Below are 60,948 nucleotides of genomic sequence, written 5' to 3' on the forward strand. Positions count from 1 at the left end.
TTATGAATAGTTATTAGAATTTTCTCCTACAAATATTAAAAATGTGATTTTTCAATTTCATGTTGTACTTCTTTCTTTCTTAGCTATGTTGAACCCGAGAACAAGAAATTGTCATCAATGTTGCAACTTGTTTTGTATTTACATTTTTTTAATGAAATTTACCTACAAAAGTGTTCCGTCCGGTTGACCGGGGCGACCTCAACCGTCAGCTAAGGACTCCTTCCCACGGGTTACCTGTGGATTCCTGCAAAAAGAGGACAAAGGGGCGCCCTAGCGGCCGTTTGCACTCCGACGTTCAAGTCAGCCAGCAAGAAACACCAAAACTGGGCACCTCCGTATCTGAGCACCGCGTATGGCACTCTGAAGGTGATAAAAGAACTGTGTGTTGTGTGTATGTTTTCTCCCTCAGGCAAAAATCTTTTCCCAGTCCCTTGTGCGTAACCTAAAGGCACGAGCAAGCAACTAGAGAGTTCTCGTAAATTTGCCAAAAGTTCGAACCCCGTTCCCAACATTCTCTGCGCTATTTAAACTACCCAAGCATTTAAAGTGCTTTTAATCACAAACGTAACGCACTCATTAAAGCGTTTAATTAGAAAACGTAGCGCATTTAAGACGTTGAAACGCTTGGGAGCCATCATAGTACTTGAACGCTCGAAACGGAAACTGTATTGAATGACTTGATTACATGGCACCTGACTAAAGGGTGTTTCTATTATGACCTGGCTGTCGAACACGTGGAGGACCTCACGACACCTTGACCCCATCTGGGGGCGTTTCTGCCCAGCTGGGGACGTTTCTACGTGTGGGTCCTCCTGCCTGGGAGTGCTACTGCGCAAGGGGTGACTTCTTGGGTGCCAACTCATGCCCCCAATTATCTAGTCACTTACTTTGAGAGCGTATCTGCCTTCCTCTCGTACCCTGCACCCGGCTACCCTGGGCGTGACCTTCCTCTTGAGTCGTATCTGTCCCAAAGGCGTCTCTGGGGCGGCAGGGGTACTTCTCGAGTCAGGCTGCCCTACACTGGTGTTGTTGCTATGGCCTTGAAGCCACCTTTCTCTCCTCTTTATTACTGTTCCCTGGTTATCCAGGGTTTGGGGCCTCCCCGCGGCGTCGCCCCCTCCATGGTCTTTCCTACCCATGGGTATCGGGGAGCAGTGCCGTGGTCACCTTGCCCTTGTGCCATTCCATCTTGGCGACACCCAGTTGGGCGACGCCCTATCTCGGCGATGCCCTACTAGGCGACGCCTTACCTGGGCGACGCCTTACCCTGGCGACGCTTTACGTTGACTTTGACCTTGACTTTGTCAACGCCCGGATACGGGGCGGTACAAAAAGTATTTGAATTTACTTCTTATTTTTAAACTTAACAATTGCATTTCATAGTATCAGTTTTAACTATAATTTGGGTTTTCTTTTCTTTTATAAAAACTGAAAAAATAAATATACAAACAAGTCGTCTTTGTGAGAAAATAAAACAAATAAGACGTTCCATTATAGAGTAATAAGAAAAACCAAATCTAAATGGTCATTTGAGTATACATACATCGACGTTGCTTAACGAATTTTATTTTATTTTATAAAGAACTAATAATCACAAATATCGTGATAATATTTGTAGTCACTATATATTAATTGTTAAAGAAAGTTTGATGTTTTTAAAACAACTTTTTTGGTTTCATGGTGTGAAATTATTTTATAGGTATTATTATATTTATTTAATTTTCTTACTCTAAGATATCAAAAAATCATTTATTAAGATTAATGAAAGTAATTAATTTGGCTTTTTTTACTGATAAATGTTAGTTGTTAACATATTAGTTTCTTTTGTTATGGTTAAGATTGATTAGAGATGGAAGTCCTTTCTACCAACTAAGTTTGTCCATACATAAATGCTTGAATATACCTTCAAGCTTGAGTCCCCCTATATTTATATGAGAATGGAAATTGGGTAGAGGGTTTTTCATAAAGGTTTGGAGAGGTTATTTGTTACTAGAAAACACTTAACCGCAAATCTGAAAATGAAAGATGAAAGGTTGTTCATCTTATTATGGTAACAAATTTTTTTTTATCAGCAAAAAAATGAATGAATAAATATGAGGTATTTCAGGGATACCTCAACCCGTATACATAAGACCTACCTTCCACTCAAAGTACAAACGTCTACTCTAAAGAATAAGAGTACCTAGGAAAATTAACAATCCGCATACAAACCATTGGCTCAAGACAGTAATTAGAGAAAGAAAAGCAAACGTCTCGCGCTTGGGACATTACCCATGATCACACCTTCAACTGTGACATAGCAAAAATTTTGATGGGATCAATCCTGCAACTTCTGAAAACCTTCATGTTCTTGTCTTTCCACAATTCCCCCTACCACTGCTATCCTCACACCCCCTCTCCCATACCTTATTTACACTTTTTGTGACCCTACTCATCCTAAAGCTTAAGAAATGACTTTTTGGCTCCCTATGACCCATTGAAACCAGATTTGCTTTAGATGCTACTTTGTCTTCTAGAATCCTCCAAGCCGTGAGATGAGTGGATGGTTGCGCCTTTAACCTGTAGAACCCCACATTATTTTTCTTCAAGAGAATGCGTGTGCGGATAAGTTGGCTAATTTTAGATTTATTCATAGAGAATCATTTCATCGGTATAATAGACTTCCATCTAGTATGTTCTTAGAATTATTTATGAATAGGTATAATCTACCTATGTATCTGTTTTGTTAACATATGGGTTTTGGTCTAGTCCCTCCATATACTTTTTTTGTATGTTCTTTCTTTATTTTTATTTTTTTAATAATACTTTTTTCATGTGATGGCATATGATTTTTGTTACTTGAGGTGTCTATCGAGTCGAGATGTCAAGTTGCATAGTGATGTCTAACATAAAAGATTTTATAAAAAAAAGAAAAAGAAAATTGCAACAAAAGAAAACAGAAAAGAAATAAGGTCGTTTTATATTTATAAAAGGTTTGGAAGGAATAACTTGGGCCTTTTGCAAAAATATGTTTGTTCACTTTGTGTTGTTTATTGCCTAAGTTAGGAAACAACATTATAAAGTGTTGTTTATGAGATTTTTGTGAAGAAGAATTAACATTATATAATTTAAAAAGAAGAGTTCAAAGTATTGCAATCCCCCTTGAAGAATTCTTTTTCAACTCTACTTGCAGGTGATGCCATATGAGACTCTTACTTTTTTCTAGTTTCCTCTTCTTCTTTTTTTTTAATCTAATCTTCATTTGTCTTCTCTGTGGAGGAACAACTTATATCTATATCTAGTTCAGCTTCAACCACAATTTTTTGTTCAAACACTTTCTCACAAAGTTTGTTTATAGAAGGTAAAATGTTAACAATATCAAAGCTCTATCATCCCAACCGAAGCTCGTATTTGGTATTAGGTTTCATTTTTCTTGATTTGGTTTCTCAAAATTGCTTTTCATTTACCATTTACCATTTACCATAAGAGAAAAAAAAAACAAATTTCCATACATGGGCAAAACCTAAAAAAAATATGATATAACTAGCAAACATTGTACTCATCCCTCCAAAATGTTTAATCACCATTAGTATAATAACTTGGCCAAACTTGTGGAAGATGAGCATCTAAGCCTGTTGTTATCTAATAAAATAAACAAAAAATATCACAATGAATAATGAAACTCAATGATCTCATTAATTTATAACCTATGGTTTTTTTGAAAAAGCTAAGGGTTCTTTTAATGTAAAGTGTGTTACTAAATTTTATACTTAATGTGTTGAAATAATTTTATCAATATATCTAAACATGTTATGATGTGTGTGACAATCCTATATCTATTTTCAGCTTATACCTATATACATATAAATAAACAAAATTATGGATCAAGTTTAATTCGTTAAACATTATATAATTTTTTTAAATACTATATTCCATGATTTTTTTCAAGTTCTTAGTAATATATCATCTCAAAATAACAACACTGTTTTTTTTTTTTGCCAGATTTTATTAATATCATTCTTATAAGACCTTCTTTGTTTTAAAATTTGATAAAAAAAAGTTATATATTATTACTTTTATATTAAGATATAAATAATTTTCATTTACAATTTTTTAAATTCCCTATATTCATATCAAAATAACTTAGACATAGCATGAATGACAACAAAGATAATAATTATACTTTAGACATAGCACATACATGCAAAGGAATAAGATACACATGGCTTGTTCTTTGTCAACAAAATATACAGAGGGAAACAATCCTTACGAAAACTTATGATTAATTTGTTGAAGATGGTTGCTGCCCCTTCAAGACATGTGTTTGATGAAGACATTTGTGTACATTTAATGTATATTTACATTTTCTTTAAGAATGTCTTAGGTAGAGTTTAGAGGTTGTTTAAGAGTAGGTTTTTTGCTGAGTAACTCACCTCTTAACCCCTGACCATGTGATAAGAGCAAGCACAAATTTCTCAAACTTTTTTTCACATGTTTTGCAAAAAACACCTTTACTGCATAAAAATAAATTTGTTCTTTTCTAAATAAACAGATTCTTTTTTAAACTGATGCTTTGGCTAAGTCTTGTGAAAATCAGATTTTGTGCATCAAGTATTTTGACTAAGTCTTCACTCTTTCAAAACGACTATGTTTCAATAGTTAAGTCTTTTCTGTTATCGTTTTGAAAAATAAATCTTTTCATCTGTAAATGAATAGATTCCTTTTAGTCTGGTGCCATGTTTATCTTAAACGGTTTTTTCGTTTTGTTTCTGCACCAGAATGGTTGACTGAGTCTCCTTCACATAACAAATTCTCTAACTGCTTTTGAAAATAAATTTGTTCATTTTATTTTCAATTTGTTCTTTTTATAACAGTTTTAACTGTTTTTTGAAAATCTGTTATAAGTTGTTTTTCTATAAAAAGAAAACTTGTTCCGGAGTTTAAATAGAGATCATACATTTGAGAAAACAAGTTTTACATCAGAGAATTAAGGATTTACAGAGAATTAACATGTGTTCTTTAAAGATTTCAAAAATCAAAGACGTGCTTGTTCTTGTTTGGTTCCAAAGCTTGGTGAGAGGTGTTGCTACTGTTTAAGCAATAGGTTCTTGTTTTCGTTTCACATTTCATTTCTTGTAAAAGTGTGGTTGTAAACTCTTCTTGATAGGATTTCTTGAAGAGTGTGTGTGCTGAAATAGTGTTTTTCAGCAAGTGTACCAAAGTTCTTGTAGGGTTCAAAAACAGTGGTGTTTGTGGTTGTTTGAATTGTGATTTAGTGAATTTCACCTTAGATTAGGTGAAGACTGGATGTAGCTCATTGGAGTGAACCAGTATAATTGCTTTGTGTTCATTCTCCCTTAATCTCTGCACTCTAATTCTCGCTTATCTGTTAATCTGTCAGAAATTGAATCTGTTCAATTAAAAATAAATTTGTTCTTCCTGGGCTTGTTCATACAGTTCTTATTTTCTGGAAAAACAGTTTGATTCTGAAAATAAGATATATGATCTGTTAAATACCAATGGAACAGGTTGATTGTGATAGGTTACCCAATTAATTGTCAAGCTAATAATTGAACCATAATCACTTGCTTAAAATTGAAGATTACTGTTTTTGTTGTTCACTGTTTTCTCTGTAATATCAGTGTGTGTGGCTTGCAAATTAATCTGCATAATCTCAAGAATAACTTGGCTAATATAAACGTTTTTCAAACATAAACAGTGTCAAAATAAATCTGTTCATTTCCAAATAAATCGATTTATTTTCTGTGTACTGTGATAAATACTGATTCTGCGAGAAACTTTTTAAAGGTCAATTCACCCCCCCCCCCCTCCCCCCTCTTGAACTTTGACACTATTGAACCCAACAATTGGTATCAAGAGCTAGAACTTGTATTTTAATCAAGTTTGTTTTCAATAATGTCTGAGTTTAAAGTGCTTTTTGCTGAGGGATCTGCTGTTAATAGACCACCTATGTTTAATGGAATGAATTATGCGTTTTGGAAAATTAGAATGCGAATTTTCATGGAATCTATTGATGCATTAATTTGGGAAGTTGTGGTCCATGGACCCTTGCAGGTGGTCAAGGATGAAGAAGTGGTAAAGCCAAGATCTGAATGGAATGAGACCGAAAGGAGGAAGGCTCAATATGATCTTGTGGCCAAGTACATCATAACCTCCGCATTAACAATGGATGAGTTCTTCAGGATATCCCAATGTAATTCAGCTAAGGAGATGTGGGAAGTCTTAGAAGTCACTCATGAGGGTACTGAAGATGTGAAGAGGTCAAGAAAACATTCTCTCATCCAAGAATATGAATTGTTTAGAATGCAACCCGAGGAGAGCATTGCTGATGTGCAGAAAAGGTTCACTCACATTGTGAATCACCTTACTGGTTTGGGAAAGGAATTTGACAGAGAGGAACTCAACATAAAAGTGCTGAAGTGCCTCGACAGAAGTTGGCAACCCAAGGTGACTGCCATATCAGAAAGTCGCGATCTGTCAAATCTGGGAACTGTTGCACTCTTTGGAAAATTAATGGAGCATGAGATGGAGCTCAAGAGACTCAAAGAGTAGGAAACAGTGGAAAGAAAACCCAAAGGACTTGCACTGAAAGCAAGCAAACTAATGAGATCAAGGAAGAAAAAGAAGATGCTGAAAATGATGATACAATCAGTCTTCTTACAAAAAGATTCAGCAAATTCTTGAAGAAGAAAAGCAGAGATAGGAACCAGCAGAAAATAAGGTATCCTAAACCTAATGACTCAAATTCCTCTAACTATACTTGCTTTGGATGTGGCAAAACAGGGCAATCAAAATGGACTGTCCAAACAATCAATCAAAGGACAAATATGCTAGCAAGAAGGTTGAAAGGAGCAAGGGAAGAAGAGCTTACATCTCATGGGAAGAAAATGAAGTACCTTCAACCAGCAGCTCTTCAATTGAGAGTGAGGAAAACAATCTGTGCTTCATGGTGAAGGATGAAGAGTTAATCTCTGATTCAGTAAGTGAATTCTCTATGGATTCTGATAACTATGATCAATTGCTTGCTGCTTTCAAGGAAACACATGATGAAGCAAATAGGCTAGCTGTAATATGCAGTAAGTTGCAAAAGGTAAATAATGTGTTTGCACCTAAAGTAAAAACACTTGAGGAAGAACTGCATAAGGCCAAAAACAGATTTGGTAAGCCTTGAACTAACATGCTTGCATGCCTCTATTAAAACCTGTGAAAACTGCAAAAAATTGGAAAAACAAGTAGAGTATTTGCTAAAAACCCTTTCCAATTTCACCAAGGAAAGAGAAAACCTTGAGTCTTTCCTTGGCTCACAAAATGCTGTTTTCAATAAAAATGGTCTTGGTTATACCCCTGGAAATGTAACCAATGTCAAAAAGCTTTCAAGTTTTTTTGTTCCAGCAAAATCAGGTTTTTAAGCTTTTAACAGTGGCAAAAAGGCATCTCATGTAACCTGTTTTTACTGCATGAAATCTGGTCATACCTCTAGGTCATGCATTGCTAGAAAGCATCTTGTTCCTAAGAATTTAGCAAAATGGCTACCAAAGGGAAGGTTTTAATCTGTGCTGGACCCTATATTGAAAAGGGTACCATTTGTATCATCTTTGTTCTGTTTTGCAGATAGGCAGCAAGAAAAATCAATGGTACTTGGACAGTGGTTGTTCCAAACATATGACCGGAGATCTTACAAAATTCACTAGCTTGAAGCTCAAAGCAGAGGGATATGTAACCTATGGTGATAATAACCGAGGAAGGATTTTGGGCATAGGCACTGTTGGAACAGGGAATTCGACCACTATTGAGAATGTGCTTTATGTAGAAGGACTCAAACATAGTCTTCTCAGTATCAGTCAACTGTGTGACAAAGGATACAAGGTGAACTTTGAGTCAAAGGGCTGCACAATCTCAAGTGATTCATCTGGTACGGTACTGTTTACTGGTAAGAGAGTGAATAACATATATCTTTTGAATATCATGGAAACTAACTCTTCAAATGAGTGTTTGCTATCTAGAAGTGATGAGTCTTGGCTGTGGCATATGAGGTTAGCTCACATACACACTAATCACTTAAATAAACTGAAATCTAAAGATCTAGTTTCTGGTTTACCTAACATTAAATTTCAGGATAACAGGCTTTGTGATGCTTGTGTGAAAGGTAAACAAATCAGATCCTCTTTCAATTTAAAAGATATTGTCTCTACAAAAAATCCATTGGATGTATTACATATGGACTTATTTGGACCATCTAGAGTTGCTAGCTTGGCTGGAAATTTGTATGCTTTAGTTGTTGTGAATGACTACTCTAGATTCACATGGACTCTGTTTCTTGCATATAAAAATGATGCTTACATTGCCTTCAAAAAATTAGCAAAGGTTTTACAGAATGAAAATGGTTGCTACATAAAATCAATTCGAAGTGATCATGGGGAAGAGTTTCAGAATGCTAGATTTGAGAGGTTCTGTGAGAAGCATGGGATATCACATACCTTTTCAGCCCCTAAGACTCCCCAACAAAACGGTGTAGTTGAAAGGAAAAACAGATCATTAGAAGAACTAGCTAGAACCATGTTAAATGAATATAAGCTTCCTAAGTATTTTTGGGCTGATGCAGTCTATACTGCAGCTTATGTGTTAAACAGAACCTTAATTAGACCCATTCTTAAGAAAACTCCATATGAATTGTATAAGGGCAGAAAACCTAGTGTGAGCCACCTTAGGGTATTTGGGTGTAAATGCTTTATATTGAATAATGGCAAAGAAAATCTAGGTAAGTTTGATGCTAAATCTGATGAAGGTGTGCACATTGGTTATGCTTTGAATGGTCATGCATATAGATTCTTCAATAAAAGGTTGCTCATAGTAGAAGAATCAATGCATGTTGTATTTGATGAAATTGATCATAGCATATCTAAAACTACTGCTGATGACCTTGACAATAATGAATTTAAATCTGTTTTAAATCAAAATGAATCGGTTCATATTGATATTGTTGATGCACATGCTATGCAAGAACCTACTGTGTCTGCAGGTTTGCCAAAAGAGTGGAAAACCCCGAGAGACCTAACCCTTGACAATGTCATTGGGAACATTGAGAAAGGAGTGTCAACTAGAAAGTCCTTGAATAACTTCTGTGAATTTAAATTTCAATTAACAAATATAAAGTCATTAAATCTCAAAATTTGCACAAAACCATCAAGTGTCTATCAACATTCATCATTCATATTACTTATGTTATATTTCTACTAACCCACATACTTATACACTTGACTCTACTTCTAGAAGACTCGTGTATTGAGATTAGCATCCAGAGATCTGCACCTGCCATACTATTCACTATGAATTCACACAACCATATGCATAATCATCTCAATAGCTATTCATTTCATCATCTCATATGATTGGGTAAATCCATATGATATGCTTTAATAAGTTCTTTCAAACCACAAACTCAATGAAATGAACCTCCTTCGATTCTCACCAATTCAATCACATCACATTTGAACTTTCTAAAACAATTCAAATATATCGCAAAATTCACTTAAACGCATAACTAATTACTTTTAATCATATTTTTAAATAGAATTTAAAATTTCCACTTAAAAACAATTAAAAATAATAAACTACGCTCTCAAAAGCAAAAAAAATAATAATATTTTGTTTTGTTTACTCTGACTTGAGCAAAAATTATCTCGCTTGAGTGAGAATGAGTCTCGTCCAAGCGAAAATCCTCTCGCTTGAGCGAGATTCCTTTTTGCTTGAGCAGAAATGGACTAAAGAATTATCTCACCTGAGCAAGATATGCATAAAAATCTGCATAAAACCCGGTTTAAACGTGTTCTCACAACAATTTTTACATTTCAAATGCACTAAAATACACCTCAATTTATTCATACAACCATACTAACATTTTAATCTCATCCTAAACATATTCAATCACTCATTCACAACAAAATCAACCTATATAATACCAAATACACAAAATCAACCAATTCAAATTTTAATTTCAATCAAAATACTACTTTACTCAAAATCAAACATCCCCACAACCATATTCTATAACCGAGGGTTCTATTGAAAATAAAACTAGCTCCCCTTACCTGAGTTTGAGTAGGTGCTCAATAAGAGTTCCAAGTCCTACAAGGCCCAAGGAAAACTTAACCTGCACCACAGACTCCTAATAAAAAATCTAACTATATCACTAGGACTCTGAGCTAACAGGGATTAACCCTAAAACTAAAAGTGTCACAAGCAAAGACCTATACTAAAGGTAAACCTAACCAGAAAAAAGAGCCAAAATGAACTTAATCTATCTTAGATTTGGAATCGTTGTCAGGAGTCCAATGGCAAACTCTGATTGTCAATCTAATGAGCGAGGAGGTTAGAAATCTTGAGAGAAGGCAAAGCAAGGAAAATGAAACTTTTAGAGAAATAATGGTTCTTTTATGAATCCTGAATAACTGAATTTTCTATTTATATACTTTTTTCAATTTAATAATAAAATATTCAAGTGTCACTTAAAATGTACCACATATACTCCAAAGTTATTTTCTAGATCCTTACACATTTCATTTCATCCAAGTCTAAGATGTTCACAAATTCGTGCCTCTTGGATGTCTTCACCTTAGTTAAGTTAAACTTAATTATATGGTGAAGTTTAAAGCAAGCCATGATCGCACAAGCTCCATTAGGTGCTCTAGAACGTTTGCTTAAATATTAAGTGAAGGTTTCTAGAGTGCCTTTGAGTTATTTTAAAATGGCTTAGAAATGCAAAGCTAAAAAAAAGAGTATTCTATTATTTAACAATTTATACAAGCTAAGGCAAATATTTCTTTTGTAAACTTTTGAGTCTGGTCTTCTACTCTTAGTTAAGTGTATTGTGGCCAGGAAGTGAAGATGGTCCTCCATTAGGGTCCCTCCCTTCAAAAGAATTTGTCCTTAGATCTCCTTCGGGTAGCCACCTTATTGAAGAAAAACTTTATTTGACTCCACTAGGTTCATAAATCCACCTGGAAAAAATAGCAAACACTAAGAGAATGCAAAAGAAAACAAATGGTATAAAACCATGGTGAAAATCAAAGTTTTTTGTAATTTTTGTTTTTTATTTTGAGAAATTTTGCAAAAGTAGAAGAAGAAATATAAATGGAAGAAGAAGTACCTCTCTCCAAGGATGGTGATGTGAGTATGCAAAGAGGCTCTGAAGATATGGAAACAATTTCTTTAATTTTTTCAAATTTTTGTTTTTCTTTTTCACTATCTAATTTTGTTTTTAGTTTTATTTTATCCTCTCTCACCTGTTGAGGTGTAAGAGGATACAAAACAAATTTATGACCTTGAAAAGAGAAAGTGATTTTATTAGTATGTCCTTCATGAAAAGTATTATGATCAAATTGTTAGGGTCTCCTAAGAATGATGTGACCTATTTTCATTGAAACTATATCACACACAAAAAAATTATTTATATTTTCCTATGGATATAGGTACACTCACTTGGTTCCAGCTACCACACCACCCTCTTAACTAATCCAATATAGTTTATAGGGATGGGGATGTGGGATAACTTGCAAGGCCAATTTATTTCCTAACTTGTAGCTATATTAGTTACATCAAAAGTCACTATCAGTATTACAAAATAAATTTTATTCAAAAAGCTTTATACTTTATGTGGAATATGTTATCTCTTTGTGATTGTTCTAGCTCTACAGGACAACTTTGTAAAAGTCGTTGAACTACTTGATGAAATCCTAACTTGCACCTTCATTTGTAGATCTTCTTCTTTGTTGTTTTGATTTAAATATCTTCTATGGAAGATGAATTGATATTGTTGAAACATGAAGAATTGTAGAAATTTTGAAAGAGATGGGAATTATGACGGTGAATATAAGTGAAGTTAGGCCAAAACTTAATTTCTAGAGTGAAGTTGGGTCAACACTACTAGAAGGAGTCTAGAAATTTGTGTATCAAGAAGACAACTCTAGAAATTTTTATTGGTTGTAAGGCTTAGGACTTTCTTGTAGTCTTTTAATCACATTCAACAATTCCATGGCACTTTTGCAAATTCCTCCAAGGGGTTGACTAGGATAACTTGAGTGCACAAATTCCTCCAAAGCTTGCTTTGGAACATGGGTGTGACTACCATTACTTTTCTCTTTGAAATGTCATTTATCGAGAATAAGAAAAGGAAACTTCATTCTAGTCCTCGTTATCTGTTGATCAACATAAAGTTTCTAACACTGGTATAATTTAAACTACACATTCTCAACTTTGCATTGGCCTAGAGTAATTAAAAATATTATTCATTTTCTTGCTTCAATAATAACTTTTATACTATCAATATTTGTGTATCTATCTATATATATTTGAAGCTAATTCAGAAGTGAATGTTCACTCACTAGTACAAAATTCTTCAATAACGACACCCTTCAAAGAAGGTTTGGAGACAACCATCGTTAACAACTAGGCGGTGGCAATCCTGTAATTTTTTTGAAATTTTTTTGGACTTTTAACGACGGTTCAACCCAAAACCGTCGTTAAAAAGATGGCGGTAAGATACAACGACGGTTCGCACCAAGAACCGTCGTTAAAAGATGAGTTTCCATGACGGTCTTCCAGAACCGTCGTTAAAACTCTTCCCCCCCTTCAGTTTTTAGACTCTTTTTCACACTCTCCCATATTCATTTACAAACCTTGCCTTCTTTCTCACAAACCGTGCCTCCGCAAGACGCACCCTGACGACCAAGCTCCACCGTGACTGACCGTGAAGCTACCGTCGACCACAACCCTACCCGAAGCTACCGCCGACCGCAACCAGGGATCGTCGCCGACCCTCCTGCGAACCCCCGCCAATCGTGCGACCTAGTCGCAACCGCCCCAGCCGCTCCCGCGACCTAGGCGCAACCGCCCCAGCCGGTCGCGCGAACCCGCACCCTACCGCGACCCGCGACCGCGACTGCCGCCCCCTGCCGTCGAACGACCGCAAACCGAGACCACGACTCGCGACCGTGACGGACGCACCCTGCCACACAGCTACCAATCGTCCGCACGCGACCCTCGACCGTTCCAGCGACCAGTGACCTCCGTGCCATGCCACTGTGCCCTCAAAGCCGCGCCATTGTGACCACCGTGCCCTCCGAGTTGCGTCACTGTGCCCTCCGACCGCTATCGCCGCCGCTACTAAGGTTAGTATATTTTTATATATTATTAACTATATTTTGAAAGTTTTTGTTTTGAGTTAGATATTGATTCTATATATTAAACGAACTGATTATGAGGCCGAAGGTGTTCGACCTTCGGCAATTTTGATTTAATTTTCAATGATTATATATTGTTTTGAGATATTGAACGCACTGATTCTGAGTCTGGAGGTATCCGACCTTTGACAATTTTGATTTATTTTTCAATGGTTATATATTGTTTTGACATATTGAACGCACTGGTTCTGAGTCCGGAGGTGTCCGACCTTCGGCAATTTTGATTTATTTTTTAATGATTACTTATTGAACGCATTGGTTCTGAGTCTACACTGGTTCTTAGTTTAGCAGTTCTATGGATCGGAGTTGGATTAATGCACCACGAATAAGTGATACTTACTAAAAAGGGTGTCGTTAGTTATAAGAATGGAGTAAGGATAAGGTGCCCTTGTATCAATTGTTTAAATGGAAGGATATTGACTGTTTCTAAAATTAGAGAACATCTTTTGTGTGATGGATTTTTGAAAAGTTATACAACATGGACATGGCATGGTGAATTGTTAGACTTGCCAAGTGGGCACGGAGGTTCGGAGGAAGTTCATTTCTCAATGGATGATAGATTAAAAGACATGATTCGTGATGTGGGAGCAGAATCATTTGCTAATGCAGTTTTTGAAAATATGTCTAATGATGCAGAGACTCCTTTGTATTCTGGTTCAACTAACTTCACACGATTATCAGCAGTGTTAAGGTTGATGAATTTGAAGGCAATGAATGGATGGACCGACAAAAGTTTTACAGAATTGCTTCAATTGCTTAAGGACATGCTTCCAGAAGGAAATACCTTGCCCAATCGAAATTATGAGGCGAAAAAATACTTTGTCCAATGGGTATGGAGTATAGAAAAATACATTCATGTCCTAACGATCGTATTTTATACAGAAATGAGTATTATGATTTAAGAAGATGTCCCAGGTGTGGTTTGTCACGTTATAAGGTTAAGGTTGGCCAGAATGATGAAATTGATGAATTGACAAAGGAAGGTCCTCCTGCTAAGGTTGTTTGGTATCTTCCAATAATTCCAAGGCTTAAGCGTTTGTTTGCAAATGCAGATGACGCTAAAAACCTTAGGTGGCATGCAGATAATAGAAAATGTGATGGATTACTTCGTCATCCTGCTGATTCTTTGTAGTGGAAGAATATTGATAAAGAATTTCCTGAATTTGGAAAAGAATCAAGAAACTTAAGACTTGAATTGGAAACTGATGGAATGAATCCCTTTGGAAATTTAAGTAGTAATCACAGTTCATGGCCCGTTTTGTTAGTGATTTACAACTTACCTCCTGCTTTGTGTATGAAGCGTAAATACATGATGTTATCTATGATGATCTCTGGTCCAAAACAACCTGGAAATGACATAGATGTTTATCTTAATCCATTGATTGAAGATATGAAATTATTGTGGAATGAAGGGGTTGATGTGTTTGACGCGTTTAAGAATAAATCTTTTCGATTGCATGCGATGTTGTTTTCTACTATCAATGACTTCCCTGCATATGGGAACTTGTCAGGTTATAGTTGTTAGAGTTAAACAGCGTCTAAGTTCAAGAGGGGAGGGGTGAATTGAGCTTATCAAATTTTCGCAAACCCAAACTGTTTTTAGTATATCAGAGGTAAAAAGAACAGATTGATTTTAAATGAAACAGATTGATTTTCCAAATGACTTTAGCACAAACAGAACTTGATCAACAAGGTTTAGATCAATCAGCTAGAATAGCAGAAACAAATTGATTAACTTTTACAACTTACAACGTTGCAGATTATATCACAATATTAATCAATTTTACTTAACACAAAGCATCTAGAAGAAAGAACAAATGTCACAGTTCAGTCAAGGAAAACAATTCACACTTTAGCCATATTACAAATTCACACGGTAGCTTGATTTATGTTTAGAAGATTGATTAACAAGCTAGAATGGCAGATTTTATCAGGTCCAGAGTTAACAGATTTAGATTCAAAAGAACAGATTCCTTTCTTGACAAATTATGTGAAAACTTAGAAATAAGTGCAGGGATGAGAAAAGAAACACAAGAGAATTTTTATACTGGTTCACTCATCAAGAGCTACGTCCAGTTCACCTTACTCCAAGGTGGAATCCACTAAAACACATGCAAACAATTACAGTTATACAACAATTCTTGAAACCTACAAGAACTTCCACACACAGGGCTGAAAGACACTATTTCAGCACACCTTGCACTCCAAGAAACACTATCAATGAGTGACTAACACTTACACCTATTACAAGAAAAAATAAGGGAAAGATTACACCTGAAATTGTGTTGCAAGAACATAAACCAGTTGTTCTATTTGCTTCGAGACAGCACCAACACCTTCATCCAGCACAAGGTTCTTCAAGAACAAGCACACATGTATTTTCCTATTGAAAAACCTTTGCAAATTCTTTTTCAATTCTCTTTCTCACTTAAGAAACGTTTTTGTCTCTGTTTAAACTGTGATTGCTCAGCCCTTTCATGTGAGAAGGACATTTCATTTTATAGAGAACAGTTTCTAACTACTTTTCAAAAAACAGTTTCAGAGCAGTTTTAAAAACAACAAATTGATTATAAAAACAACAGGTTTAAATGTTAACAAAACTGCCAATTCAGCTTAACTGAAATAACAGACTGAGCTTTACCTTTCGTGTCCTAACTGAATTTCGAAAAGCCTTTCAACAGAGCAAAAATAAACCTATTGTTTCTCAAGTAAACAGATTTATTTTTGTACTGAATCAACCTTTTATGAAAACTTTTAAAAAGCTTTTCCAAAACCATTTAACCAAATCATGTGCTTGATCTTACTACCTTGATTTGGCATCTAGGATGGGTCATGTAGCGAAAGGCAACCTTGAACACACACACACACCTAAACAACAAGATCATCTAAGACACTTTTACAACCTTCAAAGCAAACCAGCTAAATTCTATATCAAACACACTAAGGCTAGGTAGAAACAAGCTTTATCCATCTTCAACAATAGTGTGAAAGGCCATAGAGCATGTCCAATATGTCAAGACAAGACATCTTATGAGCAGTTGAAACATGGAAGAAAAACCGTGTATTTTGGGCATCATAGATTTCTAAAGAAATATTATCCGTATCATAGATTGAAAAGAGCTTTTAACGGATACCAAGAACATGACATTTGTCCCACTCCCTTAAGTGGTGTTGAAATTTATGAAAAAATAAAAAATGTTTATGTGACTTTTGAAAAAATGAAGAAGAATCAAACTGTGAATGAAATATGGAAGAAGAGATCAATCTTTTTTTGTATCTTCCGTATTGGTGTAAGTTAGATGTCACACATTGTCTAGATGTAATGCACGTACAAAAGAATGTGTGTGACAGTTTAATAGGAACACTTTTGAACATTAAAGGCAAAATAAAGGATGGTGTGAATGCACGTCTGGATTTGATTGAGATGAATATACGAGAGGAATTGACACCGAGAGAAGTTGGTAAACGTACATACTTGCCTGCTGCGTGTTACACTTTGTCAAAGAAAGAGAAAATAAGTTTTTGTGAAAGTCTTAAAGGTGTTAAGGTACCACAAGGATACTCTTCAAATGTGAAGAGTCTTGTATCTATGAATGATTTGAAACTAATTGGCTTAAAGTCACATGATTGTCACGTTCTAATGCAACAATTACTACCGGTGGCTATTCGTGGAATCTTGCCAAAAAATGTTAGGCATACAATCACTCGACTATGCTCTTTTTTCAATTCCGTATGTAGTAAAGAGATTGACTCTCAGAAGTTGGATGAACTTGAAGAAGAAATAATTGTTATCTTGTGTCAACTCGAGATGTTTTTTCCTCCATCTTTTTTTGATATTATGATACACTTGGTTGTTCATCTTGTAAGAGAAATCAGATTGTGTGGGCCAGTTTATATGCGATGGATGTATCCAGTTGAACGATACATGAAGATTTTGAAGGGATGTGTGAAGAATCAATGTCGTCCGGAAGCTTCCATTATTGAAAGATACATTTCAGAAGAATCTATTGAGTTTTGTTCCGAATGTATAGGAGTTCCTGAAAAAGGTTGGCACTCTCGTAGATTCATAAGTAGATCTTCAAAAGGTGTACATGTCATAAACAAATCTAGAGAAGAGGTTCTGCAAGCACACTTGTATATCTTGAATAACACTGATGAGGTGTTACCATACTTAGATACACACAAAGACATTGTCAAATATAAAAATCCAAGACAATCAGAAAAATGGGTGTTAATTGAGCATAACAAAACTTTCATGTCATGATTTAAGCAACAAATAATGAATGATCCATCAGCATCTGAAACATTAACATGGCTTGCAAACAGACTCAAATTTGATGTTTTATGTTGTTCTGGCTATGAAGTAAATGGTTGTTTGTTTTACACAAAGTCTCGAGATGATAGGAGTACAGTGCAAAATAGCGGAGTCACCTTGGAGGCAGAGTCTATGCAGTTTTCAACTGCAAATGATCAAAATCCTGTTGTGGGATCAATGCCTTATTATGGTGTCATAGTAGAGATTTGGGAAGTTAATTATACCAAGTTTACTGTACCTGTTTTCAAATGCAAGTGGGTTGACAATAAGACTAGTGTCAAAGTTGATGAATCAGGAATGACTTTGGTTGACTTTCGAAAGATAGGTTATCATGACGAACCATTTATAATGGTACATCAAGCTTCCCAAGTTTTCTATATCCAAGATCCTACGTCTGACCACTGGTCTGTTGTGCTACATGGAAAAAAACAACATAATGACCCAGAAGATACAAACAATGACATTTGTGAGATTGAATCACTTACAAGAACGACCATCAATAAAGAGTACGAGGATGTTGCTAATGTTGTACATGAAACTCGAAATGATCATGATGAAGGAATATATATTTGTATGTACATGTGATTCATGTTTAGTTTTACAATATATTTCATTTTAATCATATTTCATATTCTTGATGCTTATCATATTTGTTTGATAACAGGAACATGGCAGATGATAAAGTTTCTCGATCAAAAATTGGTAGAGGACCTACAAGATTAAAGAATATGTTTAAGAAGATAAATAAAGATGACAAAATACCTTTGTCTATTGATATCCACACTGGTGTGGCCACTGGGCAAACCATGGTCTTTTGGTATGATTTGAAAGTATGTATACGCGCGCGCGATTTGTTCTTCCTCCTTATAGGAAGGAACTCTTGTTGAAGCTCCAACGGCTTCATCAAGGACCTAGGATGGTAGATGAATACTTTAAAGACTTAGAAACAACGTTGGCTAGAATTAATATGCATGATAATGAAGAGTCCAAGATAGCTAAGTTTGTAAGTGGTTTGAGAAGAGAAATTAAAGATCTTGTAGAATTATATGAGTACTCTTCTTTAAAGAAAGTGATCCACCTAGCCATCAAGGTGAAATCACAACTTTTGAAAAAAACATCTTTAAAAAATACTCATAATGATGACTTCTACAAATCTTCTTGGAAGGATATAAACAAAAATTATACAAAAACTTCTCCTTCCAATTTTTCAAAACAAACCATTTCTCACCAAAAAGTTTCTAAACACAATCCTTCTACCTCTACCCCTAAGTCACCCACCAAAAATTCAAGCACAAAATGTTTTAAATGTTTAGGTTTTGGGCACATAGCTACCAATTGTCCAAATAAAAGAACCACCATGTTACAAAAAGAAAATCAAGACCAAATTAAAACAAAAGCTAACAAAGACAATAAAAAAGAATATGGAAAGTAAAGTGGGTCTCATCTTGTTGACTCCTACGAAAATCACTGCACATCCTAGGTAAATTTCTTCCTTCTCTTTTTCATTTCCCAATAAATCTAAATACTAGACATCTTTGTTAAAGAAGTTTAGGGATGATCTTCCAAAACCTCCTAAAGGTTCTCCACTTTTAAGAGGATTTTCACAAACAAATCATCTCTTCCCTAGACATTCTCTACAACCATGGCCTGTATCTAGAATTCACCCATGTGAACTCTCCATGCTTCATGAACATAAGTTTTTTTCACATCCTCAACTTAGAAATCTCTTCTCTTGGAACAAACTAACTAAGTTATTTGCAGGAGTTCTAAATTCGAGGACGAATTCTTTCCAACTTGGGGGGCATGATACAAACCAAAGCAAACAACGAATGTCTAAGGAAAAATCGAGAACCTAACAAAAAGGTCAGTCATCTCATTATACAAAGTCAGGCCCCACCAAACCTCGATGAAGCATCAACAGAAGAAGAAGCTACAAACCAAAATATCAGAAGTTCTTCCTGCTGGTCTTCTTAAATGTTTAGAAAATGTTGTAAATAATTTGGGCTCATTTGAGGGGTCAAATAGTAGAAATAAGCTAGAATAAAGTGTCTTTAGCATAATAGGGGGTGTGGGTAGCATTTTAGCTTGTTCCTAGCCCATTTGGAAAGTATTTTGACCTAGTTTCTAGAAGTACAAGCCAAGGATACGGGATTGACTTAGTCAAACCCTAAGGCTGCCCATTTTTTCCCTTTTCTCATCATACCCCTTTAGCTTGTTCACCAAGGCTCCTTCATATATAAATAGGAGGTCTACCTAGTGTCTTTTACAAGTTGAAATTATAGTAAAGAAATTCTGCACATTTTTTGTGTGAGTTGAGTGAGTGAGTCTTCTCCTAAATTGGTCTTATCTTGGGTTCATGATGCTCTCAAGTGTCGGCCTCCTTTCACTTATCTTGGTGATTCCATCCCATCAAGTGGCGTGACACACCATAGCTCCATATTCATAAGTTCTTCTTTCATCATCTCTTCCATTAATCCATTTCCATTCCATTCAATCATAAACTTGTTCTTAGTTTTTGCTTCTTTGAATCAATTCGGTCTTCTCTTTAATTCCTTTGTTGCTTATTCAATTCCGCACCATATTTGTCATCATAATCACCATATAATTGTTGAAGATGGGAAGCTTTGATGTGCCAAATCCTCATGAAGCCTGAAGCTGTGTGATGTTTTAGGTTTAGGTTTTGGTATGGGGTTTAGAATCTTTGTAAAGATCAGTTATGATTCACAGACAAAGCACATTTCAATCAGTTTTAAAAGATTAAAGTGTTTTTCCATGCAGAGGGAAAAACAACCGATTAAAGTTTCGAAATAATCGGTTGTTTATCACTTAGCTGGCAAAGGATTTGAACTTGTTATTTGAAACTTTTTTATAACTGACAAAAGCATTCAACCGGTTAAATCGTGGTTTTAACCGATTAAATTATGTCTTTGTAACAGCTTTTTGAAAATTTGTTTTAACTGTTTTGGTTGTTTAGATTTGCTTCAACGTTAGCATTTCAAGTGTTATAAATAACTTGTTGATTCAAACATTAAAAAGCTTGATGAAACAGAAAATTTTGATACTCTGGGTTGAGATTGATTTGAGAGATTACAAAATGTTTGTGAAAAGGTTTTTCACCAAGTTTTAGCAAGATTGCTTTGTGCTTTGTTGTGGTTCAAAGAATTGATCAATAGGGTGCATGTGTATTGTGTTTTACCAGGTGTTTTCTAATCCTGTTCAAGTTCTTGTAATTGTTCATACAACATTTTGTATAACTATGTAAAATCCTGTAAAGTCAGTGGGATTCTGGCTTGAGGTGGTTGTTGTGTGCAAAAAGGATGAGTCGGCTTTGTGGGATTCAAAGTCACCTCTTTGTGTGTGGTGTTTGTGTAATCTGTGATTGATTGCATAGTGAAAACTCAGTGGTTTGGCTGAGGACTGGATGCAGCTCAGTGATTGAGTGAACCAGTATAATCTTTGTGTCTAATTCTCTCTAACTCTTCTCTCATTAACGATTTGTATTTTCCGCTGTCATAAACAACCGGTTGAATCACTATTTTAACCGATTGAATATCTATATCAGATTCTGTTTGGCTTTTGAATTGGTTGTCTGAATTGCTTTTATGAGTTGATGGTTAAAGATTCATTCTGAGCAAAATATTTGTGAATTTTTTTTTAAAACAATTCACCCTCCTCTTGTTATAGCCATCAAATCTAACAATTGGCATCAAGAGCAAGGTTCTTGAAAGTTATTCAAGTTTTGTGATTTCTGGTTTTTGAAAATGTTTTGATGGCTAATAAAATGCCCTTTGGGAAAGGTGCCTCAATAAACAGGCCACCTCTGTTTTGTGGAGTTAATTACCAGTTTTGGAAAGTTAGAATGAAGATCTTTATACACTCAACTGACAAAGGCATTTGGGAATCAATTGAAAATGGTCCTTTTGTACCTCAAGTAAAGAAAGATGATGTTTTAGTTGATAAACCTTCATCTGAATGGATAGAGGCAGAATCTAAGAAAGCTAAATTTGATTGGATAGCTAAGAACATTATAACATCTGCTTTGAGTAGTGATGAATATTTCAGGGTTTCGCAATGCAACTCGGCCAAAGAAATGTGGGACATCCTGGAGGTCACACATGAAGTCACAAATGTTGTAAAGAGAGCTAGGAAGCATGCTCTAATCCAAGAATATAAGCTCTTTAGAATGCAAAAGGGAGAATCAATATGTGATGTGCAAAAGAGGTTCTCTCAGATTGTGAATCATCTCATGAGTCTGAGTAAGAAATTTGATGAAGAAGAACTCAACATCAAGGTACTGAAGTGTCTTGATAGAACATGGCAACCAAAGGTCACTACCATTTCAGAATCAAAGGATCTCACCTGAATGACTGTGGCATCTCTTTTTGGCAAACTAAGAGAGCATGAAATTGAGATTCAAAGGATTGTTGTTCAAGAAAGTGAAGACAGGCACAACAAGAGCATAACACTTAAAGCTAGCAAACAGCAACACGTTTCCAGTGAAAGTGAAGAAGAAAACATAAGTTTGTTATCAAGAAAATTCAGCAAATTCTTGAGAAAGAAACAAGCTTCTAAAAGGTATGGTTCAAAGAAGTCTAGTGAATTTAATTCTAACAAATATACCTGTTATGGTTGTGGTGAAAAGGGACGTATTAAGTCTGAATGCCCAAACAATGAAGTCAAGGAAAAGGGAGACTTCAAGAAGGAGAAAAAGGGAAAAACTAAGAAAGCATATATAGCATGGGATGACAATGATGTCTCATCCTCAAGCTCTTCAGGTGACGAGGAAGCTAATCTTTGTCTTCTATCATCAGTAAAAAGTAGTGTGGATTCAACTTCAACAAGTAAAGGTACCACCTAAGATCAATTACTTAATGCTTTTTATGAAACTCATGATGAAGCCAACCGATTGGCTCTTTCTCTCAACCGGTTGAAAGGATTAAATAACTGGTTAGAAAAGAAAGTTAAGGATTTAGAAGAAGAGCTGTCCAAAACAAATGAAGATTTAGAAAATCTGGATTTAATCTACAAGAATTCATCTTGCAATTGTGAGAAAACAAGTTGTGAAAATTGTGAACTTCTTGAAAAGAAGATTTGCTATCTTTTGAAAACCTTGGACAAACTTACAACTGGAAAGTCCAACTTTGAAGATGTTTTAGCCTCACAGAAATGTGTTTTTGGAAAAGCAGGTTTGGGATTTTATCCTCAAAGCAAAGAAAAAAAGATTGCAAAACCTTTTTCAAATTTTCCAGAAAAACAATCAGTTAAAGTATCGTTTCAACCGGTTGTTACATGCTTCTATTGCATGAAGAAAGGTCATTCTGTCAGGTATTGCAGGTTTCGTAAATCTCTTGTACCTAAAGACATTTATATGTGGATTCCAAGATGTATTAACAATAGGAAGGATAAATCTAACACTGAAGATCCCAAATTCTTTAAGGGATCAAATCTTAATATTTGACAAAGTTTTTGTTTTGTAGATTTCTAATTTCATTTGAAAGGTTCACCAAGGACTGGATGTTCTGTACATATCAACATATCAGAATCTTGTCCTGGTTTCTTGAACCTCTGTAATTAGAAAATCAGTGTATCTAAGAATTACACAATCATTCCTTGTTGAGAACTATCAATGTACAAAATTCAATTCAATATGTTTTTTCTATGTTTCTATGAGTGATTTTTATGTGCTCCATCTGCTATTCATATATTTTTAACTTGCAAATATGTGAAAACATGATAACCACATGGAACATGTGCTTTTAATTTGAAACAAGTGTTTTTCTTCAGTTCATAAATTTAACCGATTGTTTCTTCGAAACAACCGATTATTTCGTATCTGATAAGCTCTGGATGAATCTGTGTTTTGTTTTTTAATTGTAGTTTGTGATTCAGTTAAACCCAGTGACATGTATGGTCAAACATGCTTTAATTGATGTTTGAATACAGTTTAACTCTGGTATATTTGCTTTTAATAGATCAGATTTCTACCTATCTAGAAAATCAAATATGTCTTAAATGCTTGGTCAAATATCACATGTGAATCTGTACTTTCTGATTTGACTGACTATGTCAGCTTTATGGTTCAGTTTTGATTCGTTTTTGTGTTGAATACAACTAGCTTTGACTAGGAGTTATCTGCTATAAAACCCAATGCATTTAGCTGTTGTTTCCAATAAAAAATAACCGATTAACCTAAAACTACTATTTCTATCTTTCTCTAAAAATCTTTCTTTGGAGAAACTGTTTCTGGTTTAAGCAATGTCTGGAACTCCTCCATCTGCAAAACGAATGAAGTCCAGGGGTGTCAAAAGCTCTGGAAAGCTTGAAGGATGGTTTGCTGGAAATACCAATCTCATCAAGAAGTTTCTACTAGAGACTAATAGAAAGAATGTGAATACACCAAAAGTTGTTTATTTCACTTGGATGAAACAACAAAAGTTGGATTCTGTAAGGAGTATCCTCAAACAAAAAAAGATGAAGAAATTTCTAGAACTCACAGTGAACATCTATCCTGATTTAGTAAAGGTATTCTACACTAACCTTCATTTTGATGGCGACTCACTTGTTTCTAATGTCAAAGGTGTAGATATGATTATCACAAGTGAAGTATGGTCTGTTGTGACCGGGCTGAAGTCTTCGGGACTAAGAATCAATAGAGGAAACCTTGGAGTAGTAGAAGATTTCAACAAAATCCAGTTTTACAAAGGTTGTCTCAAGAATCCCCACTCCAAAGTGAGGAATTTTTCTGTTGGAGGATTGAAGCTTGATGAAAGGCTTGTGGCCTTCATAGTCTCATGGATTCTCACACCGAGGGGGAGCAACCATTCAACTCTTTCTGAAGAAGACCTTCTCATGATCTACTGCATCATAAACAAAGTGAAGATCATCTGGATTCACACTATCAAAGAGCACATGCAAAAAGCCATGAGGTTATGTGATTTTCATTATCCTTATGCCATTTTGATTTCTAAGTTCCTTCACTATTTTGAAGTGGATATAGAAGGAGAACTATCAAAAGTTATCAAGCCCTCAAGTGAAATCAATAGTGGATCCCTAAGTAAGATAAGATTTACTAAGATTGGTGGAAGATGGCTAAGCAAAGAAGGTGATCATGCTGGCCCAAGTGGAACAATTGATGGTGATGAACCTAAAGAGGTAGCAACGCAAGATGATCCAGCTACTGAAACTTAAGAGGATGATCACAATGACATACACATGGGAGAGAGGATGACTACCATGTCACCTTTTGAAAGGTTGATGGTTAATAGAATGGACACCTTTGCGGATAATTAAAGGAACCTTTATGAAATGTGCGAGTCAAAGTTTCACAACATGGACACAAGGTTCTCTACTCTGGATGAACAGATTGAAGAAGTCCAAAGGCAGATTCTGGAATTGCAATTTCAAAGGGAGGATAGTCCTTCTTTTTAGCTTTAAAGTTTTTTTATATATGTAGTTTTAAATCCTACCATTTGTCTATTTGATGAGACAATTAGGGGGAGAAGTATTGGGATTTAAGTATTGGGATTTGTAATGTTCTTAATATTGCTCTATTTGTTTTTGAACATTGCTATATTGCTTGCTTTTATAAAATGATGTAACTAGTTTATTGTTTAGTTGTTATTTCTGTTTTAGCATAATTTCAACCGGTTATCTCTGTATTATAATCGATTGTTCTTGTATGGTTCTGCTTATTTTGAAAAGTGATATATAGTGCATATTTGTTTGGACTGGACTATACTGTGTTTGTTCAGTGTTTGTAGGATTCAACAGATTCTAAACTCCTAAAAGCATCCCAAGGATTTGTCTCCATCAAATACGGGGAGATTCTTAAAGATGGGAAGCTTGGATGTACCAAATCCTCATGAAGCCTGAAGCTGTGTGATGTTTTATGTTTAGGTTTTGGTATGGGGTTTAAAATCTTTGTAAAGATCAGTTTTGATGTGATTCCAATAGCAAGATAGAGATGATTCTTTGACATTTTATGGAATCAACTTGAGTTGGAGATTGAATAGGCACTTTTAATAGAATTGGATCAATGTTCTATGTTTCAAGAACTCACCAAAACTTGCACCAAACACCAAAGCTCACATGGAAGTCCCATTTCTTGTCAATTGAACCGATTAAAAGGAGTAAGAAAGCAAATGAACCGATTAAATTGCTTAAGAAATGAAATGAACCGATTAAAATGCTTCAAAACTGAAATGCACCGAAAAAATCCAAGGAGAAAGAAGATGAACCGATTGAAACATGAAAATAAGCAAGAACACCGAATAGAAAGCAAGAAAGGAACCTAAGACATGTTTAGGAATTCAAATAGGCACGAAAATGGAATGAGAAGATGGAGAAGAAAGAGGACTTATGTGGTTGTAGTTCTTGGTTGATGAACACGCCACTTGAAGTGTGAAGGCTCCAAGATAAGTGTGCAATGCCGCCACTTGAGAGAACCAAGGCACTCAAGATGAAACTAGGAAGAGGAGAAGACAAGTACTCACTACACTCAATCACCAATTTGGGAGAGTTTTGATACTACAAATTCCAAATCTGCATTATGAAGGACCTAAGCCCTCCTTTTATAGGAGCAAGGGCTGGTCATGAAGCTTACAAAGCTTGTACCACAAGCTACCCAAAAGTCTCCTAAGCTAACGCCTATAGTGACTTATGAAGAGTCACCTTCTAGAAAATTCTAAACTAAAGCCTATAGATGCTTTACAAAAGAGGTATCTATGGTTTTCCTCTAAGCACCTTCCTAAACACTATTCTATATTATTTACAATTTTATACAAAAGAAACTATAAAGAGAGATACTTAAATGAAGCCTATTCTTGAAAGCTTGTAGACTTCTTTGGCTTTAGGCTTGATCCTCTCTTTATTTTATGTCTTCTTTTAATTTTGAGAAGACTAGAAGGAAGAACTTCAAATGTGTAGGTGAATGACCTCTTCCTTCAATAATAAAAGACTCCTTTATTTGATTTCTCATCAAGTTTTGATTAAAGTTTCGAAATAATCGGTTGTTTGTCACTTAGCTAGAAAAGGGTTTGAAACTGTTATTTGAATCTGTTTTATAACTGATAAATGCATTCAACCGGTTAAATCGTGATTTTAACTGATTAAATGTATGTCTTTGTAACAACTTTTTGAAAATCTGTTTTAACTGATTTGGTTGTTTAGGTTTGCTTCAACGTTAGCATTTCAAGTGTTATAAATAAAGTGTTGATTCAAACATTTAAAAAGATTGATGAAAGAGAAACTTTTGATACTCTGAGTTGAGATTGATTTGAGAGATTACAAACTGTTTGTGAAAAGGTTTTTCACCATATTTTAGCAAGATTGCTTTGTGCTTTGTTGTGGTTCAAAGAAATGATCAATAGGGTGCTGGTGTATTGTGTTTTACCAGGTATTTTCTAATCCTGTTCAAGTTCTTGTAATTGTTCATACAACATTCTGTATAATTGTGTAAAATCTTGTAAAGTCAGTGGGATTCTGGCTTGAGGTGGTTGTTGTGTGCAAAAAGGATGAGTCGGCTTTGTGGGATTCAAAGTCACCTCTTTGTGTGTGGTGTTTGTGTAATCTGTGATTGATTGCATAGTGAAAACTCAGTGGTTTGGATGAGGAAGGGATGTAGCTTTGTGATTGAGTGAACCAGTATAATCTTTGTGTCTAATTCTCTCTAACTCTTCTCTCATTAACTGTTTGTATTTTCCGCTGTCATAAACAACCGGTTGAATCGCTTTTTTAACCGATTGAATATCTTTATCAGTTTCTGTTTGGTTTTTGAATTGGTTGTCTGAATTGCTTTTATGAGTTGATGGTTAAAGATTCATTCTGAGCAAAATATTTGTGAAAACTTTTTGAAAACAATTCACCCCCCCCCCTCTTGTTATAGCCATCAAATCTAACAATAATTGTGTTTTTCCTTTAACTTTGTGAAATGAACCTTCACATCTACTTATATGAAAGTGTGAAAAGTTTTTTTTTAAAAAAATTATTTACTCTCTCCTAACAACTTTGTATCATCTGTGTTTTTTTTTTAATTTTTTTATTCTCTCCTCATAATTACGTATTTCAATCCTCATCATTTTTAAGAAAGAAAGACCTAAATCTGAAAAATGACAAATTCAAGCCAAAATTTGTGTGCAAAGTTAATATAGTTTATGATTGTCTCAAAGTTAAAGGCCATTGATCTAAAAAATTTATAAATAATAATTTATACTTAAATAACTGTGTAAATTTATTACACTGATTAAATGTTTACTTATTTTATTATAATTTTAAAAAGAAAATGTTTCCAATCTTAGAAATATGTTTCTTGCTCGTATCTCATCTCCTGGGTTTCTTTGTTTGAAAGGAAAGTGTACACCAAAAAGTAATTGGTAAAGTAAATATTAGAAAAAAAAATATTGTGTTAGTAAAGAAGTTGAAAGTGAATATTTCAATTATTTATAATAGTGATATTAATAATAATTTATGATAATAGGAATACTGATAATATAAAATAAAAAACAGTTTTTCCCTTTTCATATTTTAAATGAAATGTTATATTTTGAAACATTTTTAAATCTCATCAATATAAGGATCACAATATGTTAACATCCACTGTCAACTAACACACATTTTTCATACTACAACAAGGCATGTCAGAGATAGATTTACCTGACTTATGTTGGATGACGTGGCAATTACACTACAAATCAAAATTTGAGGACAATTTTTTATTCCTGCTCACCTACCTTTTTCGTCTTCCGTGTTCTGTTCTTTTTCTTTCACTTTGCTCTTGCTCTTCTCTTACTGTTCTTTGTTGCGGTTGTGTGTGGTGCAAAGATCGTATGGTGTGCATCCGTTTGTTCGGTTGGTCGCTATGCTTTCGGTGGTTGTCTTCCCGTGCGTTGGATTGTGTGTTTTGTGTGTTCTCTGTACAAACAAAACTCTATAACAAACTCCCTAATACTACTTGCCATATCATGAATGTTTGTTTTATAGTCAAATATTTTTCATACAGTTACTAGTACAAAAAGGTACATTAACGACGGTTAAAAAGAACATATAAAGACAATCCCAAACCCTCGTTATTGGGGGCGTCGTTATAAAGTAATCATTTTTAACGACGATTGCTGAAACGTCATTATAAAATTTAATCGACTTTATAAGTGAAGGCTAAATAGTAATAAAAAAAATTAAAAAACTTTTAAAGACGGTTCCCATGGAATCGTCGTTATATGTGGGTTTAAAAAAAATTATTTTATTTTTTAAAAAACCTCAAACATGCATAAAATATCCAATTCCAGAAAATCAAAACATTTAAAATTATATTTTAAATATGAAAAATACATACAACAAATTATAACATTCTACAGAAAGTTTTCCTAATATATGAAAAAGTATGTCATTTTAATGATTTATCTATCCTAAGGTGTTATACATGGTTACAAAATACTTTGACCATGTTGTTCTCACATACTCCAATGCTTACGAATCTAGCGGGTGTTGGTCGTTGAAAAACTGTACATTTGAATATTTTTGAATTAGTACATGAATAATAAACCCCAAATTTTAGAGTGTTTATTGTATTGCTGTATTACCTGATCCCAACCTTTATTAATTGCAGCTTGTACAATAGTCAACATCCACTGCATAACATAATAACCGCACTCATAACTTCCAGACTTCTTGTTGGGCTGCATGTGAAAATAAATGTATTAAATGAATGAGTGAGACACATTAAATTGAGTGAACAAATATACTTTAAATACCTTAAGGTACATCCAAGTGGGTCTTTGTGCGTTTGCACTTCTCCTCCCACTCAACATGTTATATCCAGAGTAAGCACTAAAATAATAAGATTTCATGTTAAAATACATAACATTATATAATATATAGGTAATAATAAATGTTAAATGAAACTGTTGTACCTATCTATAATGTGTTTAAAATAAGTAGGGGGTTTTTTATGCAAAGAGCAAGACCATGTAGCGGTATGATCTTAAACAGATATAATCAATAGTTGCCCATGACACCTATATAACAAATCAGTTAGTTTCTCTTATGTCAATAATTTAGCATAACTTATTTAATAAATAAGGACTTACTCATGGATGTGGTGATGTATGTTTGTGTTTCTGACTTCTTGTTTCCAATTAATTGAATGAGTTGAGGGTCTAAAAACCCATATATATTTTGTTTCCCCTCATTGAAGCATAATCCACAAAGATACCTAAATTTCAATAAGTTAGTACTAATATATTTAATAAATCAAAGTATAAAAATTTTAATATTTGAACTTACACCATCCATAATTGCAGAACTGTTATGTTAATCTCTTGAGATCTGGATGGAGGTCCAACAAATCAGACATGTGAACGTACAACGGTACATCACTATGCCTTCCAAAAACATTGGCATCCCATGGAACCTCTAAGACGGTTGTATCTAAAGTTGTAGCAACTTCCACCATTGCCGCCACAGGATCATCAATGAAGAATATTTTCTTCTTTCGCAGAGGCAGTTTTGTCTTAGGTTCCTGCTACTCATCAACAAACAAACAAATACTTAAATTAATTAGAATGTAATATATCTGATATATAATCTTATTAGTATTGGCACAAAGATATACCATAGACTCTATAGATCTGACGAGATGTCTAGGTTCATTCTTAAACGCGTCAAACACATCAAACCCTTCATTCCACAATAACTTCAAATCTTCAATCAATGAATTAAGATAAACATCTATGTCATTACCAGGTTGTTTTGGAGATCATCATAGATAACATCATGTATTTGCGCTTCATACATAAAGCAGGAGGTAAGTTGTAAATCACTAACAAAACGGGCCATGAATTATGATTACTACTTAAATTTCCAAAGGGATTCATTCCATCAGTTGTCACTCCAAGTCTTAAGTTTCTTGATTCTTTTCCAAATTTAGGAAATTCTTTATCAATATTCTTCAACTCCAAAGAATCAGTAGGATGATGAAGTAGTCCATCAAATTTTCTATTATCTGCATGCAACCTAAGGTTTTTAACGTCATTTGCATTTGCACACAAACGCTTAAACCTTGGAATTATTGGAAGATACCAAACAACCTTAGCAGGAGGACTTTCCTTTGTGAATTCATCAATTTCATCATTCTTGTTAGAATATATGGCTTTAAACTAGAGGGGGGTGAATTGTTTAAATAGGGTTTTCGCAAACTTTTAAGCCTTGAATGAAATTACTTCAAGAAAACCTTGATTAAGAAATCAGTTTTTCAAAACATAAAGCAAAAGGCACAACACTAGTAAAAACAATCGGTTGTTTTACCGAAACAATCGGTTGTTTATACCAGTTAACAAATATAAAAACTGAATTTAAAGAGTTAGGGATAGAGAGATTGCACACAGATGTTTATACTGGTTCACTCCAAATCCAGAGCTACATTCAGTCTTCTCAGAAATCCTCTGAGGAAATCCATTAAGCAATCACACCTTGATCACTTACACCACAACCAAGAAAGTGACCTTGAACACCTCAAGACACATACTCTTCTTGGCCAACACACCAACACTAAGATTGTTGATCTTGATCCCCTCAAGAACACACAGCCAATCTCAGCAAACACAGAAACGAAAAACTTGTTTCACAGAGTACAAGGATTACACTTGTTACAGAAGATAATCTGAAATCAATACAAGCAAAATCCTATTCCACACACTTTGATCAATCACAAACTCTCAGCAATCTCAGCTCTTTGAAAAACTCAAAAACTCTTGCAAAATCTTGTTAAATAGATTGTTACTCAAATCTGTTTTTCTGAATATATTCAAAGATGTTGTTTGTTATCAAATCTTAACAAACTCTTAAATTGCATTAAAAGATTGGTCAAAGCATTTAATGACTGGAGTGTAAGCAGTTAAATCATTTAAAGCTCAGTCAAAGATAAAACAGTTTTTCTGTTATGGTACCAAAACAAACAATCGGTTGTTTCCTCGAATCAATCGGTTGTTTTGGTTCTAACAGTTCAACCATTTGAAAAACAGTTTTCAATCTTTTCTAAAAACATCCAAGTATAAACAATCGGTTGTTTCCTCGAATCAATCGGTTGTTTTGGTTCTAACAGTTCAACCATTTGAAAAACAGTTTTCAATCTTTTCTAAAAACATCCAAGTATAAACAATCGGTTGTTTCGACAAAACAATCAGTTGTTTTAACTTAGTTTGAAAAACATTTTACTTTCACAAAGATTGAGAATGCCTATGCTTTAGATTCGATCAAGGGGTGGATTACAACACTCAAACTACCCCAGAACTAAACTAAACCAGCACAGCAACAGCCAGCACAGCAACAGCAAGCACAGCCAAGGCTTCAACATCCTTCAAAGGGTTTGGATTTCTCAAAGCTTGAACACCACTTGGTTCAACAATCTCCCCCTATTTGATGTAGACAAATCCCTGGTTCTTGTGTTTGATCTGATTGAATCTGAAGCAGTACCTGCAAAAATAGCATTTACACTATCCAATGCTTCTTACAGCAGCAGGTTAGATTTTTACATATTCAAAGCATAAAACATGATAAACAATCGGTTGTTTACACGAAACAATCGGTTGTTTACACGAAACAATCGGTTGTTTTTATCAGCAGCAGCAAAAAACACTTTTATATCAGAGATTTTAACAGATTATACAGTATCGGATAAAGATATACAAGAACCAATTAATTCTCCCCCTATTTGTCTTCACAAATAGACTTTAGCATGTATCAAAAACATATTTAGGAGAGATTATTAAGATCAAGGATACCTAACTCATTTCTTAAGAAGAAAAACCTCTCTTTTGGTAAAGGTTTTGTGAAGATGTCAGCTAACTGCAGTTTGGTCTCCACAAACTTCACTTCACAGTTCCCATTGTTTACATGATCCCTGATGAAATGATGCCTTATTTCAATATGTTTGGTCCTTGAGTGCTGAATCTGATTTTTGGTAAGATTGATGGCACTTGTGTTATCACACATCAAAGGAACCTTGCTGATTTGTAATCCAAAGTCTACAAGTTGTTGTTTGAGCCACAGAATCTGTGCACAACAGCTTCCAGCAGCAATGTATTCAGTCTCAGCAGTAGAGAGAGCAACACATGCTTGCTTCTTGCTATGCCATGAGATTAGGCTTGAGCCAAGAAGGTGGCAAGTGCCACTTGTGCTCTTTCTATCTAGCTTGCAACCTGCAAAGTCAGAATCTGAATAACCAATTAAATGAATTGGAGAGTGAGAAGGATACCATAATCCAACAGATGATGTTCCTTTGAGATATTTCATAATTCTTTTTGCAGCTTTGAAGTGTGACTCTTTAGGATTTGCTTGATATCTTGCACATAGACATACCGCAAACATGATGTCCGGCCTACTAGCTGTTAGATAAAGCAAAGATCCAATCAATCCTCTGTATTTTGTTTGATCTACACCCTTTCCAGCAGCATCTGCATCCATTGTAACAGCTTGATGGCATTGGAGTGCTTGCTTCTTTGCAACTCTCCATTTCAAATTTCTTGAGAATCTCCTTGCAATACTTTGATTGACTTAAGAAGATCTCATCCTTTGTTTGCTTAACCTGCAATCCAAGAAAGAAAGACAGTTCTCCCATCATAGACATTTCAAACTCACCTTTCATTGCAGCAACAAATTCTTCACACAAACTATCTTGTGTAGCACCAAAGATGATATCATCAACATAGATTTGCACAAGAATTATTTTTGCATTTGACTTCTTGATGAAGAGAGTCTTGTCTACCATTCCCCTTCATATCCATGAGATAGCAGGAAGTTGCTAAGCCTCTCATACCATTGTCTTGGAGCTTGCTTCAGTCCACACAAAGCTTTCTTCAACTTGAAGACATGGTTGGGATACTTATGATCTTCAAAGCCCGGTGGTTGATCTACATAGTCTTCCTCATTGATGTAGCCATTCAAGAAGGCACTCTTAACATCCATTTGGAAGAGTTTGAAACCACTCATACACGCAAAAGCCAGCAGCAGCCTCACAGCCTTCATTCTAGCAACAGGAGCAAAGGTTTCACCATAATATATGCCCTCTTCTTGATTGTAGCCTTTGGCAACTAGCCTTGCTTTGTTCCTTGTGATCACACCATCCTCATCTAGCTTGTTCCTGAAAACCCATTTCGAACATATTCATTTCATTAGTTTTAGGGACAAGAAACCATACCTCATTCCTTGCAAACTGATTCAACTCTTCATGCAGAGCTTCCTCAATTGACTTTGGTTCAATTTGAGAGACAAAAGTTGTGTGCCTGCAGAAGTTTGAGATGGAGCTATGTGTGGAGACACCTTCCTTTATCTTTCCTATGATGTTATCCACTGACAGATCTCTAGGAATCCTCCACTCCTTGGGCAGCTCAATCTGTTGCAGAATTTCAATCGGTTGTTTCTGCGAATCAACCAGTTGTTTTTCTGCACAGATTTCCAGCTTTTCCAAATCGATGCTTTGTTCATCTTCTTTAGCACTGGTCTTTGGGATTTGATTGATTTTGCGATCTACCTCATCAAAGACAACGTGAACTGATTCTTCAACAGTTATCAACCTCTTGTTGTAGACTCTATATGCATGACTTGTGAGTGAATACCCTATGAAGATACCAAGGTCCGCTTTCTCATCAAACTTTCCCAAGTTTTCCTTTCCATTGTTGAGAATGAAACAGCTGCAGCCAAAGACTTTGAGAAGACTGATGTTAGGCTTCCTTCCATTGAAGAGTTCATATGGAGTTTTCTTCAAAATAGGCCTTATAAGCACCCTATTCATCACATAACATGAGGTGCTCACTGCATCTGCCCAAAAGTACTTAGGAAGTGATGATTCACTAAACATTGTCCTTGCTAGCTCTTCGAGAGACCTGTTCTTCCTCTCAACCACTCCATTCTGCTGTGGTGTTCTTGGAGCAGAGAAGTTGTGCAGAATTCCCATCTTCTCACAGAATTTGCTGAACTTCTCATTCTGAAATTCTCCTCCATGATCACTTCTAATAGAACCTATGTTGTTGTTCTTTGTATTTTGCAACCTTCTTGCTAGCTTTTTGAATGCAGAAAAGGCATCACTCTTTGATTCCAAGAAAAGAGTCCAAGTGTACCTAGAAAAGTGATCAACAATAACAAGAGCATAATAATTTCCACCAAGACTCATAGTTCTTGAGGGTCCAAAGAGATCCATGTGAAGAAGTTCAAGAGGTTTCAAAGATGAAACAACATTTTTAATTTTGAAAGAACTTTTCACTTGTTTCCCTTTTTGGCATGCTTCACAAATGTGATCCCTCTCAAACTTGAGTTTTGGCAGCTCAATCACAATATCCTTTGAAATTAGCTTGTTCAAGTGATTCATGTGAATATGAGCAATTCTTCTATGCCAAAGCCAAGATTCATCTTGCTTGGATAGAAGACATCCAATTGAACATGGTGAAGAGATATCTAGAAGATACACATTATTAACTCTCTTACCTACCAACATTACCTCTTTGGTGTTGGGTAGAAAAATTTCACATGTGTTTGACTTGAACATCACTTGATATCCCTTGTCACATAGTTGGCTAATGCTCAACAGATTATGCTTTAGGCCTTCTACATAAAGCACATCATGGATTACCAAGATGTTTTTGTCTCCTATGGATCCTCTCCCAAGAATCCTTCCTTTGTTGTTGTCTCCATAGGTGACATGACCCTCTTGCTTAAAGGAGATACTCAGGAACTTTGATTTGTTCCCTGTCATGTGCTTGGAGCATCCACTATCCAAGAATCACAATTGCTTGCCCTCCTCCAAGATTTCTTACAAAAAAGATTTTCAAGTACAAAGATTTGGTCCCCTTATGAATGTGGGTCCATTTGGTTTACACTCATCAATTAAAGCTTTATTACCCTTAGGAATCCACTTCATAAGACCTTTAGGAACAACATATTTTCTGATTTTACAGAACCTCACAGAATGGCCTCTTTTCATGCAATAGAAGCATGTAACAATCGGTTGTTTCGATGGTCCAATCGATTGTTTTTCTGGCATTTTCGAAAATGATTTTGAAAATCTATCTTGTTTGTTTTGTGGATTAAAACCCAATCCAGCTTTTCCAAAAACACAGTTTTGAGATGCTAGAACACTCTCAAAGTTGGATTGGCCTTTAGAAAGCTTATCCACAGTTTTAACAAGATAGTGGACCTTCTTTTCAAGATTTTCGCAATTTTCACAAACTAGAGTATCACACTTGCACGAGGAGTTTTTGTAAATGATTTCAAGATTTTCAAAATCTGTTTTTGAATTTTCTAATTCATCTTTCAGTGTCTTTACTCTGTTTTCAAGCCAACTATTCTTTTCTTTTAACCGATTGTTCAAGAGAGCTTCTTCATGTGTTTCTTGAAAGGCTTGAAGCAATTGACCATAATTTTCAGAGTTTGATGAACTTACACTACTTGAGTCATCCTCCCTTCTGGCCATGAAGCAAAGGTTGAGGCTTTTCTTATTTTGCCTTCTTTTCTTTCTTGCTTGACTCTTTGTCATTGCCTCCTTTGGTTCATTGTGTCCATGAGCAGCCTTGAGTGTGTCCCACATATCCTTAGCAGTTTTGCATTTTGATATCCTGAAAAACTCATTAGTATCTAGTGCAGAAGCTATTATGTTTTGAGCAGTACAATCAAGCTTGGCCATCTTACATTCATCATTGGTCCATTGAGACCAAGGTTTTGCAAAGAAAGAACCATTCTTTTTAAAATTTGGAATGTAAGGACCATTCTCAATTGAATCCCAAATTCCTTGATTAATAGATTCCATAAAGATTTTCATTCTTGCTTCCCAGTATTTGTAATTCAATGCACAGAATAAAGGTGGTTTGTAGATTGAAGCACCTTCCTCAAAAGATAGTTTTCCAGCCATAGAAAAAAGATTTTTGGATCAACTTGAATAACTTTTAAGAACCAAGCTCGTGATGCCAATTGTTAGAATATATGGCTTTCAACTAGAGGGGGGTGAATTGTTTAAAGAGGGTTTTCGCAAACTTTTAAGCCTTGAATGAAATTACTTCAAGAAAACCTTGATTAAGAAATCAGTTTTTCAAAACATAAAGCAAAAGGCACAACACTAGTAAAAACAATCGGTTGTTTTACCGAAACAATCGGTTGTTTATACCAGTGAACAAATATCAAAACTGAATTTAAAGAGCTAGGGATAGAGAGATTGCACACAGATGTTTAAACTGGTTCACTCCAAATCTAGAGCTACATCCAGTCTTCTCATAAACCCTCTGAGGAAATCCACTAAGCAATCACACCTTGATCACTTACACCACAACCAAGAAAGTGACCTTGAACACCTCAAGACACACACTCTTCTTGGCCAACACACCAACACTAAGATTGCTGATCTTGATCCCCTCAAAAACATACAGCCAATCTTAGCAAACACAGAAACGAAAACTTGTTTCACAGAGTACAAGGATTACACTTGTTACAGAAGATAATCTGAAATCAATCCAAGCAGAATCTTATTCCACACACTTTGATCAATCACAAACTCTCATCAATCTCAGCTCTTTGAAAAACTCAAAAACTCTTAGCAAAATCTTGTTAAATAGATTGTTACTCAAATCTGCTTTTCTGAATATATTCAAAGATGTTGTTTGTTATCAAATCTTAACAAACTCTTAAATTGCATTAAAAGATTGATCAAAGCATTTAATGACTGGAGCGTAAGCAGTTAAATCATTTAAAGCTCAGTCAAAGATAAAACAGTTTTTCTGTTATGGTACCAAAACAAACAATCGGTTGTTTCCTCGAATCAATCGGTTGTTTTGGTTCTAACAGTTCAACCATTTGAAAAACAGTTTTCAATCTTTTCTAAAAACATCCAAGTATAAACAATCGGTTGTTTCGACAAAACAATTGGTTGTTTTAACTTAGTTTGAAAAACATTTTACTTTCACAAAGATTGAGAATGCCTATGATTTATATTCAATCAAGGGGTGGATTACAACACTCAAACTACCCCATAACTAAACTAAACCAGCACAGCAACAGCAAGCACAACCAAGGCTTCAACATCCTTCAAAGGGTTTGGATTTTTCAAAGCTTGAACACCACTTGGTTCAACAATTCTGACCAACTTTAACCTTAAAACGTAACAAACCACACCTGGGACATCATCTTAAAACTTTGTACTCATTTTTTTATAAAATACAATCGTTAGAACATTAATGTATTTTTTTATATTCCATACCCATCGAACAAAGTATTTTTTTGCTTTATAATTTCGATTGGGTAATGTATTTCCTTCTGGAAACATGTCCTTAACCAATTCGAGCAATTATGTAAAGCTTTTGTCGGTCCACCAATTCATTGCCTTCAAATTCATCAACCTTAACACTGCTGATAATCGTGTGGAGTTAGTTGAACCAGGATACAAAGGAGTCACTACATCTTTAGACATATTTTCGAAAACTGCATTAGCAAAAGATTCTACTCCCACATCACGAATCATGTCTTCTAATCTATCATCCATTGATAAATGAACATCCTCCGAAGCTCCACGCACACTTGGCAAGTCTAACAATTCACCATGCCATGTCCATGTTGTATAATTTTTCTAAAATCCATCACACAAAAGATGTTCTCTAATTTTGGAAACACTCAATATCCTTCCATTCAAACAATTGACACAGGGACACCTTATTCTTACTCCATTATTACAACTAACGACATTATGTTCTGCGAACTGTATGAATTCTTCCACCCCTTTTTCGTAAGCATCACTTATCTGTGGTGTATTAATCGAACTTCGATCCATAGAATTGCTAAACTAAGAACCAGTGCGGACTTAGAACCAATACGTTCAATATGTAATCATTAAAAAATAAATCAAAATTGTCGAAGGTCGGACACCTCCAGACTTAGAACCAGTGTGTTCAATATGTGAAAACAATATATAATCATTAAAAACTAAATCAAACCTACCGAAGGTCAGACACCTTCGGACTCAGAATCAGTTAGTTCAATACATAGAAAAATCATCTAATCATTAAAAACTAAATTCAAATTGGTGAAGGTCGGACACCCTCGGACTCAGACTCAATACATTCAATATATAAAATTAATATCTAACTCAAAACAAACACTTTCAAAATATAGTTAATAATATTTAATATATACTTAAATAATAAATAAAAATATACTAACATCAAAAGTGAAACGAAACGAAAAAAGAAACTCGCGCGTACGAGCGAGAACTTTATTAACAAACAGGACAACAAGGAGGCGGTGTTGGCGCCGGGCGTGACGGTGCAAGGGCGCGATGCGGGGCACGACTTTGCAGGGGCGCGGTCATGGTGGCGCAGGGGCGCGGTCGCGGGGCGGTGCTAGTAGGCGGTGCGGGCAGCGTTGGTCGCAAAGCAAGCGGCGCGACGGCGAAGGTGGAAGGGTGGTCTATGAATAGTGCGGGTGAGGAGGGAAAGAAGAGGGATCAGTGAGAATGAAGAGGGATCTGTGTCACTAGTGAGTTAAACCTTTCAGTTTTGAGTAAGGGTAGGATTTGACCACTAGGGATTTATCATAAAGAATCTATTAGACATAATAGTATATTGGATATCAATATGAATGATGCCAATGATAAACTTTATATTAGATGCTTAATGGTTCAATATCAATGATAATGACACAAGGATAATTGTGATATGATCCAAAAATACATGAAGATGACCAAGGATGCTATACTTGATGAGTCATCTCAACAAGCATTTAAAGATGCCATCAATAGGAGGAATGGTCAAGGTCCACAACACTTTAAGTTCTTCCTATTAGTGTTTTTAATATTGAGGAGAACTTCAAGGAAGGATTACAAGGAGCAAGTCTAAAGTTTTGGGTAAAGAGCATCAAATGCTTTCTCTTTTTGTAATTACCCTTGTATAAATTTGTAAATAATATAAGAGTAGCTTTAGGAAGATGCCAAAAGAGGAAAACCAAAAGACACCTCTCATGTAAGGCTCTTAGGCGCTACTTTAGAGTAGGAACTAGAAGAATGACTCTTCCAACTCCCTTCTCTCTTAGGTGGTACTTTAGAGAAGGAACTAGAAGAGTGACTCTTCCAACTCCCTTGCCTTGTATAAATAGAGGTGCATGGTGCCTTGTATCAAAAGTTGAATATTGAAAATTGAAAGTGAGGTTAATCTCTAGAATTTGAGTGGTTTCTTTGTGAGACTTGCTCTCCTTCTCTTTGTCTTATCTTGTGGGTCTTGGGAATCCTCAAGTGGCGGCACTCTCACTCATCTTGGAGCCTTCCACCATCCAAGTGGCGTGATCACTCCCATTGTTTTCAACCACATAACTTTCTTCAACTCTTCATTGTCTTCTTCCATACCCATTCTATATCAAAAACTCTAAAACATGTTTGGTTTCTTGTTCTTATTTTTCAATCGGTCAAATGTTGCTATTGAATGTTTCTAATCCATAGTTTATCACTGGTTCTTGTTTTAATCGGTTGGAATTACTTGTTGATGTTCTATTTGGTTCATGTTCTTGAAATGGCTTTCCCATGAGTTTCTCGATTTTTGTAATTGAAATGGGTTTCCATTTGGTTCTCTTGATCTTGTTGTGTTCTTGAATTGCTTGTAGAATCTTGATCCAATTCTTGAAAGTGTCTTATAATGGGTAATCCCTTAATCAACTCACATCATGTGAATGTATAATTTATTCTAATTTATCATCACAACTACAAAATCATTAGTAAAGCTCTTCTTTGTAGAAATGGATTAAGCTAGCATAAATACATCCCATTGTTATTAGATATATTAAATTAATTATCAAGTCCATGAGTTACTTAGGAAATTATAAATTGGTATGTTTACCTAGTTAGTAAGGTAAGAAATTTTTTTGGTCTAAACTGTATATCTTAAATACTAAAGAGAATATATTTCGTCCTCTTTGGAAGTTAGCTAGTAATGATGCTTTGACCTTTAAGAAGGCACATTTGTACGTTAAAGAAAATTCACTTAATCGCCTTCCCGTTAATGAGAACTTGTGGCGGCAAGAGTGTATTATGAACTCAAACTGTAGTTTGTGTGGATAAAAAGAAATCTCGCATCACTTATTTCTTAATTTCCATTGCCAATATGCTCTAGAAATCTCACATCACTTATTTCAGATTTTTAATTAGACTTTTTAGTTCTAAAGTTGAGTTCTAAAGTCTACAAAAGCGCTGAACAATTAAATTTCTATAGAAAATAATGTTGAAATTTCTAGTTTGGTGCTTAGTTAAAGTTAGTCCATTTTATTTTATTTAAACTAGAATTGTGAATGATCTAATAGAATTAGTAAATTCAATTCAATTCATTTAACGAAATTGTCCACTTGAAATTAAGTCTCACCTCAACTGTATGGATTACAAAAATATTTTTCCTAGGATCATCCAATGTTTGGTGCAATGAACATTGTATTTAACATTATGTACATTGGGTTATATTTTTCTACTATTTAAAAAATTCAACGTGAGAATTCTATTTTAAAATGTCCAATTTGAACAAAAATTTCAAGATGTCTCAATGTTATGCTCTCGTCCAAATAAGGTTGATGTCGTTAAGGATTCATAGTGACGCAAAACTAGCTTGTTTTGACTTCTTTTTTTGTGGTAGTTTTGAATGTTGCGGAAGAATGGACTTGAAAATGACATCAATGGATGAATTGAAGTGTGGAAAACATGACCTTCTTAGCTTTCAAATTTGAAAAAATTAATAGTTATATATTATCACTTTTATTTTAAGATATAAATAATTTTCATTTACAATTTTTTAAATTCCCTATATTCATATCAAAATAACTTAGACATAGAATGAATGTCAATAAAGATAGTAATTATAATTTAGACATAGCACATGCATACAAAAGAATGAGACATATGTCTAAGTTTTAGCTACAAATTATTTAGATTCTAAAAGTTGGTAACTAAAACCTTGGCATCTAATTAGATATTAATTTAAAAATCATTTATCAATAATAGAAACTAATTTAAATACCAATAATTTTTGTAGTCTTGAAAATAGTACATAGTTTTTATTTTTGGTCTCTAAGATTGGTTTCTATTTAATAATTTTCTTTTGTGGGTGTTAATGGAAACAAAAGCCACCAACTAAAGAATGCTTTAAATTTAAAGTTATGCAGTAAGAAATAGGTGGTTATCGTGGTTTAATTATGTGGACACATGTGTATGTGTGTTTGAACAATTCTAATTATTCTGCATAATCACCAACAACGCCACCCATTTGTTTTGTTATCTTCACTCAATACATTTTCATTTCATTTGATTTTGTACTAAGGTGCTAATGAAAGGAAAATCCACCAACTTAGATATTCTCTAAATTGAAGTTATGCAATAAGAAATAAGTGATTAACTTTGTTTAATTATGTGGATAGTTCATATGTGTTTCCGAAAAATTCTGATTGATGTGCACTATCACAACCAACTCTACCAATTTTATTTGTTATATTCACTCAATGAATTTGAATTGTATTTGGTTATGTAGTATGGTGTTAATGGAAGAAAAACCACAAACTTAGGAATGTTTAAACTTAATTTATACATAGAGGAACTAATGGCTACTCTCATTCAATTATGTGGATACATGAGTATGGATTTTTGAACAATTCTAACTCATGTGCATAATCACCGACAACTTTATCAATTTTATTTGTTACATTCACTAAACACATTTGCATTTCATTTGGTTCTACACTAAGGTGTTGTTGGAAGCAAAAATCATTAACTAAGGAATGTTTTAAATTTAATGTTATGCCATAAGAAATAAGTGGTTACCTTAATTCAATTATGTGGCTGAGTATGGATTTTTGAACAATCCTTACTCATGTGCATAATCTCCACCAATTTTGTTTGCTATCTTCACTTAGTACATTTGCATTTCATTTGGTTATGTGCTAAGGTGTTAATAGAAGCAAAAGCTACCAACTATGGAATGTTTTAAATTTAAAGTTATGCAGTAAGAAATAAGTAGTTACCTTGGTTCAATTGTGCGGACACATATGTATGTTTTCTTGAACAATTGTGAATCATGTGAACAATGACCAATAACTCCACCATACACTACAACAAAAAGTGCAATGCAAATGCGAATGAAGATATAAAAAAAATGAAGTACAACTATTAAATTGTCTACTAGGATGTCTAAAAGTAAATTATAAAAACAAAATGACTGATGCAAAAGGAAATTTGTACAACTGTTAGACCATCTTGTATAATTGTTTTGCTTAAAGAGAGTGAAAGAGAAACAAAGTGAGAATGTCTAAAAGTAAATTATAAAAACAAAACAACTACAATGTAAATTGGTAGAAAAGTAAATGGATGAAATTGAAATCGCAAGAAACTTAAATGACTGGAAAGTAAAATGAAAAAAAAGTTAAATTGAAGAACATGAGAAAAATAATTTGATTAGTCTAAAATGAACTAAAACCACGGTAAAAACTAACAATTCTAAAAACTAAAATGTAAAAACTAAGATGATTAACGATGTTCAACTTCTACATTTACACTGTATTTATGTAGTTTCGAAGCTTTACAATTGGGTGGGCATTAGTTCGAACTAAAATTGCGACAAAACTAATCTAAACTTCCAACGTTAATTGTCCTAGCATCTTTTTGATTTTTCGTTGACGGTCTCAGTGACCTTTGACCATTTAATGCTTCATTTTTCATATTTAAACTCTTTAGACTCAACTTTTTCCAATCCCCACAGTATAAGTGTCTTCATTGAAGCTCCTCATGTCAAAGAACATTCAAAAATGTCCTAGAAAAGACCACAAATAGTTGTTAGACGGTCTATGCAATATTTAAGTTCTAAAAGACAGTTTTTCAGTACTTTTTTGTAAAATTTCTAATTTCTTGTAGAAAATATAAATCTAACCAAAAAATTGAAAATAAGAACCAAATAAACCTCAAGTAGATGCAATTAATATAAAAAAATATGAGAAAAATGAGAGATATCACACTCCCACACTTAGAATTTTCGCATTATTGAACAAAAAGAAAAAAAGAAAACTAAGCAAATGTTTTTAAAAAAATCAGAAACTAAGACCTATATAACTTGTGAAAACAGAAAAGATTTTGAGTATGAAAATTTCATCAATAAAAGTCTTTAAGGCTTAACCCAAGCATCTACTCTAGATATGTGTATCTTCTATCTCTTGAACTAAGCGAACAAAATATTAATTAGAATTAAGCAAATTAACAAAGAACTTCAATTAAAGAAGAGAATTGAATCCCTAACAAGCATTAACAGAAAATTCTTTAAAAGATCATGCCTAATTCTAGAAATCATGTCATGTTATAGAAATGTAGTTTCAATATATGAAATATTTAGATTGAAAAATAAGGCTATCCAAATCAACCATTTACATAAGTTTATACATAATTACCTAGGTTTCTTATGTCCCCTCCCAAGGGTTACAAACCTATGAGTAATCACTGTTACAACATAATTATTTGATGAAGAAACAAAAGGAAAATCAATATCATTTACTTGAGTGAGAAAAACTTACCATCACTATCTTCCCCATCACTAGAAGAGAACACATATGTAGAACTTTCATCACCAACATTCCAATCATCAAATATAGGTATGTGAAACATATCCCGTAAAAGATAATAAATGTATTCAAATTGAATCAGAATAGTTAAATCATAATTATTGGCAAAAGAAAGTGACCTGCTGGTAGCCTAATAATGACTTGCATTGGTGGATCAAAAGCACCAAATTCAACATCATTAAATTTAGCACTTATTACTCTTGCAAATGTTTCTTTAGATAATCAAAGATACTTATAACTTAATGGTAAACTTGTATTTCCAAAGACATTGATTATCTCCAAGTGTCAAAAAAAAGCAATATCTATAAGTTTCTCCCTAAGTTGCAATACATTAGATTATGAGCTATATTCAACTTTTGCATGTTCTCTGTTTATGATATGCACAAGATGAACCCGCATGCATATATCAAAGAGGAAAGAGTTGAGTATTGATTGTTCACAACAAACAAGAGGTAAACATTAAAACACTTATGATAAAAAGTATTTAGACATTCTGCACCTTTTTTTATAACATTTCAGGGGACAAAGTGTACTAGTAACCACGACAAATTCTGAAATGATTTTCCAATATTGTTCCTCCCTCCAAGCTAATAATGAAAGGAAATTTCTATCATTCTGATTTTATATTACTTTCTAGAAAAGAGTTGTAAAACTTGATATTTGATACCATACCACATGCCTCATTCAAACGAACAACATATGGATGTCTGACTAGCTTCATAATAAAAATATCCCTCCTGATCTTCATTATCAATAAAAAAAAATAGCAACCATAAATCATAATTCACAAATATAATTCTTAGATTTAAATATCATTGCCACCGTTGTACTAAAAAAACCTCTCATAAGTGGAAGAAACCCAATTCAAAATCTCTTAAATTCACACTCACTCACACGAAGTTTATGTTGATCAAGGATGATCTTAAAGCTTTGATGTCTCCAAATCCATGGTGTTTGATGGAAGGCTGGAGTTGTTGTGTGTGTGGATGGGTTTTGTGTAGAATATTGTGTAATCCACTCTTTGTTTGAATCTAAAACAGTTTGGAATCAAAACATTTTTGAAAAAGATTGTTTTATAAAGAAGTGGAAAAACAACCTGTTGCTTTGTCATTTCAATCAGTTGTTTATCACTTTGAGGTTTTTTTAAAAGCGTTTGAAACTGTTTGACTTGGTTGACTTTCTTAAAGTTTGATAAAAGTTTTGAGACATTTGTGAAAGTGTGAAAATAGATTTGAGTTTTCAAGATTTGCATTCAAGCTTTTGGGTTTTCTCAAAGCAATGGAATAGGATTGTTGTAATCTTTTGATTTGGTCTTCTTTGGGTGTAATGCTTTCTAAATCTATTGTATTTCTGAACACTGTTGTGTAAGTGCAGAATTAGAGGTTGTTCTGATTTTTGTAGTGTTTGTGTGCCAAATGAAGTGTGTCTTGAGGTGTTCAAGGTCACTTCTTTGGGGGTGTGTTTGTAATTTGGATTTTGATTACATAGTAGATACCCAGTGATTTATGGGGACTAGATGTAGCTCTTGGGATAAAAGTGAACCAGTATAAATAGCTTGTGTACTTTTCTCTTACCCTAAACTCATTTAAATTCTTCTTTTATGTTGTTTTTAATTTTGCTGATATAAACAACCGGTTGAATCGCAAAAACAACAAGTTGATTTTTTGTTAATCAACATATACATTTTTAATTGATTGCTTTCTGGATTTCTATATATGTGATTCTGCTTTGAACTTCATTATACCTTCAAAGTTTGCGAAAATCTTTCATAAACAATTCACCCCTCTCTTGTTTAAGTTCATATATTCTAACAATTTGCATCAAGAGCTTGGTACTTGAAAAATACTCTCAAGTTTGATCCTAAAAATCTTTTTCTTATTGCTGAAAAATTACCCTTTGGGGAGGGTGCATCAATAAACATACCACATTTGTTTTGTGGTTTGAATTACCAACTTTGGAAGGTACATATGAAGATCTTTGTTGAATCTCTTGATAAAGGAATATGGGATGCATTTGAAAATGGCCCTTTTATTCCTACACTTGAAAAGGATGATGTTTCTATTGAAAAGCCTTGGTCGCAATGGACTGATGCAGAAAACAAAATAACAAAGTTTGATTGTATTGCAAAAAGTATTATCACCTCTGCCTTAAATTCTGATGATTTTTGCAGGGTCTCTCAATGCAGATCTTCTAAGGAGATGTGGGATACTCTAGAGGTAACTCATGAAGGAAGGAACGATGTAAAAAGGGCAAGGAAACATGCTTTAATTCAAGAGTATGAGATGTTTAGAATGCTCAAGGGAGAATCAATTGCGGATGTGAAAAAGCGGTTCACTCATATTGTCAATCATCACATGAGTCTTGGAAAGGTCTTTGACAAAGAAGAGTTGAATATCAAGATTCACAAATGTCTTGATAGATCTTGACAACCTAAAGTCACGGCTATCTCAGAATCAAGGGAATTGACATCTTTGACTACAGCCTCCTTGTTTGGAAAGCTCAGGGAGCATGAGTTGGAGATGAATAGACTCAACATTCAAGAGAGTGAAGAAAAGCATGTAAGAAACATTGCCTTGAAAACTGCCAAGCACAAGAACAATCAAGTTTCAAGTGATGAGAGTGAAGGAGAAACTCTTAGTTTGTTGTCCAAAAAGTTCGGCAAATTCTTGAAGAAGAATCGCAACAAAGACTATAATAAAGAAAGGTATGTGATGGAAACCAAGTAGAGGATGCTCAAGCCCATGAAGCCCAAGCCCAACAAGGGGCCCAAGCCCAACGAATCACTAGGAGCATGGCAAGAGCTTTGGGACAAGAGTATCAAAAGATGGCTCTTCTTATTTCTTTTGTAGAGTAGGGGTGCGGATGTAATAAATAGGTGTGTAAGTAGTAAGGGATGTTAGGGGGAGTGTAGATAGGAGTTAGGAGGTGCCAAACTAGGAAGGAAAGTCACACTTCCTTCATGCACTAGTTGGCGCCGAATTTGAGTCTCATTTGAGGCACATTTGGCTTTGCATTTCAGCACCTTATAGGCTATAAATAAAGGTGCTGCCCTTGTACAATGCAGATTTGGAATTTAGAAGTAAAGAGACTATACTCAAATTTAGAGAGAAATTGTGAGTCTTGTGTCTTCTTCTTCCTTTGCCTTATCTTGTGTGCCAATGGTGAGCTTCAAGTGGCGGCATTCCTTCACTTATCTTGGAACAAGGCTCCAAGTGGCGTGATTGCTTTTCCAAGTCTCAAATCCAGCAAGCTTCACTCCATAAGTCTTCTTTCTTTCATTCCTTTCAATTCCATTCGACAGATGTTTAATGCTTAGTGTTTCCTTTCATTTTCACCGATTAAAGTTGTGTTTTCTAGCTTAGTTTCCTTTTATGTTCAGTGCAGTATCATTCCTTTCCATTTCTGTTCGGTTGTTTTAATTCTGTTCTTCATTCTTTGTTGTTGATTCCATTTGACAATATATGGACTTCCATATGAGCTTTGGTTTGGTGCAAAGTCTTGGTGAGTTCTTGAATTAGAACATAGATCCAATTCTAAGTAAAGTGTCATTTCATGACCAACTCAAGTTGCTCCTAAGAATGTCAAAGAATCATGTATTCTTGTTATTGCATTCACATCATGTGGTATCTAGAGTCTAGGCTTGTTGTTGCTTAAATTTTGAGTTGTATTGCACTTTACTTTCAAGAGCTCTTTAATTCAAGTTGTTTACCATTCTGTTTTAGGATTTATTTTGAGTTTTCTTGTTGTTTTTCTTGTGTTACACCAAGTGTTTGTGAAAAGGATTATGGCACTCATTTTTCATATGAGTATGGCTGCTCTTTTGGAATGGCACTCTCCTTCCTAGAGCTGACCTTAAGCTTCCTTTCACTTGTTGTTATATCTTGTGATATGTCTTTTAATTTTGTAATCATGTCAAGTTTTGTCTTAGTCATGTTATTCCATAATTGTCATTACTTCTTGTAGTACTTTTATTGCTTTGATTGTTTCTTGCTTTGGTTTACTTTCTGTTTTTTGAGTTTATTGCTTGATCCTTTGTGCATTTTCATTTTTAGATCTGAGTTCATGCTTGTATCTTCATTCTATACAAGTTCCTTTACACAAATTCCATTATGTCTTTGCTAGTTCATCATACTTTTTTTTTTCATTCCTAAATAGGATACTCTGTTTTCTTACAAACGTGCTACTGTTTTCAATTTACTGCAATTAATTGGCTCACTGGAAATTTGTGAAAATTTGGATTTACATTCTTCAAAGTGTTACAAAAGCATAGAAAAAATAATTACTCAAAAATTCCAAGTACACAAAAAATGATAAATAAAATACGGAAAGTGTACAATACTGCCGAAAAGAATACGGTAATTGGGCAGCAATTTTGAAAAATTTATTTCTCTCAATTGGCTTACTTTTTTTACCTCATTCCAGTGCCATTATTGAGTTAAGACATTGAAGTTTCTGTGGTTAATTTTTCACATTCCAGTTCGCTTTCAATCATTCCAGTTAAATCTGTAAACATAGCACAGTTTGCATTTAAAATTTTTTTTTTCCAGTAGCTGTTTTCTGTTTTCTTCAATCTACTCTAGCACTTTTCTTTAGGACTCTTTTGGTGTGCCTTCTTTATTCATTGAGTTCCTTATTTTCTTGCTTGTCTTTCATTCATATTCTTTTCCAGTTTGTCATACATTGCTTTCTGTTTTTGGTTTAGCTTTTCTTGTTTATACCTTTTCTTGTTTGTCTTTTTGTTCTCTAAAAGTTTTGTGGAAGACTTGTTCTTAAGTAAGTTGGTTTGCTGTGACATTGTTTCATTTGAAGCTCCTCCATTCCACAAGAAAGGCTTGGTTGAGGACAGAATACTTTCTTGGAGTGGCTTGAGTACTTTCTTTGGCATTTTCCAGCAACCTATATCTCACTTTATTATTCTAACAAGTTTCTTTCACTGTTTGTTTCTGTTTTTTGTATCTTTTGCTCATGGCTCATTTTTCTAGTGGAGAATCCTCCAAACCTTGCTCACCACAAAAGGCAGCCCTTTTTGAAGACTTAAAGAATGTCAAGCAATCCAATGCTCACTATCTTGAGGTGATAAGACAAATGGAGGCAAGGCTCCAAAGTTTGGAGTTAAACCGTGAAGAAATCCATCAAAATAGGGAGAGAAGACCTCATCCTCCTCTTCGGCATTCTTCAAGACATTCACATTCTTCTCATGGTTTTTATGAAGACAATGCACGGTCAAGGCATCATCACCATGAAGAGAGGCGCCAACATGTGGCTAGCCCTTGTTCTCCTAATGTAAAACTTCCTAGTTTTAGTAGTGAAAGTGATCCCAATGTATACTTAGGATGGGAGGCTAAGGTTGACCAAATTTTTAATGTAAATGGGGTTAGAGATGAGCATAGGGTTAGATTAGCTTCTTTAGAATTTTTGGACTATGCCATGCAATGGTGGCATCTGTTGGGTCTATTAGTGTCTAAGTTCAAGAGGGGAGGAGTGAATTGAGCTTATAAAATTTTCGCAAGAACACACAATTTTCAGTATACCAGAGGCAAAAAGAACAGATTGTTTTTGCATGAAACAGATTGATTCTTCAGAGCAGTCTAGCACAATTTGAATTTGTTCAATATAAAATTGTGATCAACAGAGGATTATAACAGAGTCAGATCAGCTGAATATTATGAGGATCAAGGATACAGCTATGCTTAGAGATCAAACAAATTTACTCAACACAAGGTTCTAAGGAGAATGATTCTTTCTCAGATTTTAATGAATAGACTGTTTGTTCACAGATCACTTAAACCATCATATACAACTGCCTTGTTTGTGATTAGAAAGCTTTAACAAATCAGGAAGAACAGTTCTTACTTAAACCCAGAATTAACAGATTCAATTTCAAAAGAACAGATTTAGTTCTTGACAGAATTAAGCAAAACCAGAAATGAGTGCAGGAATGAGAAGAAAAGGCACACAAGTTTTTATACTGGTTCACTCATACAGAGCTACGTCCAGTCTCACCTTACCCCAAGGTGGAATCCACTAAAAACAGTACCAATTACTTACAAACACACCAGTTCTTGAACACTACAAGAACAACACAATCAATGCTGAAAAACCCTATTTCAGCACACCTTGCACTCCAAGAAACCCTATCAAGGAGTGACTAACACTTACACCTTTACAAACCAGAATAAAGGAAAGATTACACCTGAAAAGAAGATGAAAGAACTCAAAACCAGTAGTTCAATTTGCTGCAGAACTGCACCAACACCTTCACTAAGATCAAAGGTTTTCTAGAACAAGCACACTTGAAAATCTCTTTGGAAAACCTTTCAAAAATCTTTTGATCCTTTCTTCTCACATGGAAAATGTTTGATCTCTGTCAAAAACGTAATTTCTCAGCTCCTTTTCATGTGAGAGAGACTTTTCTGTATATAGAAAACAGTTTCTAACTTCTTTTCAAAAAACAGTTGAAAAGCAGTTATGAAAACAACAGATTCATTTTTGAACTTAACAGATTTATTTTGTGAAAATCGCCAACTCAGCTAACTAAAGTAACTGTCTGAGTTGTACCTTTGGTGCCCTAACTAACTTGTGAAAAACCTTTCAACTGACCAAAGAGCAAACCGATTCTTTCATAGTGAAACAGATTAAATGATAGCAAATAGGCCAGCTCAGCTTTAACTGAAATAACTAACTAAGCTTTACCTGTGGTGTTTTATCATAATTTTAGAAAAGCCTTTTAACAAAGAAGAAATAAACCGATTCTTTCTCCATAAAACAGATTTATTTGTGTACTGATTTAAAACTTTTAAGAGCACTTTAAAAAACTTCTCAAAAACCATTTAACCACATCATGTGCTTGATCTAGGCTTGGTTAGGCATCTAGGATAGATCATGTAGCAAAAGGCAACCTTACACAAATACAAGCCTACATACAAGATCATCTAAACCTATTACAAACATTACAACAAACTAGCTATTTTTCTACATCAAACACACACTAACACTAGGTAGAGAAGAGGCTTCATCCATCTTCAGTAGCATCAATATCTCATGGACATTGACCTACACAAGAGGCCGCCCGTGGTCTCTTGGAACGATTTGAAAGCATGTTTACGCGCTAGATTCGTACCCCCATACTTTAGGAAAGACCTAATGTTGAAACTCCAACGGTTTCATCAAGGCACGCTAAGTGTGGATGATTACTTTAAACAACTAGACACGCTTTTAATTCGAATTACTATGGATGAGAGTGAGGAAGCTAAGATAGCTAGGTTTGTGAGTGGCCTTCGAAGAGACATTCAAGACGTGGTAGAGTTACAAGAATATTCTTCTTTGGAAAATGTGGTGCACCTTGCTAGTAAAATTGAAAATCAACTTGCAAGGAAAAATGCTTTCAAAAATTCTTCTAAGGATTAACTACTACCACTCTTCTTGGAAAAATAAAAATAACTCTTTTTCAAATATCCCTTCTAAGGACTCTACTTTCAAACCTAGAGAGTCTAAGCCTTCCACTTCCAATTCTAGGCCTAAATCACCACCTAAATCGTCTAGTAAGAAGTGTTTTAAATGCTTAAGCTATGGACATATTGCTTCTAATTGCCCTTCTAAACGAGCTATGTATATGCATGATGGGGTAGATGGTAGTGAGCATGAGTCCGAATCTTCTAGACATTCCTCACCTTCTAGATCCCCAAGTGAGAGTGAGAGTGAAAGCCCACATGAGGGTGACCTATTTGTAATAAGACGCATGCTTGGACAAGTTTTGAAACCTTTTGATGAAACTCAAAGAGAAAATATTTTTCATTCAAGGTGTCTTATTAATGATAGGGTATGCTCTTTAATTGTGGATGAGGGGAGTTGTGCTAATGTGGCAAGCACAAGAGTGGTAGACAAACTTGGATTGCCTACCATCTCTCATGCCAAGCCCTACAAGTTACAATGGTTGAGTGAGGTGGGTGAGTTAGTGGTGAACAAGCAAGTCCTCATTACATTTTCCATTGGCAAATATAAAGATGAGGTCTTGTGTGATGTTGTTCCAATGGAAGCTACTCATATACTTTTAGGTAGGCCATGGCAATTTGACAGAAAAAAATTTCATGATGGCTTTACCAACAAAATTTCTTTTAACTTCCATGGGCACAAAGTCATTCTTAAGTCTCTCTCTCCAAACGAAGTGCATGAGGACCAAGTCAAAATGAGAGAAAAGAGAGAGAAAGAAAATGATAAACAAAGTTCCAAGAGAAGCCTTCTCATATCTACCCAACAAGTCAAAAAGGTAATAGTTACTCACAAGCCTATTTTTTTAGCTATTCCTAGACCTATTGACTGTGAGTCGGCTAAGGATAGTCCTACATGTTTGGACCATTTGGTAAAGGAATATGAAGATGTGTTTCAAGATCCTCCTAAAGGTTTACCACCTCTAAGAGGGATTGAACACCAAATAGACTTCATGCCCGGGGTTTCTTTACCAAATCGCCCTGCATATAGGACCAATCCCCAAGAGACCAAAGAAATTCAAACACAAGTTGAGGATTTATTAGCTAAGGGGTGGGTACAAGATAGCATGAGCCCATGTGCTATGCCTGTCATACTTGTCCCAAAAAAAGATGGGACATGGAGGATGTGTACGGATTGTCGCGCTATAAATAACATTACATCAAATATAGGCATCCCATTCCTAGGTTAGATGACTTGTTGGATGAATTACATGGGTCTAAAATATTTTCCAAAATTGATCTTAAGAGTGGTTACAATCAAATTCGAATTAAACATGGTGATGAATGGAAAACCCGCTTTTAAGACCAAATTTGGTTTATATGAGTGATTGGTCATGCCTTTTGGCTTGACTAATGCTCCTAGTACCTTCATGCGACTCATGCATCATATATTAAGAGCATTCCTTGGCACGTTTGTTGTGGTTTACTTTGATGATATTCTTATATATAGCTTGTCTTTAGAAGATCATGAGTCACATGTTAGACAAGTATTAGAAACCCTTAGGAAGGAGAAATTGTATGCTAATCATGCTAAATGTTTCTTTGCATTAGATCATATAGACTTCCTAGGGTTTGTGGTAAGTCATAAAGGGGTGCATGTAGATCAAATAAAAGTTGCAGCAATTCAACATTGGCCTACACCCACCAATGTCAATGAAGTACGAAGTTTTCATGGACTTGCTAGTTTTTATAGGCGGTTTGTGAAAGACTTTAGTACAATTGTCGCACCTTTAAATGCCATAGTAAAGAAGGATGTGGTTTTTAAGTGGGACAAGAGCAAGAAAACGCTTTTCAAACTTTGAAGGATAAATTAACTAAAGCCCCCATTTTAGCCCTTCCTAACTTTGCTAAGACATTTGAAATAGAGTGTGATGCCTCTAATATAGGCATTGGAGCCGTTCTCCTTCAAGAAGGACACCCCATAGCTTATTTTAGTGAGAAACTCAAAGGGAGTCATCTCAATTACTCCACTTATGATAAAGAACTTTATGCTCTTGTTAGAGCTTTGCAAAATTGGCAACACTATCTTTTTCCAGAGGAATTTGTGATCCATAGTGATCATGAGTCCCTTAAATATTTGAAAAGCCAAAGGAAGCTTAATAAGAGACTTGCTAAGTGGGTGGAGTTTATTGAGTAATTTCCTTATGTGATCAAACATAAACAAGGTAAAATTAATGTGGTTGCCGATGCTCTTTCAAGAAGATATACCTTGTTAAATGTTTTGAATGTTCAATATTTAGGATTTGATCACATAAAGGAACTTTATCATGATGACTTAGATTTCTCTCTAATCTATCAAGAGTGTTCCAAGGGAGGTCACGAAGACTTTTTCTTACATAATGGTTTTCTTTTCAAAGGAAAAAGGCTTTGTGTTCCCCAAGGATTCATAAGACAATCTCTTGTTAGAGAGGCTCATGAGGGTGGGCTTATGGGACATTTTGGGGTAGCTAAGACTTTAGAAACATTGCATGAACATTTCTGTACCGTCCCGTACCCGGGCGTTGACAAAGTCCAGGTCAAAGTCAACGTGAAGGTCAAAGTCAACGTAAAGCGTCGCCAGGGTAAGGCGTCGCCCAGGTAAGGCGTCGCCTAGCAGGGCATCGCCGAGATAGGGCGCCGCCCAACTGGGTGTCGCCAAGATGGATTGGCACCAGGGCAAGGAGGCCACGGCGCTGCTCCCCGATACCCATGGGTAGGAAAGACCATGGAGGGGGCGACGCCGTGGGAAGGCCCCAGACCCTGGATAACCAGGGAACAGTAATAAAGAGGAGAGAAAGGTGGCTTCAAGGCCATAGCAACAACACCAGTGTAGGGCAGCCTGACTCGAGAAGTACCCCTGCCGCCCCAGAGACGCCTTTGGGACAGATACGACTCAAGAGGAAGGTCACGCCCAGGGTAGCCAGGTGCAGGGTACGAGAGGAAGGCAGATACGCTCTCAAAGTAAGTGACTAGATAATTGGGGGCATGAGTTGGCACCCAAGAAGTCACCCCTTGCGCAGTAGCACTCCCAGGCAGGAGGACCCACACGTAGAAACGTCCCCAGCTGGGCAGAAACGCCCCCTGATGGGGTCAAGGTGTCGTGAGGTCCTCCACGTGTTCGACAGCCAGGTCATAATAGAAACACCCTTTAGTCAGGTGCCAGGTAATCAAGTCATTCAATACAGTTTCCGTTTCGAGCGTTCAAGTACTATGATGGCTCCCAAGCGTTTCAACGTCTTAAATGCGCTACGTTTTCTAATTAAACGCTTTAATGAGTGCGTTACGTTTGTGATTAAAAGCGCTTTAAGGCGCTTTAAATGCTTGGGTAGTTTAAATAGCGCGAAGAATGTTGGGAACGGGGTTCGAACTTTTGGCAAATTTACCAGAACTCTCTAGTTGCTTGCTCGTGCCTTTAGGTTACGCACAAAGGACTGGGAAAAGATCTTTGCCTGAGGGAGAAAACATACACACAACACAGTTCTTTTACCACCTTCAGAGTGCCATACGCGGTGCTCAGATACGGAGGTGCCCAGTTTTGGTGTTTCTTGCTGGCTAACTTGAGCGTCGGAGTGCAAACGGCCGCTAGGGCGCCCTTTTGTCCTCTTTTTGCAGGAATCCACAGGTAACCCGTGGGAAGGAGTCCCTAGCTGACGGTTGAGGTCGCGCACGAAGACGCCCCGGTCAACCGGACGGAACATTTGGCGCCCACCGTGGGGCCGATATAAAACATCAGTCCCACCACAAGTTCGAGAAAATCTACCAAGTTACAATAACGTTGAAGGAGGTTGGAGTGACAATGGCCCCCACCAGACGAGGTACAGCACGCGCAGCCCCAGCAGAACTATCCATGCAACAGGTCCTGGAGATAATGAGGGGGCTGCAGCAGGATATGGCTGAGTCGAAGCTGGAACAGGAACGCATGCAGGCGGATCTCGCCGCCTCGCATGAGAGGAATGACGAGCTCCACCGTGTAAATGAGGAGTTGCGCCAGGGCCTGAGAAATAATCGGGCGCAACATGTGTTGGGTTTAATAGTGCCAAAGTTCAAGAGGGGGTGAATTGACCTTTTAAAACTTCTTCGCAGAAACAGTGTTTAACCCAGTTTTACAGAAAATAAATCGATTTATGTAAGAATGAACAGATTTATTTCAGCACTGTTTTTGTTTGAAAAGCTTTTAATTCAGCAAGATTAATCACAAGATTATGCAGTGAGAATTTCCAGCAGCACACACTCAAATATCAGATTTGAAAAACAGTGAAACACAGAAACTGCAAGCTTCAATTTCAAGCAAGTGATTAAGGTTCAATTGATAGCATGCTAATTAATTGAGTGATCTTTGCAAACAAGCTGTTTCAGTGGCTTTTAACAGACTATGAATGTTCTTCTTGATGTTAAGCAATTTTCCAGAAATTAAGAACACTTAATCACAAAACAGCAAGCTTCAATTTTAAGCAATTGTCTAAGGTTCAATTAATGATATTGACAGTTTCTTGATCAGCCTATCACAGTCAATCTGTTCCAATGGTATTAGCAGATTATGTATGTTCTTATCTGATTACAACAGCTTTTTCAGAAATCAAGAACAGTATGCACAGTGCCCAGAAAGAACAGATTTATTTACAATTGAACAGATTTATTTCTTTGCTGTTTTATCAATTATGCAGAAACGAAATTGCAGAGTGAGGGAGAGAATGAACACAAACAATTATACTGGTTCACTCAACCTGAGCTACATCCAGTCTTCACCAACAACAGGTGGAATTCACTAACACACAGTACAATCAAGTACACTTCCCACTGTTCTTGAAACCTACAAGAACTTAGGTACTCTTGCTGAAAAAAACCTATTTCAGCACTCATACACACACATCCACTTTCCAAGAACACCTATCAAGAAGAGGATTCAACCAAACTTTTACAAGTAATAAGAAATGAAACGACTACACCTGATTGAGGTAACAAAGATCAGCCTTAAACCAGTAGGCAAGATTGCTAGAACAGTAGCTGCACCTCACACCAAGCTTTTGGAACCAAACCAAGAACAAGCACTTTTTGATTTTTGAAATCTTTGAAGAACAAATGCTAATCCTTGAAAACACTTAACTCTCTGCTGTTAAAACTTGTTTTTTTCAGATGTATGATCTGTTTGAATCGATATTTAACTCAGAAACAAGTTTGCTTTTTATAGACAGCCAGCTTCTAACAGAATTTTGAAAAACAGTTAAAGCTGTTATAAAATGAACAGATTGAAAATAAAATGAACAGATTTATTTTCAAAAGCAGTTAGAGAATCTGTTAAGTGAGGAGACTTAGTCAACCATTCTGGTGCTGAGATAAAACTGAAAAACGTTTAAGCATGACATGGCACCAGAGGCAAAAAGAATCTATTCATTTACAGATGAACAGATTTATTTTTCAAAACGAAAACAGAGAAAGTTTAACAATTTAAAACTCAGTCGTTTTGAAAAGAAGAAGACTTAGTCAAAATACCTGATGCACAAAATCAAATTTTTACAAGACTTTAGCCAAGGCATCAGTGAAAAAATGAATCTGTTTATTTAGAAAAGAACAGATTTATTTTTATGCAGTAAAACGTGTTTTTGTGTAAAACATGTGAAAAACAGTTTTAGAAAACTTATGCTTGTTCTTATCAGATGGCCAGTGGTTATGAGGTGAGTTACTCAGCAAAAAGCTACTCTTAGACAACCTCTAAGCACTAACTAAGACATACTTAAGGCAAAGCACAAATACATGGAAAGTACATAAATGTCTTCATCAAACACTACATATAAGTCTTCATCAAACACAATCTTGAAGGGGCAGCAACCATCTTCAACAATCTCCCCCTGTTTGATGGAGACAAAACCCCATAGCTAACCTCATAGCATTGTTGCTTTAAGCACTTGTACTGCACCAGATTTTAAACCAAAATAGCACCTGCACTGCACCAGATTTTAAACCAGAAAAAGCAGCAGTATTGCATAGCATATGAATTGATTTAAAGGTGCAGAATTAACTCCCTGTTACAGCTAGCATCACCTAGCATGGTGAGCTATTTTTCTCCCCCTTTGGATTCATCAAACAGCATATAAGCATAGGCAATAAAGGGTTATAAAGCAGAAACCATAATCATAATAGTTCAGAAACAAAAAAACCAAATTGTTCAACATTACAGAAACTTGAAAACAGATAATGAAAGCATTAAAATTTAGAAGACTGTTAATCCTTGTAGTAAAGCTCTGCAAGTTGTGCCTGAACTCCTTCAATCTGATTATCAAGGTGTTGGAACCTTGCATGAGTAGCCTCAAAGTGTGCCCTTTGTTCTGCAGACATGACATCAAGACGGTACAGCACTTGCCTCTCAAACATAGACATTGGTTCTCCACGGTATTCTGGACTTTGATAGGTAACTATGGCATTTGCAGCAACTTCCTCATGTTCAGATTGGGCAGCAGGAGAGTCATCATCCATAGGAATAGCTTCATCCTCATCTTCATGTTCTGCTTGAGTGTCCTTCTCCTTGAGGACCACCCACTTGTTTTCAATCTTGTGGAAACCCATTTTGGTGAGAGTTGAAGTATCAATCTCACATACAGCTTTGATAGGGTCATTTCTCTCATTTGTAACATCAATACCAAAGTAATCAATTAATTTGGAAACAAGAATAGCATAGGGAAACCTGTAATCAGCCAACCTTTTTGACTTGAGCATGTGTTCGTTGACAATGAACACCCAGTTTACCTTAATCTGGTTCATGATGCAATATAGGAGGATAAGATCCTCTTCATGTAGGACAGCATGGTTTTTTCCTCTTGGAATCAGTTGCCAAGCTATGATGTATGCAACTAGACGTGGAGTGAGGTTCAAATGCCCTGCATGGAATCTGTTTATGCTTTCTGTAGGATTCCTCATGCAACTTTTGTAATATTGCAGCTTGTTGAATTCTGAAATTCCACTGGTGTTCCCTTTCCCTACTTTCAGTCCAGCATATTTTATTCCAGCCACAGAATTCCACACCTCACTCGTGATCTTCATCTTTGTCCCTTTCACATAAGAGACAACATTCTTCCCATCCAATGTGAGGTTAGTATAAAACACCTTAACCAAGTCAGGATAGACATTACCCGTTAATTCCAGCATCTTTTTCAGTTTCTGGTGCTTCAACACAGCCCTTGTTTCTACCAATTTTTCAGATTTCAGCCAGTTGAAATCCAGCACCTTGGGTATGTTGATCTGCTTCCTGCTTGTTTCATGAATGTAGGCATTGATGCCTTCTTCATTTCCAGCGAACCATCCTTCTAACACACCTTGAGAAGTGGTTTGCTTTCCCTTGCCTTTCTGTTTTTGTCTTGAAGACGAAGCCATGGTAACCTGAATTCTTTTCTTGATTTCAAATGGTGAGAATGGAAAGAGAATGGCCAATGTGGGTAGCAAGTATTCACACAGATTTATAGCAGAATAAATGGATTGATATGGCAGTTATGAGAAGATATGCATGAAGATTTTATGCTTCTGAATTTTGTGCAGAGTATCTTTGAAAATAAGCACCAAATCTTTAGGGTCACGATGCATACACTCAAATTCTTATTGAGCACCCAAACCATCAAATCGGTTACATAACCATGACCAAAACCGTCAAAGGTACAGAGGTTAATGCCCACTAAGTCAGTAAAGCAGTCAAAGATCAGAATTTCTCTTTCCTAGTCATCAATGTGTATCAGTGCAGAAAATAAACACATTTAATTGCGAATAAACAGATTTAATTTTTCACTGCTAGGTACAATTTACATTTAAAATACCCAATTCATTAAGCAGAAAATTAAACCTATCTTTGGCTAATGGTTTTGTGAACAAATCAGCAAGTTGTAAATCAGTACCAATGAACTTAATATCACATGTTCCATTAGATATGTGTTCTCTTAGAAAATGATGCCTTATTTCAATGTGTTTGGTTCTTGAATGCATGACAGGATTTTTGGTTAAGTTGATTGCACTTGTATTATCACACAGCAGAGGTATATGGTTAAGTAAGATACCAAAATCATTCAATTGTTGTCTTAGCCATATAGTTTGAGCACAGCAACTCCCTGCTGCAATGTATTCTGCTTCAGCAGTGGAAAGAGCTACACAAGCCTGCTTTTTGCATTGCCATGAGATCAAGCTTGATCCAAGCAAATGACAGGTTCCACTTGTGCTCTTCCTATCAATTTTGCAACCTGCAAAATCTGAATCAGAATACCCAGTTAAGCTTAATGAAATGTTACCTGGATACCACAAGCCAACTTCTTTAGTTCCTTGCAAATACTTCAAAATCCTTTTGACAGCATTGTAGTGTGATTCTTTAGGAGCAGACTGAAACCTTGCACACATGCACACTGCAAACATTATATCTGGCCTGCTGGCAGTAAGATACAGCAGTGATCCTATTAGTCCTCTGTATTTGGTTTCATCAACAGAAATTCCAGCTTCATCATGATCCAAATGACAACTTGTTGAGAAGGGTGTACTGATTGGTTTACACTTGTCCATTTCAAATTTCTTCAGCAGATCCTTGCAATACTTGGCTTGACTTAGGAAAATGCCATCCTTGAGTTGTTTGACCTGCAAGCCTAGAAAATAGTTCAACTCACCCATCATTGACATTTCAAACTCACTCTTCATGACTTCACGAAAGCTTCACACAATTCTCCATTGTTTGATCCAAAAATGATGTCATCCACATATACTTGGACTAGAATTGAGTCATCTCCTTTCTTCTTAATGAACAAGGTCTTATCTGATGTGCCTCTGTCATAGCCTTGTGAGGTGAGAAAATCACTTAGCCTCTCATACCATTGCCTAGGAGCTTGCTTGAGTCCATAGAGAGCCTTTTGGAGTTTGAACACATATTCTGGATGTTGATGGTCTTCAAAACCTGGTGGTTGTGAACAAATACCTCTTCATTTATATAGCCATTTAGAAAGGCACTCTTCACGTCCATTTGGAATAGCTTGAACCCTTTGATGCAGGAAAAGGCAAGCAGCAATCTAACAGCTTCTAACCGAGCCACTGGTGCATATGTCTCATCATAGTCTATTCCTTCTTCTTGATTGTACCCTTTAGCTACAAGCCTAGCCTTGTTTCTGGTGATCACTCCATGCTCATCCATTTGTTTCTAAATACCCATTTTTTTCCAATAACATTCATCTCAGGTATTCTAGGAACAAAAGTCCAGACCTCATTAAGAGCAAACTGATTCAGTTCCTCTTGCATAGCTAAAATCGAGTTACTGTCCTTGAGAGCTTCCTTCAAATTCTTGGGTTCAACTTGAGATACAAAAGCCATTGCTTCACAG

At 35.5% G+C, this 60,948-nt stretch overlaps 1 protein-coding gene across 1 annotated transcript; it reads left to right on the plus strand.

Moving 5' to 3' along the window:
• Window positions 1–46,115: 46,115 nt before the first annotated feature.
• On the plus strand, window positions 46,116–46,574 carry LOC137839418 (uncharacterized). The gene has a single exon (XM_068648534.1). It carries the CDS (start codon window positions 46,116–46,118, stop codon window positions 46,572–46,574), a length of 459 nt encoding a protein of 152 aa, XP_068504635.1.
• The last annotated feature ends 14,374 nt before the right edge of the window (window positions 46,575–60,948 follow it).

This window comes from Phaseolus vulgaris, chromosome 3, assembly GCF_000499845.2.
Source record: "Phaseolus vulgaris cultivar G19833 chromosome 3, P. vulgaris v2.0, whole genome shotgun sequence".
Classification (NCBI taxonomy): Eukaryota; Viridiplantae; Streptophyta; class Magnoliopsida; order Fabales; family Fabaceae; genus Phaseolus; species Phaseolus vulgaris.

Coding starts and splice junctions, on each gene's coding strand:
- LOC137839418 (XM_068648534.1), top strand. CDS start 46,116: ATGAAGATCTTTGTTGAATCTCTTGATAAAGGAATATGGGATGCATTT.